The sequence below is a fragment of the Triticum urartu genome, chromosome 2 (genome assembly GCF_003073215.2).
Source record: "Triticum urartu cultivar G1812 chromosome 2, Tu2.1, whole genome shotgun sequence".
NCBI classification, from domain to species: Eukaryota; Viridiplantae; Streptophyta; class Magnoliopsida; order Poales; family Poaceae; genus Triticum; species Triticum urartu.
This window is the reverse complement of record NC_053023.1, coordinates 172,077,580-172,149,668: the sequence shown is the minus strand read 5'-3', so window position 1 is coordinate 172,149,668 and position 72,089 is coordinate 172,077,580. Positions and strand designations below refer to the sequence as shown.

At 44.7% G+C, this 72,089-nt stretch overlaps 2 protein-coding genes and 2 long non-coding RNA genes across 4 annotated transcripts; 1 reads left to right on the top strand and 3 right to left on the bottom strand.

The window, feature by feature from the left end:
- Positions 1-23,440: 23,440 nt before the first annotated feature.
- LOC125541354 lies at positions 23,441-29,481 on the bottom strand. Its single transcript, XR_007297496.1, has 8 exons — positions 29,187-29,481; positions 27,593-29,103; positions 27,075-27,179; positions 26,759-26,879; positions 25,492-25,569; positions 24,956-25,077; positions 24,654-24,846; positions 23,441-24,563 (listed from the first exon to the last, which is right to left on the bottom strand). It is a non-coding gene; the product is annotated as an uncharacterized LOC125541354 (long non-coding RNA).
- Positions 29,482-34,735: 5,254 nt separating this feature from the next.
- LOC125541352 (obtusifoliol 14-alpha demethylase-like) lies at positions 34,736-36,479 on the top strand. The gene is made up of 2 exons (XM_048704790.1): positions 34,736-35,280; positions 35,404-36,479. The coding sequence occupies exons 1-2, from the start codon at positions 34,804-34,806 to the stop codon at positions 36,349-36,351; spliced, it is 1,425 nt and encodes a 474-aa protein (XP_048560747.1). The 5' UTR covers positions 34,736-34,803; the 3' UTR covers positions 36,352-36,479.
- A 3,495-nt stretch (positions 36,480-39,974) lies between these two features.
- Positions 39,975-40,386, bottom strand: LOC125541353. The gene is made up of 3 exons (XR_007297495.1): positions 40,327-40,386; positions 40,118-40,187; positions 39,975-40,040 (listed from the first exon to the last, which is right to left on the bottom strand). It is a non-coding gene; the product is annotated as an uncharacterized LOC125541353 (long non-coding RNA).
- Positions 40,387-50,407: 10,021 nt separating this feature from the next.
- Positions 50,408-66,003, bottom strand: LOC125536578 (uncharacterized protein At4g19900). The gene is made up of 5 exons (XM_048699817.1): positions 64,675-66,003; positions 54,747-54,896; positions 53,692-53,829; positions 51,449-51,640; positions 50,408-50,925 (listed from the first exon to the last, which is right to left on the bottom strand). The coding sequence occupies exons 1-5, from the start codon at positions 65,850-65,852 to the stop codon at positions 50,739-50,741; spliced, it is 1,845 nt and encodes a 614-aa protein (XP_048555774.1). The 5' UTR covers positions 65,853-66,003; the 3' UTR covers positions 50,408-50,738.
- Positions 66,004-72,089: the final 6,086 nt, after the last annotated feature.

The window sequence follows — 72,089 nt, the reverse complement described above, 5'->3', positions numbered from 1 at the left end:
TCCGTGGAGTCACGAGTCTCGCAGAGTACGGGGCTGGTGTTCGGCTCAACCGCCGTTGGGATCACAGCCCCTGAGGTGGCGTCCAACCGCCCATCCTCGATCGGCGCGGTTGGCTCCGGACTAAGGGTCGGAGCCGATGCGGGTGCGGCCTCCAGGGCACTGTTTGGTGGCAGAGCTAGATCATGCTCGTCGTGACAGTGCGGCGCGCTTGGCGGTGGTTCGAATCCGTCGAAGATCAAGTCCCCACGGATGTCAGCCGTGTAGTTTAAATTTCCGAATCTGACCTGACGGCCAGGGGCGTAGCTTTCGATCTGCTCTAGATGGCCAAGTGAATTGGCCCGTAGTGCGAAGCCGCCAAAGACGAAGATCTGTCCGGGGAGGAAGGCCTCACCCTGGACTGCATCATCATTGATGATCGTAGGAGCCATCGGGCCTGACGGCGACGGCACAGAGGAACTCTCAATGAAAGCACCAATGTCGGTGTCAAAACCGGCGGATCTCGGGTAGGGGGTCCCGAACTGTGCGTCTAGGCCGGATGGTAACAGGAGGCAAGGGACACGAAGTTTTACCCAGGTTTGGGCCCTCTCGATGGAGGTAAAACCCTACGTCCTGCTTGATTAATATTGATGATATGGGTAGTACAAGAGTAGATCTACCACGAGATCAGAGAGGCTAAACCCTAGAAGCTAGCCTATGGTATGATTGTTGATGTGTATGTTGTCCTACGGACTAAAACCCTCTGGTTTATATAGACACCGGATAGGGTTGGGGTTACATAGAGTCGGTTACAATGGTAGGAGATCTAAACATCCGTATCGCCACGCTTGCCTTCCACGCCAAGGAAAGTCCCTTCCGGACACGGGACAGAGTCTTCAATCTTGTATCTTCATAGTCCAGGAGTCCGGCTGAAGGTATAGTTCGGCTATCCGAACACCCCCTAATCCAGGACTCCCTCAGGGGGCATATGGCTTTGGTTGGCGAAGAGTTGGCATCCGACACAATGTTGGACAAGGTCCTGTGCATCTGCTCAGGCCGTTGGCTAATAAAACCCTGTACGGAAGGCCTTTCTAACAAGGGTCCAAGTTGCGGCGTGGTGCCCGCTGAGACCTGCATGAATCTCAGCCAGAAGTTGTCGCCCCTCCTCTTCGGAGATACATCTTTGAAGGACTCCGCTAGCGCTTTTCTTATAGAGATCTCCGTCATGAACCTTGTAGGCCTTCGAACGCCAGACAATGCAGCGGGCCTCATTCTGATCCTTGGGAAGCTCCTTCTTATTAAGGTAGGCCAGGAATGGTTTGGTCCATTGGGCAATGACTACCATAATGAGATGGGCCGATGGTGTTATTTCGGTGGTTGAGCCTCCGACGATATCGGTGTGTTCGGAATCTGGGGTTGTGTTCGGATCCGGACTAGTGTTGCCGCCCTCCCCCTGCCACACCACGGATGGCTTTAAAGCCTTTCCAGAAAAATGTTAGGTGGGACGGGGTCGCGCTTAGGGCCTATGCGAGCAAGAACGTCCGCCGCTTGATTACTTTCTCGGGCCACATGATGGAACTCGAGTCTCTCAAACCGAGCCGGCATTTTTAGGACAGCATTACGATAAGCTGCCATCTTCGGGTCTTTGGCATCGAAGTCTCCATTTATTTGAGATATTGCGAGGTTTGAGTCCCCCCACACTTCCAGGCGCTATATGCCCATGGAGACGGCCATCCGGAGACCATGCAATAAGGCCTCGTATTCGGCTGCCTTATTGGAGTCTGTGTATAGTATTTGGAGTACGTACTGAACGACGTCTCCAGTATGGGACACTAAAACGACGCCCGCTCCTAGTCCTGCCAGCATTTTGGAGCCATCGAAATACATAACCCAATTGGAATATGTGTCATACTCTTTAGGGAGTTCGGCCTCTGTCCATTCGGCGATGAAGTCAGCCTGTACTTGGGATTTAATAGCTCGACGTGGTTTATATGTAATGTCAAATGGGAGGAGCTCAATGGCCCATTTGGCAATCTGGCCCGTGGCATCGCGGTTGTTTATTATGTCGTTGAGTGGTACTTCGGAAGCCACCGTGATCGAACACTCCTGGAAGTAGTGTCGGAGCTTTCGGGATGCCATGAAGACCGCGTATGCTATCTTTTGATAATGGGGGTACCGGGAATTGCATGGTGTAAGGACAGTGGATACGTAGTATACTGGCTTCTAAAGCGGGAATTTGTGTCCGTCCTGTTCTCGTTCAACTACGAGTATGGCGCTCACCACCTGATGTGTTGCCGATATGTATAGCAACATGGGTTCGCTGACGTTTGGTGCGGCTAGGATTGGGTTGCTCGCTAGAAGGGTTTTTATTTCTTCCAGTCCGGCTGTTGCCGCATCCGTCCACTCAAAGTGATCGGTTCGCCGTAGCCTTTTCTCCCAATCTGGAGATAAAGCGGCTTAGAGCTGCCAAGCAACCCGCGAGTTTTTGGACTTGTTTAAGGTCTGTTGGTGTAGCCAATTGTGACAGAGCTCGGATTTTGGCTGGATTTGCTTCAATTCCTCTATTGGAAACGATGAAGCCCAGCAGCTTTCCTGCGGGGACGCCAAAAACACACTTTTCCGGATTGAGCTTAATGTCATATGCACGGAGGTTGTCAAATGTGAGGCATAGGTCGTCTATTAGTGTTTCGACGTGCCTTGTCTTGATTACGACGTCATCCACATAGGCTTCAACTGTCTTTCCAATCTATTTCTCCAGGCATGTTTGGATCATGCGTTGATAAGTAGCGCCAGCGTTCTTGAGTCCGAAGGGCATGGTGTTGAAGCAGAATGGCCCATATGGGGTGATGAATGTTGTTGCGGCTTGATCGGACTCCTTCATTTTAATTTGATGGTATCCGGAATATGCATCAAGGAAGCATAATGAGTCGTTTCTTGCGGTAGCATCAATGATCTGGTCAATGCGGGGGAGGGGGAAGGGATCCTTAGGGCAAGCCTTGTTGAGGTCTTTCAAATCGATGCACTGGCGCCAGGACTTGTCCTTCTTTGGAACCATCACCAGGTTTGCCAGCCAGCCCAGATGTTTTATTTCTCTAATGAATCCTGCCTCGATTAGCTTGGCTAGCTCTTCCCCCATAGCTTAACGTTTGGGTTCGGAAAAGCACCGCAGTGTTTGCTTGACCGGTTTATATCCCTTCAATATAATGAGGCTGTGTTCGGCCAACTCGCGTGGGATTCCTGGCATATCAAAAGGGTGCCAGGTGAATATATCCCAATTTTCGCGCAGGAACTCTTGTAGCGCGGCATCAACCGTTGGGTCTAGTTGTGCTCCAATGGATGATGTCTTCTTGGGGTCCGTTGGATGGACTTGGAATTTGACTATTTCTTCTGCTAGTTTGAAGGAGGTGGATTTGGGTCGTTTGTCTAGGACCACATCATCCCTGTCCACCATGGAGCGCAGCGCGGTTAATTCTTTGGCCGCGAGGGCTTCAGATAATGCCTCGAGGGCCAGGGATGCGTTTTTATTCTCGGCGCGGAGTGATATGTCCGGATCACTAGCTAGAGTGATTATACCGTTGGGCCCAGGCATCTTAAGCTTCATGTATCCATAATGGGGTACCGCTTGGAAGCGCATAAATGCATCTCGCCCTAAGAGGGCGTGATATCCGTTGTTGAAAGGGGCCACTTGGAAGGTTATTTCTTCGGACCGATAGTTCTCCGGTGTGCCGAATACCACATCGAGTGTTATTTTTCCCACACACCGTGCCTCCCAACTAGGAATGATTCCTTGGAAGGTCGTGTTGCTTTGTTCGATGTGGCTCCTGTCTATTTCCATTTTTTGTATTGTATCCTCATAGATGAGGTTTAGTCCGTTGCCACCGTCCATGAGAACCTTGGTGAGCCGAAAGCCGTCCAGAATTGGGCTGACGACCAAGGCGGCTGGTGCTCGGACTGTCCTGTATTTTGGCTTGTCGCCAGCATTAAAGGTTATCGTTGTGTCGTTCCAAGGGTTTATTGTTGCAATCTGGCAGACCTTGGTGAGTTCGCGGAGTGCCCTTTTGCGCCTATTGTTTGAGGCGAATGTCTTGAAGACCATCAATACTTTGAGGTCGTCGTCTTCTGGGGGTGTTGCTCTGGGGTATTCCTGGTGAGGATATCTTCACAGCTCTTGGCCACCTACCAGAGTATCCAACATGCTCTAAGGCTGTGGGTTGGTATGCTATCCGGTGTTGTGTGTATTTTGCATGGCCCGTCGAGCCATCCTATGGTTCCGTGCCCCATAACGGGCTTGTGTTTCTTTACCATTTGTCCCGGCGTGCCATGAGGGTGCGCCCTATTCGTCTGAATGAGGGGCTGAGTGGGGACTGATGGTCCCCACCGTGCTGCCTGAGTTTTCCAGGCGCTTTCCATTGCGATGTACTTCTGCACGATAGTTGCCAAGTCAGCAAAGTGTAATATGTGACGGCGGTTGATGGCGTTGAGGATTCCCTTGTCCGTGCAATTGTTGCGAAACGATGAGATCGCGTCTTCGTCGCGGCAATCTTTGATCTTGTTTTTGACAAGGAGGAATCTGGCCCAAAAGTGGTGGACTGTTTCCTGAGATTGCTGCTACGTGCTCAAGAGAGCGCTTATGTCTGGGTGGGTGGGTGGAATTAAATCCGAACCCTGACCCAATTTTGGGTCCGGAGTCCTAAGATCTTCCGGACTTAGTGGTTCGAGCTCCGTGATATCAACTGATTTTTGGAGCTTATCGTCCAATTCTATGTTCGGAGGACAAGGCATGTCTTTCTGCCGGTAGGTGTCTGGCTTCTTGAGGTCGGATATCCGAACGTAGTTCGTCCTCAATATAGAGGAAGAGTTATCTTGCTCCTCGACTACTGCTATCTGGTGGGTGATCGGTGGATATTTAATTTCTCTCTGGTCGGGTTTAAGCCCAATCCGATCGTAGTCTGTAGCGACCCCCAAGGTGGCAATGCGATCTAGGTGTTTGTTTAAAGACGATAACTCTGTCGGATCCATCCGTTTGGCGTATTCAGAATCAACACAGAGGCTATTTTCGATGACTCGAGAGGTCATCATCGTTGGCTCAAGGGCCGAACGGACGGTCATGATAAAACCGCCCAGCCGAAGGGTTTGGCCTGAGGCCAGAGCTCCTCCGGAGGTGATAGTTTCCTTGACAATAAGTCGAGCCATCAACCCTTTCGACGACGGCACAGTGGAACGCTCAATGAAAGCACCAATGTCGGTGTCAAAACTGGCGGATCTCGGGTAGGGGGTCCCGAACTGTGCGTCTAAGGTAGATGGTAACAGGAGACAGGGGACACAATGTTTTACCCAGGTTCGGGCCCTCTCTATGGAGGTAATACCCTACGTCCTGCTTGATTGATCTTGATGAATATGAGTATTACAAGAGTTGATCTACCACGAGATTGTAATGGCTAAACCCTAAAGGTCTAGCTTGTATGGCTATGATAATGAGTATCTCCCCCTCCGGACTAAGTCCTCCGGTTTATATACTGGGAGGATCTAGGGTTACACAAGGTCGGTTACAAAGAAAGGAATTACATATTCGGTCCCCAAGCTTTCCTTCCACACCAAGGAGAGTCCTATCCGGACATGGGTGCAGTCTTCGGTCTTCGTATCTTCACAGCCCATCAGTCCGGCCCATGGCTAACAGGTCGGACGCTCAAGGACCCCTTAGTCCAGGATGCTCTAAACTACCCCAAATACTTGGCGGATAAGAAGGATGGCAAAGTGAACAAAAGTATATATGATATACATGTTATTGATGTGTACTTTACTAGTGTTCATAGTAGCCCCTGGTTATTTGATACTGTTTCAGTAGCTATGATTAGTAACTTGAAATAGGAGTTACAGAATGAACAGAAACTAGTTGAGGGCGAGGTGACGATGTGTGTTGGAAGTGATTCCAAGGTTGATAAGATCACCATCGCACACTCCCTTTACCTTCGGGATTAGTGTTGAACCTAAAATAAATGTTATTTGGTGTTTGCGTTGTGCATAATATGATTGGATCATGTTTATTGCAACACGGTTATTCATTTAAGTCAAAGAATAATTGTTATTATGTTTACATGAATAAAACCTTCTGTGGTCATACACCCAAGGTGAAAGGTTTATTGAATCTCGATCGTAGTGATACACATATTCATAATATTGAAGCCAAAAGATGCAAGTTAATAATGATAGTGCAACTTATTTGTGGCACTACCTTTAGGTCATATTGGTGTAAAGCGCATGAAGAAACTCCATGCTGATGGGCTTTTGGAATCACTTGATTATGAATCACTTGATGCTTGCGAACCATGGCTCATGGGCAAGATGACTAACACTATTCTCCAAAACAATGGAGCGAGCTACTGACTTACTGGAAATAATACATACCGATGTATGCGGTCCGATGAGTGTTGAGGCTCGCGGTGGGTATCATTATTTTCTGACCTTCACAGATGATTTGAGCAGATATGGGTATATCTACTTGATGAAACATAAGTCTGAAACATTTGAAAAGTTCAAAGAATTTCAGAGTGAAGTGGAAAATCATCGTAACAAGAAAATAAAGTTTCTACGATCTGATCGTGGAGGTGAATATTTGAGTTATGAGTTTGGTCTTCATTTGAAACAATGTGGAATAGTTTCGCAACTCACGCCACCTGGAACACCACAGCGTAATGGTGTGTCCGAACATCGTAACCGTACTTCATTAGATATGGTGTGATCTATGATGTCAATTACCGATTTACCACTATCGTTTTGGGGTTATGCATTAGAGATAGCTGCATTCACGTTAAATAGGGCACCATCTAAATCCGTTGAGATGACACCGTATGAACTATGGTTTGGCAAGAAACCTAAGTTGTCGTTTCTTAAAGTTTGGGGTTGCGATGCTTATGTGAAAAATTTTCAGCCTGATAAGCTCAAACCCAAATCGGAGAAGTGCGTCTTCATAGGATACCCAAAAGAAACTGTTGGTACACCTTCTATCATAGATCTGAAGGCGAGATCTTTGTTGCTAAGAGTGGATCCTTTCTAGATAAGGAGTTTCTCTCGAAAGAAGTGAGTGGGAGGAAAGTAGAACTTGATGAGGTAATTGTACCTTCTCTCGAATTGGAAAGTAGCTCATCACTAAATTCAGTCCCCAGTGATGCCTACACCAATTAGTGAGGAAGTTAATGATGATGATCATGAAAATTCAGATCAAGTTACTACCGAACCTCGTAGGTCAATCACAGTACATTCCGCACCAGAGTGATACGATAATCCCGTTCTGGAAGTCATGTTACTAGACCATGACGAACCTATGAACTATGAGGAAGCGATGATGAGCCCAGATTCCACGAAATGGCTTAAGGCCATGAAATCTGAGATGGGATCCATGTATGAGAACAAAGTATGGACTTTGATTGACTTTCCCGATGATTGGTGAGCCATTCAGAATAAATGGATCTTCAAGAGGAAGACGGACGCTGATAGTAGTGTTAGTATATACAAAGATCGAATTGTCGCAAAAGGTTTTCGACAAGTTCAAGATGTTGACTACTATGAGATTTTCTCACTCGTAGCGATGCTTAAGTCTGTCTGAATCATGTTAGCAATTTCCACATTTTATGAAATCTGGCAAATGGATGTCAAAACTGCATTCCTTAATGGATTTCTTAAAAAGAGTTGTATATGATGCAACAAGAAGGTTTTGTCAATCCTAAAGGTGCTAACAAAGTGTGCAAGCTCCAGCGATCCATCTATGGACAGGTGCAAGCATCTCGGAGTTGGAATATATGCTTTGATAAAGTGATCAAAGCATATGGTTTTATACATACTTGCGGTGAAGCCTGTATTTACAAGAAAGTGAGTGGGAGCACTACAGCCTTTCTGATAAGTATATGTGAATGACATATTGTTGATCAAAAATGATGTAGAATTTTTTGTAAAGCGTAAAGGAGTGTTTAAAAGGAGTTTTTCAAAGAAAGACCTTGGTGAAGCTACTTACATATTGAGCATCAAGATCTATAGATATAGAACAAGACGCTTGATAAATTTTTTCAATGAGTACATATCTTGACAAGTTTTTGAAGTAGTTCAAAATGGAACAGTCAAAGAAGGAGTTCTTGCCTGTGTTGCAAGGTGTGAAGTTGAGTAAAGACTCAAAAAAATCCGACCATGGCAGAAAATAGAAAGAGAATGAAAAGTCATTCCCTATGCCTCAGCCATAGCTTCTATAAAGTATGCTATGCTGTGTACCAGACCTATTGTGTACCTCACCAAGAGTTTGGCAAGAGGGTACAATAGTGATCCAAGAGTGGATCACTGGACACCGGTCAAAATTATCCTTAGTGGAATAAGGATATGTTTCTCGGTTATGGAGGTGACAAAAAGTCTGTCGTAAAGAGTTACGTCGATGCAAGTTTTGACACCGATCTAGATGACTCTGAGTCTCAATCTGGATACATATTGAAAGTGGGAGAAATTAGCTAGAGTAGCTCCGTGCAGAGCATTGTAGGCATAGAAAAATTTGCAAAATACACACGGCTCTGAATGTGGCAGACCCATTGACTAAATTTCTCTCACAAGCAAAACATGATCACTCTTCGGGTGTTAATAACATAGCGATGTGAACTAGATTATTGACTCTAGTAAACCCTTTGGGTATTAGTCACATGGAGATGTGAACTAATCAAATAAAGATGTGAACTATTGGTGTTAAATCACATGAAGATGTGAACTAGATTATTGACTCTAGTGCAAGTGGGAGACTGAAGGAAATATGACCTAGAGGCAATAATAAAGTTGTTATTTATATTTCCTTATATCATGATAAATTATTATTATTCATGCTAAAATTGTATTAACCGGAAACTTGAGACATGTGTGAATACATAGACAAACAGAGTGTCCCTAGTATGCCTCTACTTGACTAGCTCGTTAATCAAAGATGGTTAAGTTTCCTAGCCATAGACATGAGTTGTCATTTGATGAATGAGATCACATCATTAGAGGATGATGTGATGGACAAGACCCATCCTTTAGCTTAGCATAAATGATCGTTTAGTTTTATTGCTATTGCTTTCATCATGACATATACATGTTCCTCTGACTATGAGATTATGCAACTCCCAAATACCGGAGGAACACCTTGTGTGCTAACAAACGTCACAACGTAACTAGGTGATTATAAAGATGATCTACAGGTGTATCCAATGGTGTTTGTTGAGTTGGCATAGATCGAGATTAGGATTTGTCACTCCGATTGTCGGAGAGGTATCTCTGGGCTCTCTCGGTAATGCACATCACTATAAGCCTTGCAAGCAATGTCACTAATGAGTTAGTTGCAGGATGTTGCATCACGGAACGAGTAAAGAGACTTGCTGGTAACGAGATTGAACTAGGTATGATGATACCGACGATCGAATCTCGGGCAAGTAACATACCGATGAGAAAGGAAACAACGTATGTTGTTATGCGGTTTGATCGATAAAGATCTTCGTACAATATGTAGGAGCCAATATGAGCATCCAGGTTCCGATGTTGGTTATTGACCGGAGATGTGTCTCGGTCATGTCTACATACTTCTCGAACCCGTAGGGTCCACACGCTAAACGTTCGATGATGATTTGTATTATGAGTTATGTGATTTGATGTACTGAAGGTTGTTCGGAGTCCCAGATGAGATCATGGACATGACGAGGAGTCTCGAAATGGTTGAGACGTAAATATCGATATATTAGAAGGCTATATTCGGACATCGGAAAGGTTTCGAGTGAGTCGGGTATTTTTCGGAGTACTGGAAAGTTACGGAAATTCGCCGGGGGAAGTAGTGGGCCTTAAAGGGCCATATGGGAAAGGAGAGAAGGGCCTCAAGGGTTAGCGGCGTGCCCCCCTGCTACCTCTTGAGCACTGCATTGGTTTTTCCTTGAAGAGGAAAGGCTGATGCAGCAAAGTAGCGTAAGTATTTCCCTTAGTTTTGAGAACCAAGGTATCAATCCAGTAGGAGACTACATGCAAGTCCCTCGTACCTACACAAACAAATAAGAACCTCGCAATCAACGCGATAAAGGGGTTGTCAATCCCTTCATGGTCACTTACGAGAGTGATATCTGATAGATATAATAAGATAAATATTTTTGGTATTTTTATGATATAGATAGGAAAATAATGATTGCAAAGTAAAATAGATTGGAAACTTTATATGATAAAAGATAGACCCGGGGGCCATAGGTTTCACAAGTGGCTTCTCTCAAGGTAGCATAAGTATTATGGTGGGTGAACAAATTACTGTCGAGCAATTGATAGAAAAGTGCATAATTATGAGAATATCTAGGCATGATCATGTATATAGGCATCACGTCCGCGACAAGTAGACCGAAACGATTCTGCATCTACTACTATTACTCCACACATCGACCTCTATCCATCATGCATCTAGAGTATTAAGTTCATAAGAACAGAGTAATGCATTAGGCAAGATGACATGATGTAGAGGGATAAACTCAAGCAATATGATATAAACCCTATATTTTTATCCTCGATGGCAACAATACAATACGTGCCTTGCAGCCCCTGCTGTCACTAGGAAAGGATACCGCAAGATTGAACCCAAAGCTAAGCACTTCTCCCATTTCAAGAAAGATCAATCTAGTAGGCCAAACTAAACTGATAATTCGAAGAGACTTGCAAACATAACCAATCATACATAAAAGATTTCAGAGAAGAATTAAATATTGTTCATAGATAAACTTGATCATAAACCCACAATTCATCGGATCTCGACAAACACACCGCAAAAAGAGTTACATCAAATAGATCTCCAAGAAGATCGAGGAGAACATTGTATTGAGATCCAAAGAGAGAGAATAATCCATCTTGCTAATAACTACGGACCCGAAGGTCTGTGGTAAACTACTCACACATCATCGGAGAGGCTATGGTGTTGATGTAGAAACCCTCCGTGATTGATTCCCCCTCCGGCTGAGCTCCGAAAAAGGCCCCAAGATGTGATCTCTTGGGTACAGAACGTTGCGGTGATGGAAATAGGGTTTCGTGGTGCTCCTGGATGTTTTCGGGGTATATGGGTATATATAGGAGGAAGAAGTAGGTCGGTGGAGCTACGAGGGGCCCACGAGGGTGGGGGGCACGCCCAGGGGGGCAGGCGCACCTCCCTGCCTCGTGGCTCCCTCGTTTCTTTCTTGACGTCCACTCCAAGTCCCCTGGATCACGTTTGTTCCAAAAATAACTCTCCCGAAGGTTTCATTCCGTTTGGATTCCGTTTGATATTCCTTTTCTGCGAAACACTGAAATAGGCAAAAAACAGCAATTTGCACTGGGCCTTGGGTTAGTAGGTTAGTCCCAAAATAATATAAAAATGTATAAATAAGCCCATTAACATCCAAAACAGATAATATAATAGCATGGAAGAATCAAAAATTATAGATACGTTGGAGACGTATCAAGCATCCCCAAACTTAATTCATGCTCATCCAGTAAGTAAATGATAAAAATAGAATTTTTGATGTGGAATGCTACCTAGCATATTTCTCAATGTAATTTTATTTATTGTGGCATGAATGTTTAGATCCGAAAGATTCAAGACAAAAGTTTAATATTGACATAAAAATAATAATACTTCAAGCATACTAACTAAGCAATCATGTCTTCTCAAAATAACATGGCAAAAGAAAGTTCATCCCTACAAAATCATATAGTTTGGTCATACTCCATTTCGGTCACACAAGAATGCTCTCATCATGCACAACCCCGATGACAAGCCAAGCAATTGTTTCATACTTTAGTAATCTCAAACTTTTTTCAACTTTCACGCAATACATGAGCGTGAGCCATGGATATAGCATTATGGGTGGAATAGAATATGATGATGGGGGTTATGTGGAGAAGACAAAAAAGGAGAAAGTCTCACATCGACGCGGCTAATCAACGGGCTAGGGAGATGCCCATCAATTGATGTCAATGCAAGGAGTAGGGATTTCCATGCAACGGATGCACTAGAGCTATAAATGTATGAAAGCTCGACAAGAGAAACTAAGTGGGTGTGCATCCAACTTTCTTGCTCACGAAGACCTAGGGCATTTGAGGAAGCCCATTGTTGGAATATAAAAGCCAAGTTCTATAATTAAAAATTCTCACTAGTATATGAAAGTGAAAAAACAAGAGACTCTCTATCATAAAGATCATGGTGCTACTTTGAAGCACAAGTGTGGAAAAAGAGGGTAGTAGCATTGTCCCTTTTATTTCTTCTTCTTTTTTCCTTTTTTTCTTTTTTTGGGGCCTTTCTTTTTTTGGCCTTTCTCTTTTTGGGGGGACAATGCTCTATTAATGATGATCATCAAACTTCTATTTATTTACAACTCAATTATTACAACTCGATACTAGAACAAAATATGACTCTATATGAATGCCTCTGGCGGTGTACCGGGAAGGGCAATGAATCAAGAGTGACATGTATGATAAATTATGCATGGTGGCTTTGCCACAAATACGATGTCAATTGCATGATCATGCAAAGCAATATGACAATGATGAAGCGTGTCATGAATGAAACGGTGGAAAGTTGCATGGCAATATATCTCGGAATGGCTATGAAAATGCCATAATAGGTAGGTATGGTGGCTGTTTTGAGGAAGATATAAGGAGGCTTTTGTGTGATAGAGCGTATCATATCACGGGGTTTGGATGCACCGGCAAAGTTTGCACCAACTCTCAAGGTGAGAAAGGGCAATGCACGGTACCGAAGAGGCTAGCAATGATGGAAAGGTGAGAGTGCGTATAATCCATGGACTCAACATTAGTCATAAAGAACTCACATACTTATTGCAAAAATCTACAAGTCATCAAAAACCAAGCATTACGTGCATGCTCCTAGGGGGATAGATTGGTACGAAAAGACCATCGCTCGTCCCCGACCGCCACTCATAAGGAAGACAATCAAATAACACCTCATGTTTCAAATTTGTTACACAACGGTTATCATACGTACATGCTACGGGACTTGCAATCCTCAACACAAGTATTTCTCAAATTCACAACTACTAACTAGCACACTCTAATATCACCATAGTTATATCTCAAAACAATTATCAAGTATCAAACTTCTCATAGTATTCAATGCACTTTCTATGATAGTTTTTATTATACCCATCTTGGATGCCTATCATATTAGGACTAATTTCATAACCAAAGCAAATTACCATGCTGTTCTAAAGGACTCTCAAAATAATATAAGTGAATCATGAGAGATCAATAATTTCTATAAAATAAAACCACCACCGTGCTCTAAAAGATATAAGTGAAGCACTAGAGCAAAATTATCTAGCTCAAAAGATATAAGTGAAGCACATAGAGTATTCTAATAAATTCCAATTCATGTGTGTGTCTCCCAAAAGGTGTGTACACAAAGGATGATTGTGGTAAACTAAAAATCAAAGACTCAAATCATACAAGACGCTCCAAGCAAAACACATATCATGTGGTGAATAAAAATATAGCCTCAAGTAAAGTTACCGATGGAAGAAGGCGAAAGAGGGGATGCCTACCGGGGCATACCCAAGGTTAGGCTTTTGGTTTTCCTTGAATTTTACCTTGGGGTGCCTTGGGCATCCCCAAGCTTAGGCTCTTGCCACTCCTTATTCCATAATCCATCAAATCTTTACCCAAAACTTGAGAACTTCACAACACAAAACTCAACAGAAAATCTCATGAGCTCCGTTAGTATAAGAAAACAAAACACCACTTAAGGTACTGTAATGAACTCATTATTTATTTATATTGGTGTTAAACATAATGTATTCCAACTTCTCTATGGTTCATACCCTCCGATACTAGCCATAGATGACTCAAAATAAGCAAACAACACACGAAAAATAGAATCTGTCAAAAACAGAAAAGTCTGTAGTAATCTATAGGTTTCGAATACTTCTGTAACCCCAAAAATTCTGAAATAAATTAGTGAACGTGAGGAACTTGTCTATTAATCATCTGAAAAAAGAATCAACCTAATCGCACTCTCCAGTAAAAAATGGCAGCAAATCTCGTGAGCGCTAAAGTTTCTGTTTTTTACAGCAAGATCGCTAAAACTTCCCCCAAGTCTTCCCAAAGGTTCTACTTGGCACAAACACTAATTAAAAGCATAAAAACACATCTAAACAGATGATAGATGAATTATTTCTTACTAAACAGAACCAAAAAGTAAGAAACAAAAATAAAATTTGGTTGCCTCCCAACAAGTGCTATCGTTTAACGCCCCTAGCTAGGCATAAAAGCAAGAATAGATCTAGGTATTATCATCTTCGGTATACAATCCATAAATGGCTCTCATAATAGATTCATAAGGTAATTTAATTTTCTTTCTAGGAAAGTGTTTCATGCCCTTCCTTAAAGGAAATTGGAATCTAATATTCCCTTCTTTCATATCAATAATTGCACCAATCGTTCTAAGTAAAGGTCTACCAAGAATAATAGGACATGAAGGATTGCAATCAATATTAAGAACAATGAAATCTACATGCACATAATTCCTATTTGCAACAATAAGAACATCATTAATCCTTCCCATAGGTTTCTTAATAGTGGAATCCACGAGATGCAAATTTAAAGAACAATCATCAAATTCAAGGAAACCTAACACATCACACAAAGTTTTTGGAATCATGGAAACGCTAGCACCCAAATCACATAAAGCATAGCATTCATGATCTTTAATTTTAATTTTAATAGTAGGTTCCCACTCATCATGAAGTTTTCTAGGAATAGAAACTTCTAATTCAAGCTTTTCTTCATAAGATTGCATTAAAGCATCAACGATATGTTTGGTAAAAGCTTTATTTTGACTATAAGCATGCAGAGAATTTAGCACGGATTGCAACAAGGAAATACAATCTATCAAAGGGCTATTATCATAATTATATTCCTTGAAATCTAAAATAGTGGGTTCATTGCTATGTAAAGTTTTGACCTCTCCAATCCCACTTTTACCAATTTTTGCATCAAGATCTAAAAACTCTGAATCATTGGGACGCCTTTTAACTAAAGTTGACTCATCTCCAGTCCCATCATTATCAAGATTCATATTGCAAAAAAAAGATTTAATAGGAGACACATCAATCACTTTTAGATCTTCATCCTTATTATCATCAAATTCTTCCGGTTTGGCGGCCATCTTATTAACTAAGGTGGCCTGCTTATCCGAAATTTGGGCTATCAAGTTTTCAAGATGAGGATGAACACTTTTTTGTAAAGCCATCGTTTCTTTGGACATATCATCGAGCTCTTTATTCATGTATCCCATAAAACTTTTTTGTTCTTTAAGCTCGTTTCTGAAGAAATTATTATGCTCAAACTGTAAGGACATAAAACTTCTAACATTGTTTTCAATTTCTTCCAATCTTCTAAGGTGAGGATCAACACTTTTAGGTAAAGCCATCGTGGCAAACAATCCAACACACAAGCAAGAAAGAGGCAAACAAAAAGAGGCGAACGGAAAAAGAGGGCGAATAAAACGGCAAGGGTGAAGTGGGGGAGAGGAAAACGAGAGGCAAATGGCAAATAATGTAATGCGAGGGATAAGAGTTTGTGATGGTTACATGGTATGTCTTGACTTGTGTGTAGATCTCCCCGGCAATGGCGCCAGAAATGGCTTGTTGACGGGAGATCAAATCTTGACTTGACTTGGTGCAACCTCCCCGGCAACGGCGCCAGAAATCCTTCTTGCTACCTCTTGAGCACTGCGTTAGTTTTCCCTTGAAGAGGAAAGGATGATGCAGCAAAGTAGCGTAAGTATTTTCCTCAGTTTTAAGAACCAAGGTATCAATCCAGTAGGAGACTACACGCAAGTCCCTCGTACCTACACAAACAAATAAGAACCTCGCAACCAACGCGATGAAGGGGTTGTCAATCCCTTCACGGTCACTTACAAGAGTGAGATCTGATAGAGATAATAAGATAAATATTTTTGGTATTTTTATGATTTAGATAGGAAAATAAAGATTGCAAAATAAAATAGATTGGAAACTTTATATGATAAAAGATAGACCCGGGGGCCATAGGTTTCACTAGTGGCTTCTCTCAAGATAGCATAAGTATTACGGTGGGTGAACAAATTACCGTCGAGCAATTGATAGAAAAGTGCATAATTATGAGAATATCTAGGCATGATCATGTATATAGGCATCACGTCCGCGACAAGTAGACCGAAACGATTCTGCATCTACTACTATTACTCCACACATCGACCGCTATCCAGCATGCATCTAGAGTATTAAGTTCATAAGAACAGAGTAACGCATTAGGCAAGATGACATGATGTAGAGGGATAAACTCAACAATATGATATAAACCCCATCTTTTTATTCTTGATGGAAACAATACAATACGTGCCTTGCTGCCCCTGCTGTCACTGGGAAAGGACACCGCGAGATTGAACCCAAAGCTAAGCACTTCTCCCATTGCAAGAAAGATCAATCTAGTAGGCCAAACCAAACTGATAATTCGAAGAGACTTGCAAACGTAACCAATCATACATAAAAGATTTCAGAGAAGAATCAAATATTGTTCATAGATAAACTTGATCATAAACCCACAATTCATCGGATCTCGACAAACACACCGCAAAAAGAGTTACATCAAATAGATCTTTAAGAAGATCGAGGAGAACATTGTATTGAGATCCAAAGAGAGAGAAGAAGCCATCTAGCTAATAACTATGGACCCGAAGGTCTGTGGTAAACTACTCACACATCATCGAAGAGGCTATGGTCTTGATCTAGAAGCCCTCCGTGATCGATTCCCCCTCCGACGGAGCTCCGGAAAAGGCCCCAAGATGGGATCTCTTGGGTATAGAAGGTTGCGGCGGTGGAAATAGGGTTTTGTGGTGCTCCTGGATGTTTTCAGGGTATATATATATATATAGGAGGAAGAAGTAGGTCGGTGGAGCTGCGAGGGGCCCACGAGGGTGGGGGCGCGCCTCCCTGCCTCGTGGCCACCTCGTTTCTTACTTGACGTCTACTCCAAGTCCTATGGATCACGTTTGTTTCAAAAATAACTCTCCCGAAGGTTTCATTCCGTTTGGATTCCGTTTGATATACCTTTTCTACGAAACACTGAAATAGGCAAAAAAAAACAGCAATTTGCACTGGGCCTTGGGTTAGTAGGTTAGTCCCAAAAATAATATAAAAGTGTATAAATAAGCCTATTAACATCCAAAAGAGATAATATAATAGTATGGAACAATCAAAAATTATAGATACGTTGGAGACGTATCACCCCCCATGGCAAGTCCGAATTGGACTAGGGAGGGGGCGGCGCCCCTTCTCTTTCCTTCTCCCTCTCCTACTCCTTCCCTCTCTCCCCTCTTGGAAAATGAAGGGGGCTCCAACTAGGATTGGAAATCCTAGTTGGACTCCCCCTATAGGCGCGCCCCTCCTAGGCCGGCCTCCTCCTCCTCCCTCCTTTATATACGTGGGCAGGGGGCACCCCAAAGGCACTCCAAGATTTGTCTTAGTCGTGTGCGGTGCCCCCTCCACAGTTACACACCTTCGTCATATCGTCGTAGTGCTTAGGCGAAGCCCTGCACTGGTAACTTCATCATCACCGTCTCCACGCCGTCGTGCTGACGGAACTCTCCTTCGGCCTCAACTGGATCAAGAGCCCGAGGGACGTCATCGAGCTGAACGTGTGCTGAACGCGGAAGTGTCGTACGTTCGGTACTTGGATTGGTTGGATCGCGAAGACGTTCGACTACATCAACTGCGTTACTAAACGCTTCCGCTTTCGGTCTACGAGGGTACATATACACACTCTCCCCTATCGTTGCTATGCATCTCCTAGATAGATCTTGCGTGATCATAGGTAAAAAAATTTGAAATACTGCGTTCCCCAACAGGAAATGGCACACGCGAGCGTCGCCGCTGCCAGCATCGGCAAGCCGAGCAGGGATTTCGCCCTGGCCAAGTCTGAACAATCCCACATCCGTCAGGTTGAGATCAGGAGCCGAGGAGGTCAACATGTAGGTCGAAGTTGCCACCACATGGAGGGAAGTTGCGGGCACATGTGCTTCAGATCTGACGATTGGACGAGGCAAGGAGGTGGACGTGGCAGGGAAGGCGACGGAAGCTGGCATAGAAGGGTGGCGCCGCAAGTAAGCCAGGACCTGGAAGGAATGCAGATCTGAGCCATGGGACGGATCCGCCGAGACACCAGCAAGCCGATGAGGCTGGAAGGGGCGCAGCCAACGAGGGCGCCGGGGATGGAGCCGCATGAGCAGGGGTGCCGGCAAACCGAAGACACTGGAAAGTGCAGGTCTTGGGCGGCCGGGCCGGAGTGATACGTCTCCAACTTATCTATAATTTTTTATTGTTCCATGATATTATATTATCTGTTTTGGATGTTTATATGCATTAATATGCTATTTTATATTATTTTTGGGACTAACCTATTAACCTAAAGCCCAGTGGCAGTTCCTGTTTTTGAGTTGGAGTCCAAACAGAATAAAACCTTCACAATGATTTTTCTTAGACCAGAAGACAACTAGGAGACTTGGAGATGAAGTCGGAGGAGCCATGAGGCAGCCACAAGGACGGAGGGCGCACCCCCCACCCTTATGGGCCCCTCGTGCATCTCCTGACCTAATTCTTTCTCCTATATATTCCCATATATCCCCAAACCACTAGAGGCATCCACGAAAAGACTTTTCCACCGCCGCAACCTTCTGTACCCGTGAGATCCAATCTAGGGACCTTCTCCAGCACCCTGCCGGAGGGGGATTCGATCACGGAGGGCTTCTACATCAACTCTATTACCCTTCCGATGAAGTGTGAGTAGTTTACCACAGACCTACGGGTCTATAACTAGTACCTAGATGGCTTCTTCTCTCTCTCTTTGATTCTCAATACCATGTTCTCCTTGATGTTCTTGAAGATCTATTCAATGTAATACTTTTTTGCGGTGTGTTTGTCGAGATCCGATGAATTGTGGTTCTATGATCAGCTTATCTATGAATATTATTTGAATCTTCTCTGAATTCTTTTATGCATAATTTGATATCTTTGTAATTCTTTTCGAGCTATCGGTTTGGTTTGGCCAACTAGATCGGTTTTTCTTACAATGGGAGAAGTACTTAGCTTTGGGTTCAATCTTGCGGTGTCCTTTCCCAGTGACAGTAGGGCAGCAAGGCATGTATTGTATTGTTGTTATCGAGGATAAAAAGATGGGGTTTTCATCATATTGCTTGAGTTAATTCCTCTACATCATGTCATCTTGCTTAATGCATTACTCCGATCTTATGAACTTAATACTCTAGATGCATACTGGATAGCGGTCGATATGTGGAGTAATAGTAGTAGATGCAGAATCGTTTCGGTCTACTTGACACAGACATGGTGCCTATATTCATGATTGCCTTAGATATCGTCGTAACTTTGCGCTTTTCTATCAATTGCTCGGCAATAATTTGTTCACCCACCGTATTATTTACTATCTTAAGAGAAGCCTCTAGCAAAACCTATGGCCCACAGTTCTATTTTTCATCATATAAGTTTCCGATCTACTATTTTCCATCATATTAGTTTTTGATCTGCTATTTCGCAATTTTTTACTTTCCGATCTGTAAACCAAAAATACCAAAAACATTTACTTTATGGTTTATCTATCTCTATCAGATCTCACTTCTGCAAGTAACCGTGAAGGGATTGAGAACCCCTTTATCGCGTTAGGTGCAAGTTGTTTAATTGTTTATGCAGGTATTCCATGATTTGTGCGTTGTCTCCTACTGAATTGATACCTTGATTCTCAAATTGAAGGAAATATTTATCTCTACTTTGCTGCATCACCCTTTCCTAAAGGAAAAACCAACGCAAACTCAACAAGTAGCACGGAGCCACACCAACGAGGACCAGCGAACCGAAGAAGCTGGAGAGGAACACAGCCTTCGAAGCAGCAGGGCTGGAGCCGCGCCGGCCGAGGACGTTGTCAAGCGAGGCACCTGGAGTGCGCAGGTCCTGCTGCCGCTGCCTCGCGCCCACAGCACAGGGGACGCCACCAGGGAACGGCACGGGTCCAACCTCGCCACGCGATGGGGGGCGCCGCCCAGCCGGGACAGCACCACCACGGGAGAGGACGACAGCCGCCGCCGGGGAGCCGCCATCGAGATCCAGGCCGCGCCGACGAGCCAAAACCACACGGGCGGGGGTGGGCGAGGGGACGCCACCCAACTGGGACCAACATCACCGCGGGTGAGGAGCCGCCCGTCGGGATCCAGGTCGTGCCGGAGGCGCCATGGCCGCAGCACACCGCGGGGCGGGGGGTGGGAGCTCGTCGTGGGAGGGCTGGGCCTGGCCATGTCGCCCCGCCGCCACCATCCCGGGAACCGGCGCGGGCTTCGCCGGCCGTTCCTCCGGTGGCGGCGAGGTGGGGAGGGGACTGGGCCGCTCGATCTAGGAGGGACGCGAGGTGGGGAGCTACAAGATTGTTCCACCGACCCCTTTCCGATGCTTGCGTCAGTCAGATGAGTTGGTATGGGGTGGGCTTGGTTTAGGATGAGCAGACCGTGTTGTCTCCCCTAGAGATATAAGGGAGAAGAGGGGTGTTCATCTTGTAAGCACACACGGGAGCACATACACACATAGTCATCGGGACTCAATGCAAGCCCGGCATGGCGTGCGAACAGGAGAACGTTCAATGTTGTGCTACTATCGAGCACTATCTTTGTGTTGTCCTGTCCCGTCGAGCATGTGCCCCACATCGGAGTCTATAGTCAAATGCATCTTCACGCCAATGCGGCTGACATGACAAGTGATGGTCCCATGGAGGAGGAAATGAAGCAAAGAATATGGAAATGAGACCTGGTCTGACAATAACTGGCGGAGCTACGTGCGTAAGGGTATACATCTAATTTATTTGCATTCCTTAATGGCACAAACCGAGTTTGTAAAGTTTTACTGACAACCATCGAACATCCGAAATTGTGAGTGGCATGAACCAGATTTTCCTTTTTTTTAACCGAGTACAATTATTTGCCGAGTGACATGGAAAACAGTCAGTAAATTGTTTGCCGAGTTTCGATGAAAAGACACTTGTCAAACATGGCTTTGCTAAAAGGGTATATACCGAGTGCGTTTTATCGAATGTAACACTCGACGAAGCGTTTGCTGAGTGTTTTTTTGGCCTTTGTCGAGTGTACCTGCCGCTAGGCAAATACTGTAGCGAGAGATCATCTTATCAACCTACATTCCAGTGACGGCTCCAGGAATGAGCAAGGCCCGGGCAGGCCCCAGGACATGGAATTTTGTGCTGGCAGCGATTTGAGGCCACGCCCCAGGCCATGCCCGGCCTGCCTGGGCCTGGCGCCGCCACTCGTACATTCCCACCGGTAGTACTGGCAGCTAATGAACCACGTACTTCTCAAAAAAAAAATCCTAATTAACCACGTGGTATTGTTTACGTGTGGTCGATCTCTTCGAATGCCTAGTGTACATGAGACAAGGACGAAATTAATTAACCCTGCGAACAACTAACTTCCGGTCCGCCGCTCTAACTTCCTCCTCTATAAATACCCGCGCGGGGCGTTCCCTACTTCTCCATCTCCCACTGCATCATTTTGATCGCCGGGTAGCTCAGTCAGAGGTGAGCGAAGAGTACCATCTAAGGTAAAAACATGCATAGTAGATCTTTAAGGCTGGTCATAATGGGGAGTAACTTAGACTAGTGTAATGTATATGGCACTAGCCTAAGTTATTATTTTCATAATGCAAAGTAACATAATAGTAGTATCTTAGATGACTTCATTTATTAGCTTATACGCTCATCTTGTCTTGAAAAGCGCTATGTTACAGTAACATATTATGTTACCAGCTCTCATTAATTACTTGTCACGTAAGTAAAAAAAATTAAAGTGCGCTATATTACTAGCTAAGTTACTCCCACTATAACTAGCCTAATACACCTGCGCATCACTTGCCATACCACCGGCCCCTACAAATTACGTGAAGGCTAGAAGCAGCTGTGTTAGGTACGTATAAGCTCCGGTAAAACCCTTGGTGCATGCTTTTTATATGTCATGCATCCGTTGAAAAGAGCTATATGCACTCTCTGGGTTTGATGCATGTCCTTTTGTGGAAAAAAAAGTTTGGTCAGATTACTGTCTTATATATGTTCCAATGGAATTATACCTAAAATGTTTGCAATAGAATTAAGCATGTATATATAGCCCTCTTTTATCTCAAACAAATGCTTTGAATATTTTCTACCAATCTATATACTACATAGACAGACCTCACTAGCAAGCATTAATAGCCATTTTTCTGCTCCCACAATGAGGCAAATCACCAAAAATATTGTGCTCTTGGCTTTGCTAGGTTGATCTAGCAACCGCCATCTGGTGTAGAGACATGGAGAGCTTCTCTGTCAGCAGCATGTATTCGTTCATTATATGTGGATTTTAAATCTATCTCATTTAGTTATAGCATGTTAACTTTTTATTAAAAAATTGTTTTATTTTGTTCATCAGAAATTTCTCACATGTTTTGAATCTTGACGGATGAGTTTATAGTCAATGCAATATTTCGGGATTAAATCTGCAACTCCACGACTATATGTGGGATATCATCTGGTATATAAATATTTAGGATCAAAAAGCACATACATCTTAAATATACCGATAAGTTGTCGCTTTTGGACAACCTCCTGTCACAAAATATAACGGTGGGCACCTATTTCTAAGACCCAATAAATTATAATATTATGAAAATAGTTTTATTAAAATATATCTACACATATGATTTCCATGCATATAATGAAGTCTAAATAATTACAGTGATAAGATATGTTTGGATGGTGGCCAAAACATACCTTAGCATTTTTGGTCATGACCAAAACTTTGGTGTTGTTTTTTAATGGTTGCCAATTTTTTGGCTTGCCAGTGCCTCTCTTTGAGAACTCCGGTTCATTTTGCTTGTCAATATTCGCCAGCTTGTTGGCAATTAAAATTTGTGGACAGCAAACTAGGAGTAAAATCATACATATTACCTCGGTCTCATGATAGAGCGCGTCTTAGTTTTTACTTGTTTTTTCACGTCACAACGTGTATGGGGAAATCGAGGCGTGGTGTATACCGATGCATCCAAGAGCCTAAACAACCATTCTTTCCTTGGTGTGCAAACTAGAGGCTGGGGCGCGCCCTGGGCGCACCTCTTAGGCGTGAGTGTGCGCACTAATACTGCTTATGCAGTTGTCTACGTGTTTATATAGTCCAAATTGGCGCTAGTTTTCTGCTTCTAATACACTTGCTGAAACTGAACGTCTGTCGTGAATGGTACGTCTAGAGACGATGGACAGTTAGAGACTAAATTTTGTAAACTCAAGCATCCACAAAATAAAATCATTAGGTGATGATGATGTATGATAACCACTGGATATAGCCAAAGACTCCTCAATTAAATTTCTGAATAGTAAAAGAGAATGATAGAAAACCTATGATCTGGACTAAAATTCTGAATCGTAAAAGAAAATTACAACAAGCCTATGATCTGAACTACAACCGAGGAGCTTCTAGCTTGATAGCTTCATAGATCCGACCTTTGAAATTTCCCACAAACCTCCGTGGTACGGCCTACAGGAACAAGCAAACAACAAAATTATCGTTCTGACCAGGATAGCATTCAATCCAAAGGAGAGATAGGGTATCGATGCGCGACGGCTTGCCATTTCCTCTTTGAAATTGCCAGCCATGCACTTGAAAAAAAAATACTTCAAATAATTATACTATTTGCCCATGAAAAAACAATCAATTACTAAGGCAACACCACGAGATGGAATAGGGCCAAGGTTGGACAATCCAATTCTCGATTCAGTGGCAGTTGGTTGTGGTCTCACAAGGACTGTCCATTCCTCGATTCAGCACCAATTCCTTCCTCAATGCGGAGGTCGCCCCTGTGATCGCCCCTCCGCTTCTTTCGGCATGTCAACCCTCTATGTTCCAAAATGTACCACCCCCTCTCTTAGAATCATTAAAGTCATGCAAGATAATCTTCATTCTCCTCTCGACTCTTAACCTGAAAGAAGCAGGAGAAGCATCTCTGCCATGTGAAAGACCTCACATCAAAGATGATGCCAACTGAAGACTGAAGAACCATAGAGCCTTCCATGGAACATAAAAAGTACACAATTGCTTCATGGGGCACCCCATTGGCGCGCCACTTGAGGGGCATCTGGGCGGTGCCAGGTAGATGCACGCTCCTTTCACTTTCCTTTTTTGATCTGGATAGCAGCACCATGTACATGCAATTCTTGATGAAATTATTATATTGGCGCATCATGTAAGGAAGAAACTGAAATGTCATGCTATCACAGGCAAACCCGTAGCGATATAATAGCATCGACAGGAGCATCTTGCTGTTTGACAACGTAAGATACGTTAAAGAAATTACGCGCGCGTCGGCCACGGCGGCGGCAGTCTCTTGATGCCTCCCTCAAACCGTGCGGCCGACAACAAGAGGAGCATGCTCGGCTTGTCCGCCATGCGCTTCATCACCCGGTGCGCGTTGCCGATGACTCGCCACATCCTTGCCAGCCTATACATACAACACAACAACGAGAAACATTAATCAAACACTTGTGGGTGGGGGGAGTCGATCAAGCACACTATAATGGAACACACGTACATTCAGATTAGCTCCACGAGCTGCGGTAGGAGCTCATTGTCATGGATGGCGACCCAGCAACGACCCTCCAGGACATGGCATCGACTGAGGCGAGGGAGATGTTGAGCTTGGTCCGGAGGTCCATGATGGCTTGCCCTGGTCCTCTCGATGGCAAACGGCTCCGCACCATCGGCGTCCTGGCTCCTCAGCTTCCCTGCATGCAAATGTGTTTCATTTCATATCTTTGGCATGATTTGCTCTGAACTTCTAATGATTGTATGAATTCTGGGAGAAGAAGTGTGCTCGATCGAACGTATCCTGACTTTAGGCTCTCGTTGTGCCTTTGGAAGAGCTGGAATGGCTCCGGTGAAGCTTCACAGACGCCGACTTGCTCGTCGCTGTCGTCATCCTCAACGTCCCCTCTCGGAGTAGTTATTTGATCCGTCTATGTCCAAGATAGCAATAATCAATGCTACAATCTACATTATCCTTATATTCTGTGAATCTATTTTCTCAAATCAGATATCAAAACTATTAATCCTTAATTTATGGCACCTCATTTTCTTTTAGAGCTTCCATAGGAAAGAGCCAACAAATAGGAACAAAAGGAAATAGTGGTCAAGATAAAAAAAAACTGCTTCCAGTTCTTTGCTGCAAGGACTTTCTTCAGCAAACATTTGTAACACTGGTTATAATTATTTCAGTTCTTAAAAATGCATGGGACGAATAGGAGACAATAGAGGAATATCAAGGTATGATCTTGGGATAGGATGACTCAAATTAATTGAAGGCTCACTGAAATGAGTCAGGCATACCATGCAATATGAAACAACTTTCTTCAAATTGTGGAAGGAACTACCTTTGTTGTTCCATTGCTCGATAGACGTCGAATTAGTGTAAAGTAATTCTGTTTCTGTCTATCTGCAATGTTATTATCCTACAAAAAAAGCAAAATTATTATACCAACATATGTTTATAAAAACCACATCAGACAGATATTAGATCAAAACGGCCAAGAAAGAATCAATGAAGTTTAAAGTCTCCACCCTCTAGATCAACATTAGATTGTAGACTTGACAGCGAAATCGGTTATGTGCAACTTCTTTCATCAAACTTTGCAAAAGTTACACCGATTAACCTTTTTTTAACATTGCCAAATTTGTTTAACACAACTCGAATGACCTTGTTATTCAAATATGAGAAAAGTTATAGCTTAATGATTAACAAAAGCTAGTTTTCTTGAAAAGTGTATCAAACTTTTAGGAGAAGGTTACACAATATTTTACTAAACTCGATGCTTTTCAGACTGATTTTAAAAATCAATGCATCCCTCATCCTATCATGTTTTTCTAGAACCTACTACAAATTCTTGAAAGAATAGTACACCATGACAACCAACTTCAGTTATAAGGATTGTACAAAAGTAGACTTAGTTGTAAATCAAAAGAGGTAAGGAATAAACATTGCAACATACTCCCTCCGTTCCAAAATAGATGACTCAACTTTGTATTAACTTTATACAAAGTTGAGTCATCTATTTTGGGACCATAAATTCCACACCAAGTGAGTTGATATTCGACAATGTACAAAAAGAGACGAGAGAATTTATATGTGGACACTAACAACAACAACAACAACAACAACAGCAGCAGCAGCAGCAACAGCAACACCAAAAACAAGTTGGGGTAGGCTAATTGGTTTGAATACAACATGACATATTTTTAGCTATACAGAATCATGTAACTGAAACAGTAGTACAAAGCTACAATGTCATGTCTCCTACTGGCTCTTACATAGTTATAACTAGATTACTATATAATTATGTTATTGAAACAATACATTAGCACATGCAGTCTGCATGTCAAGTATTCTCTAAGAATAAGTTTAGGTATATGTCACAGTAAAATCAGAGTAGTGATTGTTTAAGAGAAGACTGGTAGTTCGCTTTGTTTCCTATATCTAGTTGTCTCCAGTAAGAGTTTTACTACAAGCAAAAAGCTTGGAAGAAATCTGAATCCTTAAATCCATAATTAAAATCTACAGAAATAAAAAAAGGGTCCAATTGAAAAGCATGAAAACTGAAAAGTAATTAGAGGGCACAAATAAAGGAAAGAAAAATATATTACTTGTCTTCCAGGTGGTATCCTGGTACCTCTTCTCCCATTAAGAAAACAGAATGATTGCCAGGCATCTCATCAAGGGCGGAATTCAGTGCTTCACACGGTCATCCAAATTGCAAGCGAAGAACTGCATAAATTTCCCACACAAATTCAGAGCGTAAGTAGAGCAGAATATTACTTCTGGAGACAAACACATCACTTCTAAAATGTAACAACCAAGCATATTAACAAACTAATACGAGAAACATTCTCAGTGCCCAATAACATGACTAATTAACTGAATGTTTAGTTCTTTCAATCTTGTGAAACCAGAAAAACCCACCTAAAGAAGTCCTTGCAGAAAAGGAAAGTCCACACACCTAGCAACCTCGACAAATACCTCCCCATCACTATCGATCAGAATTCTTAATCACCTTTTCACTCATGCCTATTCAGAAAATGTTAGCACCCGTGAATGTCAGGTCATACAAATTCTTAATGTATAATGGACCCATCAAATTTGCGACGTGCTCATGCTTGCAAATCAATTTCTCAAATTTACAGTACTAACCACACAGAATTGTTGTTCGATGTCGCCCCCATCAGTGATGAGGCATTTGTAAGGAAGTGAAGTTATTAACACCATGATGAATAGAGCATTGTGTTATAATACACGAATACAACAGAATAAATAAATAAATGTCATAGCAGTATAGCATGGTTTTCCCAGAAACAACAATGTGACATCTCAAATTTTCAGCTTACAATAGAGCACTCTGTGTTTTAGACATTTGAGTATTATCACACAATTTAAATCAGCGAGTATCTAGTTCATAGAAGATGTTAGAAGATATTACAAACCTCATCTACTGCATTATCAAGAAGTTCAGATATAGCTGCACATCAAGAGAAAAGTTATTAGATAAATATTTTACATGGTGGCGTAAGTATCTTGAACACCAAACATAAAGAAGAGAAGTCATGAGAGTACCACACCGTCTAGTTTTTCTACCTTCTTATCCAGCAGACATTCCAATATTAAGCATTTGATTTCTAGTCAGTGGTCAAACTATAATATTCCCCAAACAGAAATAGCAAGGGAGAAATGGATAACATGTGTTTTTAGTATTAATGCAACAAAGATACTCAAATAAACCAACAAGGAATTCATCTTCTTTATGTAAGGAAAAATGGATAGAGCAGAGTACAGTCAGGAAGGCAAAATGGAAAAGAGATAGTAAAATAGATTAACATATAATGGATGTACTGATGACAAAGATATTCATGTAACTGAAACAGTAGGCAAAACTGAATCTTAATGTGCATTTAGCACATTCGAAACGCCAATTGATTCATGTGGTGTATGAGCAGCGAATCTGTACTTTTGGATGAAAACTTGAACGATTAGAGAGTCAAATGAAGTTGTAGCTGTCTCAATCATCTAAAAAACTATCTGCTGCACCACTTCTAAAATTGGCAACTTATTTGTTGTTTCTTTGTAGATCATTGTATTTTAAATGGCACAAACAAGTTCAGTTCTTGTTTTAAAGTGCACACCATGGCAGAATTGATTTGAAATCCATCTTCATACAGTCACAAATAACAATCTTGCTCAAAATCTCTAAGAAGAAAAATAAGAACCAACCGAACTATCTTGCTTGGAACCTTATACAAGAAAAGCTACAGTACACTGGTATTTGTTGTTTCTGTGTAGATAACTGAATTTTAAACGCCAGCAACAAGTTCAGTTAAGTTTTTCCTATTAAAGCATACAACACAGCTCAATTGATTTCAAATCCATCTTTATACAGCGGCACATAACAATCTTTCTCAGAATCTCTAGTAACAAACAGAAGAACGAACTGAACAATCTCACTTGAAATCTCATACAAGAAAAGTTACAGTAAACCTGTATTTGCTGTTTCTTTGCACATAACTAAATTTTAAACGGCACAAACTTATTTCTTGAAAGCACATCCGAATAACATTACCTCGATGCCGCCCAGTTTATTTCAACCAATTGAATAGAAATTCTAGACCTTCACATGTGAACCGAAAATTTAAAAATAGTAAGATTGAGCGCTACCTGCTCCTCACACTCAGGCCAAATATCGTAACAAACCAGCAAGGTATGCATCTTATCTCCCATCAGGTCAAATATTGTAACAAACCAACAAGCAATGTATCTTGTAGTTACCTGGTACCCTTTGTTCTACAAACTGAGAACTATCAAACTATTACATCTCCACCAAACCAAACCAAATCAGAGAATGGATTGGCAAGGGCGTGAAACCTACGAACGCCCACTTGTGGGAGGTCGGGCTGATGTGGAGGAACCTAGGATGCACGCAGGCATGGTCGAAGTCCCCTGTCTGCAGCGCATATGAGACCGGGCAAACAAAATGGAGTTGGAATTTCGCGGAAACCAGGGAGGCTGGGGATTGAAGAGACGAACCGTGGAACTCACGGATGGGGACGGAGGGGGCCTCGTTAGTGCCGGCCTTCCAGGTACGACAACCAGGGGATCGACCACGCCGCCAACGCCTGTTGTGCCGCCGGTCATCACCACGCGAGGCAGACAAGGTACGGTGGAGACGAGCAGCATGAGAAGGCGGCGATTGTTCTCCCCCTCCCGCTCAGTTCTATAACACCCCAGTGTCATGCTATAGTAATCACCCCCTAATGGTGGCCATGTCATCATCATTACTATGCAAATTGCCACTTAATAAATATCAAAGTCAAACACCAAGTCAAATAATAATTTTATAAAATAGTAAATTAAAATGTTCCTTAGGTTCAAAATTTTCACTACATAATTCTCATGCATTAACAAACATTTTTGGAGATATTTAAAATACCCCTGGGTATTATAACAGTGGACCAACAGCCAATAAATTGGCCTGTTCATTTTTTTATAAATAGTTGAACACTCCCAAATGCTTTGAAACTTTTTATACCAAACCAGAATATTGCCCTGTATTTTTGTGCCAAGTTTCACATGTAGCAAAAATCATTTACTAGCTAAACTAGATGCGAAACAGACGAGGAATAAAAAAAAACAGAATAGGAAGAAAATAAAAGGCCTCACACTGTGCGCAACTGGGCCTAAGTGCCACATTGCACTTTGGCCCAGCCCGGCAGGGCCTTCTCCTTCCTCACGCTACAGGAGGAGGCAGTGCCATGGCGTGGCTCACGCACTCCCGTCCACACGCCCGATTAGCTCGTGTCGAGCATCCACGACACATCAAGAAGGATAAGATCCCCCTCGTCGCTGTAGACAGACCCTAGCCCGCAAAATTCCCCTCTCCCACTCACGTTTCTCCTGAGAGCCTCGTGCCCGAGCTACCATCGATGCGCCGTCGCCGTCCCCGTGGCCACTGGCCTCCCCGGCGACCGGGAGCTTGTCCAGGGACTTCCTAGTCACCGACTCCGTCATCTCCGTGCATCCGTTCGACCGGAGCCGCACTATACGCCCGGGATCGAGCTGATTTTCTGCCACGGCCGTCGTCTCTTGTCGTCGAGCTCGTCGCATCCGGTCGCCCCCGCGCCTCCAATCCACGTCTACGAGCTTGGTGGTGAGCTCCTCGGCCGATTCCACCCCTTTCCCCCTTCAATCCGTGTCTCTTTACGCCGTTGTTCGCCATCGCTCGAACCCCCGTGTATGTGTACGTGTGTGCGTGTAGTTGCTGCTCCCGCCCTGTCGCTATTGCTGTTGTGCGCGCACGCCCATGCGTGGCCTCGTCGCGGCTTGCTGCTGTGGTGCACGCCCACGCATGGCCTCGGCTTGCTGCTGCTCCGTTTGCTGCTGCCGGCCGCTGCTGCGCCCTGCTCCCGTCACTGCTTGCTGTTGCGCCGGCGCCGCTGCTGTTAAGTGCTGCTGCCGCCCCTCCTATCCCACTAGCTAGTGCTGCTGCTACTCTAATTGCTGCTGCTACTTTCTCATGCGGCTGCGCTGGTTATGGCCATGGCCATGGCCATTGTGCGTGTGTAGTGTGTACTCTACGTGCGTGAGTACAGACATGGCTGGCTATGCCGCCGGCCGGCCCCTGGTTTAATTAGGCTAGGCTTAGCAGTAGTAGTAGTAGTTTAGTTCTAAGTTAGTCTATTAGTAGATGACATGTAGGCCCCCTTTAATAAGTTAGGTTTATTTATTTGTTTAGGTGAATAGTATATGACATGTGGGCCACCCCCTTTGACTAGTTAAGTTGACTTGGTCAATTCGAATTAATTAAATATAATAATTTCAGAAATTCTAGAATATTAGTAAATCATTGAAAAATAATACTAAAATAATCCGTAGCTTGGATGAAAAAGTTTTATACATGAAAGTTGCTCAGAACGACGAGACAAATCCGAATACGCAGCCCGTTCGTCCGCCACACGCACCTAGCATAGCAAACACGCAATCTTCTTCCTCCCATTTCTTTGTCCGAAAATGCCTAACTCCGGGAAAACTTTCCCGGATGTTATCCCCCTTCACCAGTATCGTGTAGCACCGCGTCAGAACACCCCTAGTACCGCTTGTTGTCTTGTCATGCATATGTTTGCTTTGTATTTACTGTTTCTTCCCCCTCTTCTCTCCGGTAGACTCCGAGACTGATGTTGCCCCTGTGTTCGACTACGTCGACGACGATACTTCTTCTTTTTCAGCAGAGCTTCCAGGCAAGCAAACCCCCTTGAGCATTCCGATATCGCCCATTTCTTTCCCTCATGCTTGCATTAGAACTGCTACTGCTTTCTGTATGATCCTACTCTGATGCATAGCATGTTGTTGTTACCTGCTTTCATACTTTACCTGCTTATCCTAAACTGCTTAGTATAGGATGGTTAGTGATCCATCAGTGACCCCACCTTGTCCCAATTGCCCCGCTTTATGTTCGATGACTCGATCAACGTGATCGACGTCCAGGCCTCGACACCGCACATCACCCCTCCTAGTTGTACGACTCTGCGGAGTTACCATCGAGTGCCGAGGGTGGAACCTCTTACATCACTTCTGATGAGATCTCCGTAGTGTAGCTATACGGTCGAGGTCATCGAGGGTGATTTCCTCCTTAACCACTTCCGTTACCGCTCTGTCGTGCAACCCCTCAAGTGTGAACCTCGAGGGTGGATCCTCTTACGTTCACCTTGATGATAACATCGAGTGGGATTCATCGGGGGTGATTCCTCGGGTTTTCCCCTTGGTGTTAGACACACAGTTACTATGGTTACTATGACTTTGCACTGAGCCATGTTACTAAAGATGGGTCGGCCCTGAGGGGTACCCGCGCGAGCTGAATAGCGAGTGATGTGGAGTCGGGTTGACCTGGAAGGTGCCCGCGAGATACTTACGAGGCGTGGCTGGGCATTCTTAGCCCTTGCCGCAAGTACTCGAGACGGGGCGACGGGGTCACATCGATCGTGAGTCTCTGCTCGTTACCGCGTGCTCCTAATCCACTGCGATTTGGATATTTGATCTGAAGGGCCTCTGGCCTGATAGTACTAACCATCACGTGGGCATAGTATGGGCGTTCTGCGTCGTATGCATCAGCAGAAGCTTATTAGACGTCAGCGACTGAGCGGCCCGCGCCGGGTTGGACTGGAAAGCACCTACCTTGTTGAAGGAGGTAGGTAGGTCTGCTCACCGGCCGCGTACGCAACGTGCAGGAGTTCCCGGGGAGATGGCCCATGACCCCTGGGGGCATAGGTTTAGTCCGGCGTGCTGGCCTCTCTATTAAGCCTAGGTCGGGTTGCGGCGTATTGTTTGGGCGAGGCCGGGCATGACCTAGGAAAGTGTGTCCGGCCGGAGTTAATCGAGCGTGGTGGGTAAGTTGGTGCACCCCTGCAGGGAAGAAAACATCTATCGATAGCATGTCCTACGGTAACGGACACTTGGAGTTGTATCCCCGATACAACTAGAACTGGATACTTGAGATGAGACTTGGATATGAGATGATAACTAGATAGTATGGCTCTGGGATTGCTTTCTCGCAGGGAGTCGAGGAAGGATCTCTGGCCGAGGTTGATAACATTACTGCTACTTTACTTTATGCTACTCTACTCCCTCCTGTTGCTGCAAGATGGTGGTTTCCAGAAGATGCTAGTCTTTGATAGGCTAGGCTTTCCCCTTCCCTTCTGGCATTTTGCAGTTTAGTCCACAGATACAACCCATTCCTTTGATTCAGATGCATACTTAGTTTAGATCTGATGTAAGTCTTGCGAGTACTTTGGATGAGTACTCACGGCTGCTTTGCTACCTCTTTTCCCCCATGCCCGATTGTTGCGACCAGATGACGGATCCCAGGAGCCAGACGACATCACTGATGACTACTGCTACGCCGAGGGTGCCTACTACTACGTGATGACCGCTGACGACTTGGAGTAGTTAGGAGGCTCCCAGGCAGGAGGCCTTGCCTTTTTGATTGATGTTGCTTTGTGCTAGCCTTCTTAAGGAAAACTTGTTTAACTCATGTCTGTACTCAGATAATGTTGTTTCCGCTGACTCTTGTGTATTCAAGCTTATGTATTCGAGCCCTCGAGACCCCTGTCTTGTAATATAAAGCTTGTATTATTTTAATTTGTGTCTAGAGTTGTGTTGTGATATCTTCCCGTGAGTCCTTGATCTTGATCGTACACATTTGCGTGTATGATTAGTGTACGATTGAATCGAGGGCGTCACAAGTTCGATCTAGACGGCGGGAGCGCCGTGTCGTCCAGGCTGCCGCCTCCGTGCAGGTTTCCCGTGGAGGGGAGAAGGTGATGGGAGGGGGGGCGCAGGCTGTGGGGAAGAGCGCCGGTGATGGCGGCGGACGAGAGAGGGGGAGAAGTGGAGGACTCGCTAGGCTAGGGCTGGGCGATTCATTTCTTTTGTTTTTGTCTCGCCGTACAAAGCGCCCACTGGCCAGCGCGAATCTCTGTCGCGATTGGCTGCCAGGCACAGTACCCCTGTGATGATGTGGACGTCGCGAGAGAGCGTTCCTTGCGCGACTGTTAAAGGGTTGTATTTTCGCTAAGATGCGCTCTTTAAAAAAAGATGGTTTGAGTGCATTGATTTCCATGGTAGCTTTCTAAAAATAGGACTCGATAATTAATGCGCTAAAAAGTTTTCATCATCGTGTTTCTCTATCATGCAACAATTAATGGTGATTGTACCGTTTGAAATAAGCGGTTAGCTATCTCAAAAACAAACAGCTCAACAATTAATGGTTGTCGTGACATTACCATTTTTAATTAAGTGCCTTCAAATAGGGCATGGTGGTTTATATGGAAAAGATGTCCTAGAGGATGAGATTGAGACAGCCAGGCGAGAAACTGACAAGGAAATGTATTGCGGTGTGGGGAGGATAAACGTGCTAAACTTGGGCTATGAGGGGATTATTGTTCTGTGGGGACGAAAAACACGTGAGGCTAAAAAAACTATGCGGTGAGTAGCTCTTAAACTGACAAAAATTGACGTTAGTTTTAGTTCAGCTGTCGGTAAGATACAGTTTGAGTTTATTATTGTTTTTCCTGGAGGCATAAAAGGGCACTAGGGCAATTTACTTTATTGATTAATGGAGGCATGAGGCCATTGGGAAAATTGAATAATGTTTCTGGCAATACTCCTGGTAGGTATAGAGAAAACATGGGACCACGAGTGCTAGTAACAAACGGATGAATATCACCCGAAAAACTCTAAGAAAGTACGCTAAAAACTTGCATCTCTATAATATAATGGAAACTTTTTATGTCCGCGATATGGATATTCATTTTAGCACGGCAGCAAACAGAAAAGTGTTGCCGTATGGATGTTTCAAAACCAATTTAATTAGTGATGGGACAAGTACTGAATCATCTTACCATGTTTTTACCAAAAGTTTTAAATAACCGTGATGTAGCCATGCTATAGAGAATTGAGCAGGGTGATGCTAAATGGTATTTATATATAATTATTTGGTAAAGTTACAAAACAGAGGGTTATAGCCCCGCTATACCCGCGTTATACTAGCTGTTTGAGAAGGATGCCACTATTTGGCATAGCTGATTCTTATGGATTTTTTCTTTGCCGGTGTTTTTACAGTATTGGTTACGATAGCATCTGGATTGCAAACATGGAATTGGCAACAGTCTTCTGGGTAGTGTGTGTTCCTATTTTCCTTGCAATTGTGTCGACAATGATAGCCCGACGACGACCGATGTTGTCCGAAACAACGAAGCTATCGCCTTCTCCACCGCCCATGGCCGCAGGGGCTCCCCTTCTTGGGATTCTCCCGGTGCTTCTCGCCAAGGGCCCGCTGCAAGTGATCCGCGACGCCCACACGGAGATGGGGAGCGTGTTCACGGTGAGACTGTTGCATCGCAAGGTGACCTTTCTGGTTGGGCCAGACGTGTCGAGCCATTTCTACCAAGGGCTAGACTTGGAGATTAGCCAAGACGAGGTCTCCCAGTTCACCATTCCGACTTTCGGCCCCGGCGTCGCCTTCGACGTGGACTTCGCTACTCGCCGCGAGCAGTTCCGCTTCTTTGGTGACGCCATGAAGCCGGCCAAGCTCAGGACATACGCCGGACTGATGGTGCGCGAAGTCGAGGTAAGAAATAAGATGACATGTTTAGTAGCCTTGATTTTCTTGTTAACTATTGCAAACATTTATACATGTACTACATACTAGAAATTGTGATCTGATGTGTACTTGTGTATGTTACACATGCAGGAGTACTTTGCGAGGTGGGGACAGTCCGGCACGGTTGACTTGAAGCAGGAGCTAGAGCACCTCGTCACGCTCGTAGCCAGCCGGTGCTTGTTCGGGGAGGAGGTCCGGGCCAAGATGCTCGGCGAGGTCGCAACGCACCTCCGTGAGCTCAACGACGGCATGCGCCTCGTCACCATCCTGTTCCCGCACCTGCCCATCCCGGCGCACCGCAGACGCGACAGGGCGCGCGCTAGGCTCGGCGAGATATTCTCCGGCGTCGTCAGCTCTCGCAAAGCAAGCTACCCTGACTGCGGCCCCGACGACATGCTGCAGTGCCTGATTGATTCCAGGTACAAAGACGGCCGCGCCACGACCGAGACGGAGGTCGTCGGGATGCTGGTGGTCTCGGCGCTGTTCGCGGGGCAGCACACGAGCTCCAGCACGAGCACGTGGACCGGAGCGCGCCTCCTCGCGCGCGCCAACTCCGAGCACCTGCGCGCCGCCGTCCGGGAGCAGGAGCGGGTCGTGGCGCGGCACGGGGACCGCGTGGACTACGAGGTCCTGCAGGAGATGGACACCCTCCACCGCTGCGTCAAGGAGGTTCTGCGGCTCCACCCGCCGGCGATGATGCTGCTGCGCCACGCGCGCCGGAGCTTCACCGTGCGGACCAGGGAGGGCGATGAGTACGAGGTCCCGGAGGGGCGTACCGTCGCGAGCCCGCTGGTGCTCCACAACCGTCTCTTATACGTGTACATGGACCCGGAGAGGTACGAGCCGGACCGGTTCGGCCCGGGCAGAGGGGAGGATGAGGCCGGCGGAGCGTTCTCGTACACGGCGTTCGGTGGCGGGCGGCACGCCTGCGTTGGTGAGGCGTTCGCGTACATGCAGATCAAGGTAATATGGACGGCGCTACTAAATATCAGTCGACGCAGACTTCGCGAAGTCTCAGTCGACTGCTCAGCCGTCTGATCTTGTGCAGCGTGTAGATTCGCGCTGGGACGGATTGTCCCTCATTTCGGCCTGTCTAAGATGTGGACCGGCCCGTTTGTTTTTTTTTCTGTCGAACCGCGATCCCGCACGAGCGTTTTGTGGGCTGGGCTGTGTTTCCGTGCGGGCTTTTTGTTTGTTTGTTTTTTGCATTTTGTTTTTTGAACCGCATTAAAGAAAGGAAGGGGAAGCGGCCACCCCCGTGATGATTAAGAAGAGGGGAACGGGGAGACAGAGCTCATTCCACATTCTCTCTCTCCATTCCCCAATCTCAAATCAGAAGAAATACGGATGGGGAGAAGAGAGGATTTGGAAAGAACGGAATGCTCGAATCTTTGAGCAAGTGGCTAGCAGCGTAGACAGGGTGCTCGAACTAATCAGAGAGGATATTGCAACATGGAGGACTGCTGGCTGTGTTGGCGATTTCTGCTGACTTGTTTTTCTTCTTCTTTGCTGTGTTGTGCTTGCCTCTGGTGGCCAAGCTTCGCCTTTATTTCTTCAGTGTTTATTCAGAGTTAAACTCTGATGGCTGACAGTTCTAGATCGCCTAGACTGCCTAGCTCGCTGTACTCTTCTTGTTCTTTCTAATAAAAGATCGGCCTATGGCCCTTTGAGAGGGCGAGCTCCAAGGTTCTCTTCAACGAACCAAAGGACGAGAGAGGGGGGATGGCTGGCGCTGCAGTTGGAGTGAGTTCCCCCCTAGTTTTTCTTCTCCATCATTTTGTTGTCTTGTTTCTTGTTTGATGCTTCACCGTGATCTGTAGGGGATTGGGGGTAGTTTTGTTTGTGGATCAAGTGTAGAATAGTAGATTCAAGTCTATAATGGACTCCAGGATTTATATGCATTTTTTTTGTATCCTTATTTGTTCAAGTATTCAAAAGATTGGAGGATTGATTTGGATGTGGTAGTTTGTACGGTCAAGATCAAGTTGTATTTTTTGTAGTGTCTCAAAGGGGCCGGCCAGAGTGAGCGGCTGCTAGGCCTTTTTTGTAGTGTCTCAAAGGGACCTCACTTTTTAGTCTTTTTGATTTCACTTTTTTTGTTAGCTTCTTAGTCTGAAAATGGATTTTAGTCCAGAGGCTTGTTGTGAGTCAGCAGCATGAGGTCCTCGCCCAAGCTAAGTGCATGTCTGCTGCACTGTAGGAGTTTTATTACTGTGCCCATGTATCCAGTAGAGTAGATAGGATTTTTGTATGTCTATACTTACCCCCGCAAGATGAGGTACTGTTCTTTTCTTTTGTTTGTATTAAATATCTGATTAGTAGTTTCAAGCAGAGAATTGCATCCATATTTTATACTTTTTTAGGGTTTTTTTTCGTGTTGAAACGCACAATAGTGTCTCTCGCTCAGGCGCGTGGATCAGCAATGTCGGTGTGGCAGATGTGAGTATGATGCTGGTTTCTTTTTTGTTATAGCTAGATTCACTTATCTAATCCAGATTTTTGCTTTTTTCCCTATGTTTTTTGAACTATCCAGTAAAGTTTAGTTTTACAACTAGTAGTACTAATTTTGTTTTTTAGTAGCCCAATAAGCTGAGATGAAGTGTTCTATTTCTTTTGGACTGTACTAGAAGTAGGGTTATCAAGACCACCTTTTCTTCTTTATGCTTGTAGGTAGTAGGTTTTATCGACATCCTCTGTACATAGTGTATAGTATAGTTCATTTGTTTACACCCTTTTTGTACATCAGTGGGGGTGACAATCTAGATGAATGCGTTAGGCTCTTTTTGCTAAATCAGTAGCATGTTTTTGAAAAAATTTCTATCAAAACAGGAGAAGATTTTTACTACTGATTTACTGAATTTATCAGTAGGAGTAGGTATGTTCATTTGTTTTTGATAGTCCCTATATAATCAGTAGCTTGTCGTTTCTGAATTTATTTTTTATGTAAATAGTACATATTATTGCTGAAATCTATCACTAGGGAGTGGCCTTGTTTTATTTTTTTTATTTTTGCTGATACTTTTATCTATTTTAAAAAGGAATGATTAATGAAAGTAAGTATCCAGCAACAGCATGTTTTATTTTAGTTTGCGAAGTTACCTCATATGTGAATACCTCACTACCTTGTTTCTCCATTGCCCATGGCGTAAATAGTTGTGGGGTGGTATGCATGCTTCTGTTGTCTGCCATTAATTCTTCCTCATGTTGGCATTCTAAAGTTGTGTCGAACCTAAGCCAGAACTCAACAAAAGCAAGCCTACGATGAATGAAACGGTTGAAAAAAGAATTTGCACTTTCTGACCTTGAAGTGGTTCGGAGCAAGCCCGCAAGAGATATATCCATAAAGTAGGCTGGTATCCATGTATCTCTAATGGTAAACCTCTTAGCTAACCACTCGTTATCCTCCAACCCAAAATCTGTAATGATGGAATTCCATTGTGACTCAAACTCACTTGCAGTTTCTGAACCCCAAACACATGAGTTCAACCTCGGCCAAAATTCAGAATCTTCCCTAATCAAAGGTCCAACTTTTTCAGGCACCTTTTCCATTATATGCCACATGCATAACCTATGCATAGTGGCTGGAAGAACTTTGTCAATACCATTCTTGATGCTAGCAGCTTCATCAGTTATGATGAGTCTAGGTGCTACCCCTCCCATTGCTTTTAGGAAGGTCTGAAATAACCAAATGTATGACTCATCCTTCTCATTTGATAAGAATCCAGCACCAAAAAAGACACTTTGTAAGTGATGATTAACCCCTGTAAATGGTGCAAATATCATGTTGTACTGATTAGTGGTGTATGTAGAATCGAAGGATATCACATCACCAAAGTGACTATAGTTCTTCCTGCTTGTGGCATCCGCCCAGAACACACGCACCAGGTTCCCCTCATCATTCACCTCAAAATCATAGAAAAATGCTGAATTCACTTCCTGCTTTCTAGCTAATTGGGCCACAAACATTTGAGCATCTGCGTCTCTGATTTTATACCTGAGTCCGCGATAGTAATTTTGCAAGTCCCTCTTTGTGCACCCAGCATTCGGAATTCCACCCTCGCTAACTTGCAGGAGCCTGTATGCCTGGGAGGTTCCAATGCTTGCCTTATGACATGTGTATAAAGTATTCTTTGCCCTCTCACTAACTCTACGATTGGATCTGATCAAATGACGCTTATCAGGTGATACAAGACCATGAACATGATGCTCAATCCATGAGTCTATCTTGTAGGTGTTCTCCCCACAAAGTCTAACAAATATATGAGCATCACAACCGCATCGCGTGTCTGTCTGCTTACGTCTTTTCCTCAAGGGGTCATTAATCTCCTTAATATCTTTTAACTTGAATCCTTCTCTACTACACATGAAACGCTTAGTCCGGACCACCTTATTCTCAATCTTTTTCTGCTGTCCGATACGAACGCCAAAACCTGATTGATGTGCATATGCCTTGTAGAACTTCTCCACGGCCTCGAGTCCTTCAAATGTCATACCCACTTTAGGCTTCAAATGCTCATCACATTCAGGCGTAAAAGAAGAAGACTGCAATGTCAAGAATAAACGGAAATAAGTAATTTCATGTGTTCAGTATTTTTTTGGCAAATGCATGCATAGTTTCAGTTAGTGCAAACTGACTTACAAAGAGAGGTATGGTTGTGTTATTTTTGGGCGTACTAAATCCCCCGGGGCTCATATGCATTTGAATGTTATTGATTGGATCCATACTTCTGCACATGTAGCTACACAATTAGCCTTGCAAAATACACTATGTATACACAAGGACTGAATTTGTCGGTTGTTTTACCTCAAAGTTTTGATGCCCACGTGTCTCTGATTGCAAGGGGTACTTGCTACTTGTCCGTGTCTAGTCGCCGCTGCAGCAGAATATTTCAGTTATACATGAGATGGATCAGATCGGGGAAGTACAAGCATGGGGCACTTGTTGGTGCTTATCTGGTTTGTGTTAAGTGTTAACATGGGAGTAGAGGAGCACATAAAGGATTGGGATGCTACCTGCATGGGGGCGGCCGGGTGGGTGCCGGTGCACGTCAGGATCAAGTCGATCCAGATCAGACATATGTGCAGTTCGGCGGCGGCGGCGGCGCACGACGCATACAGAAGTTGGGGTATTGTTGCAAAATTAAGTTGCTGCTTTTAGTCGGAGGGCGGGCGTGTAAGTGTAAAATTACCGCAAACTCTGATAATTCGTACGATTAAGATCGTGGGGGTGAAAAGAAAAGGGATACACGGACACACAAATAGCTCGGATTCACGAGATATGCTGCCTATATATATATATATATTGTTTTTCCACTGTTCTGATCTTTATTTTTAGGTACTTATCATCATAGAATTATTTTATTGTTGTTGAAGGTTGATATTTGTTGGTCTCCCAGAATTTTGAACTTGATGGTCGTTTATGTCATGTGCAGTAACCTATGCTAGTTCTAGACTGATTTTTTTAGGTTGTTTTGCATCTTTTTGACTTTTATATCAGTGCTCAATTCATTTTTTCAGGCAGTTTTGATGATCGTTTTTTTTTTGTTCTTTTTTTTGTGTTCAACACACAACAGGTTGTGCCATGTAACGAAAGAGTTCGTTTCAACGACTTGACAGGGAATACACTGAAGTTTAAGGCAAACAAACGGATGTACACCGTTAAGTGTCACAAGGGGCCCAGAAAGAGCATAATGTATGGTAGTGGGTGGAGGAAATTTGTTGCAGACAACAAGTTGGGGAAGGGCCAGCTGGTTCTCTTCTATTTGGACTAGCCTTCCCCAAGGGCAGTTGTCTGTGTGATTCAATTCGGGAATGGTGCCGAAGATGAAGGATCTGAGAGTGAGAATGACTACATGGAAGTCTCAGATGAAGAAGACGAGGATAGACAAGCTGGCAACAGTGATGACGATGATGATATTGTTCGCACTCAGGAAGATGGGCTGCTTCCGCTCAACAATGGGTTCATAGGGTTGGCATTTGTGCACCGCCTCACGAGGACTAATATTCTTTTGGGAAGCATGGTATGTATCCATTTTCTCACTGTTTTTTTTTCAGTTTTTCTTTTTGCATGTTTAGTTTTTAAGTAAAAGGTGCAAGCACTTTCGTTGCAATTTTTTGCATTAGTGAAACTGTTAATTCTGAAATTATTTTACTTTTGTTTTTATTAGTTTAACTATAAGTTAAAACCTTTCTTGAAATCTGCATTTTTAATTTGTCTTTTTTGTGTAAACTTTGGTTTTTATTAACAGAATGTTCGAAATCCTTTCAGGCTGTCTTTATATCTCTCTTTTTTATATATCTTTTTTTAACATGCATTTTTTATTGTCTTTTGTAGATTATTAGTTTTTCCAAACGCCCCCATGAACGAGAGAAACATTTTTTTTCCAAAGATGATTTGGAAAATGAAAAATAACAATGCATATGTGTGTTGTTCATTTTTTTGGAGGGTCCGTAGGGATTTTTCCCTACTGTAGTTGGTCAAAAAAAATTTGGAGAATTTTTTATTAAGAATTGTTGGGCAATCAGTTAGAATTTTTGTGCAGAAATCATTAGTTTAAGAATTACAAGCCTTTTCCCTTCTGTTTTCTTTAGCCTTTTTGTTTGCAACTACTACACTATCTTTTTTTCTCTTAGTATGCTGTGTGTGTGTGTTTAGCACATGAGGGCATGGGTGCGCATTTCTTTTTTTAGGAAACAATGTAATTTAAAAATACCACTTTTTATAACAATTTGTAATTGTAGTTGGGGGAGGAGGAAGTTTTGTAAGTGGGTTTTCATAAGAGAGGACGGTCCGACAGATAAACACACCCATGACTGCAAGTGCATGTTGCACACACCCCAACTACCATGGCAACGGTTGGAGAGCGGTGAGTGTCGCATCGCCGGTAGGGAGAGCGGATGGAGGGGTCGCATCTCTCTCGGTATGGTTTGTTTGTAAGTGGAACGGTAGGATAGGGGTGGGGGTCACATCTGCAGTAGTAGAGGGGTGGGAACATTTTGTTTTGTCGGAGGGGGCGGCGTTGAGAAGATGGGGCCATTTGCATGCCCCACAACAGGCACACAACTATATGTCTTTATAACTTGGTTTAAACTTGACTACAGGTAGAGGGGCCAGTTGCATGTCCTACAAAAGGCACGCAACTGCATGTCTTCGAACCCGGGCGCAACTGGAGACCTTTGTTTTGTCGGAGGGGGCGGCGTCGAGAGAGAGGGGGGGCCACTAGGCACACAACCATCCCAGCATGGTGACAACTGCATGTCTTTTTATAACTTGGTTGCAACTCGACTTCTAATTTCGTTGTATAGGCAGAGGCGTCAGTTTTTGCACGTCCCACAATGGGCACGCAACTGTATGTCTTCTACCTTGGTCGGAACTGGGGGGCCTTTGTTTTATCGGAGGGGGTGGCGTCGGGAGAGAGGGCGCTAGTTGCATGTCGCACAACAGGCAGGCAACTGCAAGTCTTTCTAACTTGGTCGCAACTAGGGGGGACCTTTGTTTTGTCTAAGGGGGAGAGGGGGCTAGTTGCATGTCCCCACAACAGGCAGGCAACTGCATGTCTTTCTAACTTGGTCGAAACTAAGGGGGACCTTTGTTTTGTTGGTGGGGTGCGGCATGAGAGAGAGGGGCCTAGTTGCATGCCCCACACTAGGCATGCAACCGCATGTCTTTCTAACTTGGTCGCAACTAAGGAGGTACCCTTGTTTTGTCGGAGGGGGCGACGTCGAGAGAGAGGGGCCCAGTTGCATGCCCCACACTAGGCGTGCAACCACATGTTTTTTCCGAGCATGGTTGCAACTACATGTCTTATAACTTGGTTTGCAACTCCACTTCCATTTTTATTATACGGGGAGAGGCGCCAGTATTTTGCATGTCCCACAATGGCACACAACTACAAGTCTTCTAACTTGGTCGCAACTTGGGGGGGGGGTTTGTTTTGTCGAAGGGGACGACGTCGAGAAGAATGGGGCCCAGTTGCATGTCACAAACTAGGCATGGAACTGCATGAACTCCAACTTGGTCGCAACTAGGGGGGGCTTTGTTTTGTTGGAGGGGGCGACATCGAGAGATAAGGGGGCCAGTTGCATGTCCCGCAACAGGCATGCAACTGCATGTCTTCTAACTTGGTCGCAACTAGGGGGGTTCTTTGTTTCATCGAAGAGGGCGGCATTGAGAGAGAGGGGCCCAGTTGCATGTCCACGGCAGGCACGCAACTGCATGTCTTTATAACTCCATGTCTTCTAGCTTGGTCGCAATCCGTTTTTGTTGTCCAGGGATAGGCGCCGGTTGCATTTCCCACATTGGGCACGCAACTGCATGTCTTCTATCTTGGTTGCAACCGGGGGGGCTTTGTTTGTCGAAGGGGGTGGTGTTGAGAGAGATGGGGCCCAGTTGCATGCCCCACACTAGGCACGCAACTTCATGTCTTCTAGTTTGGTCTCAACTACGGGGGATCTTTATGTTTGTCGGAGGGGGCAATGTTGAGAGAGATGGGGCCCAGTTGCATGTCCCACATTAGGCACGCAATTGCATGTCTTCTAATTTGGTCGCAACTGCATGCCAACTCGACTTCCATTTCTTGTTGTACGGGGACAGGCGCCAGTTGCATGTCCCATAATGGGCACGCAACTGCATGTCTTCTAGCTTGGTCGCAAATGGAGGGGCCTTTGTTTTGTCGGAGGGGCGACAAAGAGGGAGAGAGGTGGCCCACTTGCATGTCCCACACTAGGCACACAACTGCATGTCTTCTAACTTGGTCGCAACTCTGGGGGCTTTTCTTTTGTCGGACGGGGCAGCATCGAGAGAGAGGGGCCCGGTTGTATGCCCCACACTAGGCACGCAACTGCGTGTCTTCTAGTTTGTTTGCAACTAGGGGGATCTTTGTTTTGTCGAAGGGGGCGGCGTCGAGAGACACGGGGCCCAGTTGCATGTTCCACAATAGGGCACGCAACTGCATGTCTTTCTAACTTGGTCGCAACTGCATGCCTTATTACTTAGTTGCAACTTGACTTCCATTTCTTGTTTGTACGAGGAGAGGCGCCAGTTGCATGTCCCAGCATGATGGGCACATAACTGCATGTCTTCTAGCTTGGTCGCAACTAGAGGGGCCTTTGTTTTGTCGGAGGGGGCGGCTCAGTTGCATGTCCCACACTAGACACACAATTGTATGTCTTCTAACTTGGTCGCAACTGCATGCCTTATAACTTGGTCACAACTCGACTTCCATTACTTGTTGTACGGGGTCAGGCGCCAGTTGCATGTCCCACAATGGGCACACAACTTCATGTCTTCTTGTTTGATCGCAACTAGAGGGGCCTCTGTTTTGTCGGAGGTGGCAGCGTCGAGAGACATGGGGCCCAGTTGTATGTCAATGAACAATACCAGCCTGTGACCACAAACATGTTATGTAGTTTATTTTTTTCAACTATGCATGTGAAAGTCAACAAAATAAAGGCACTTTATAGTACCTCTGGGTCAGCAGCAAACAATAACTGTGTGTAGGTCATGTTACCACTTCCAAGGAAATTCATCCCGTGCATTTTTCATAACAGTATAAGTTTCTTTCTTTATCAATCTTATTTTTTCACAGAATTACAAGGGCATGATAGTAGAGCGGCAGGTCATTTATGAAGTAGGGAACTTAAAGAGGGTATAATCAATCTTTTTTTCTTCAAGAAAAACTCGTACATGTGGTGCAAATGCACTTGGAGATGGTTGGAATGCCAAATTCATCGTAGGCTGTTATTGCTGCACATACTGGACACCATGGTACTGCTGCCATGGAAACACAAATCATGCTTATGTCAGTTTCTGGGATGGTGACACATCTCAAACATATGTATTTACAATCTAAGAGATTTTTTGTTTTCGCATTTTTTATCTTACTTGGACTGGGGTCACCAAATTATGTGGAGCTGGAGCACGATTGCTTGGAAATCTCCGTGCCAAAGTATTCACTGGCTGCTACATGAAATGCAGAAGACAGTATGTGTCAATCTGAATCCATGACATATTTTTTTTGGCTAATGCAAAGAACCATGTTCGTTAGTTTATCATATTCAGAAACTGTCAAGAACAACAACAAAAATTCAACCTTTTCTCTGCCCACAGCAAGTGTACTACATGCTTAGTACGTGTCCTGAACAGTATGTGTGCTGGACATACAAAAATTAGCACTAGCATGAAAATTATTATCTTTTTTGTCATCAACTACTGAAACCCATGCTTCTAATATACTACAGTTTTCTTTCTTCACTTTTTTTTCTTCAGAGAAACTTGAACATCAGGCTGAGACAAAGTTGGAGTTTTCTGCCATGAAGTTATCTTAGAGACAAACATGTGTGCCCATCAGGAAATTTCCATACTGCTCCAAGATTAGTGCAGAAAAACAAAGGGGAAGAAGAAATTACAAGGTTTTCAGGTCCAAAACAAAGAAGGGAACAAGAAATTGAAAGGAGTTGCAGATGGATCCATGTGGTGGGGGTGGGGTGGGGGGGGGGGGTCAGGGTTTTATCTGACAGAGGAACGTACAACTGGGAGAGAAGCAAAAGTTTTCCTGTCATTTGGCTATACATGGGCTCTTTGCTTTTCTGTTGTGTATTTGCTGCGTCCATGGGCAGGGACACAGGTACAACGGGCCAAACAAACAGCAAAAATAAAAAACAAACAAACAAGCAAAGCCCACACCATAAGCCCATCACGGAGAAATTAAAATCCATCAGGAAGGGATGCTAAACAGACCTAATCTGTCAGGGGTGACGTCAGCCGACTGAGACTTCGCGAAGTCTCAGTCGACTGAGACGTAAACAGTCCCTGGAGCCACCTGCTGAGGAACTTTGAGATGGAGATGATGTCGCCCTTCCCCGGGACGGACTGGAATGTGGTCATGCCGGGGCCCAAGGGGAAGGCCATGGTCCGGTACAGCAGAAGGAGGATGTCAGCGGCCGCCTAAATCACGAGCTGATACATACGCTACGTGTATCTACTTCATGTTGCATGTTTACTTTCTCCTCGCACCAATAAATTGCCGTTCTAAAGTAAGTTAACCGTTGCGATTGAATTATAGGAGTACTGTATTAAGAAACAGTAAAACTGAGCTAGCTACGGCTGCTCACAACGATTTGACGCTCTAAACCGTTTGATCGGCTCACTCAATGGTCCTGATCGTACCGTCATCCCACCTCATCCCACGGCCTTTTCTACCAATCCAACTCGGGCGTTCTGGTCGGCCCAACGTTAATGGGCTGCTGCTCCGGACAGCGACCTGGGCGCCCTCTCGTTCACGGATGCATCGCACTGCCCGATCATGAATAGACGGTTGCGATCAGCGCTTGGCTATGGAAACGAGCGAGGCACGCGTGGGATGATGCAGCTCGCCGCCGATTTGGGCGAACCGTACCTCAACTCCTTGTACAGGCGACGGTGGTGGCGGCAGCTTTCTCTTACCGCCACACGCCCTACCAAAAGCCTAGATCCGATGGCCACGAGCTCCATTGTCTTGTCCTACCATCTTCGATCCTTCGTCCGCAGGTAGCAGCTGGCTTGCCGGTGGCCTCCTTTGTTGTTAGGTTGCTTGCTGCAAGGGAAGAGGAGGGGAAGGAGAGACAGTGACATTGTGCCGTCGTTGCAGCGGCCGTTTAGCTTCCCGTACAGATCTCATTCTCGTCAGCGTGCTTACTATGGTCGGGGAGACAAACACACATAGGAAGGTGCAAGCGGATGAGGTCCCTTTTCCTTCTGCTTCCTCTCCCCTAATCAAGGGGACGTGTGTGTTTTCCTGAAGTGATTTTGCTAGACCATGAAGATGGTGCAGATTACAGCCTCCATTTGGTTTTGTGAAGGTAACTTGTTTACTGCATTCTCACCGATCAGTTCGAGTTTTGTTCCATAGTTTCCATGTTCGTGTATAAGATCCAACCCTTTTTTTTTTCCTTAACGAATCGAGTCATGTTCATGGTGAATTCATTAGTAAAGCACCTGCGACTGGAGTAATGATACTAAATTACTAATATAGGCACAAATATGTGCATAGTGAGTTCAGCGTCATCTCTCATTTTCACATCTGAGGTAACCCAGTGACTATATATCTATGGTGACTTTTTGTTGTGCCTGCTCCCTACCTTGATCACTATTCTCTTGTAGGTGTGAAAGAAATACAATGTACTCCTATGTAGGAAGATCTTACATATTTGATCCCAAGGTTTCTTTTATTGTTGTTCATTAGCAGTTATTTCCTCCGTCACAGTTTAGAAGGCATAGTTAAATTTGCGTGCGTTTCCACAATAGACAAGGTTTAGGGCGCATTGCATTTATGTCTAGTAGCTAATTAGTACTCCTATATACTATTTCTATATACATGCATAGTGTGAATGCTATTTTCTAGCCCATCTCATAACCAATAGATAACCACCTAGGTTCCAGAGAATTTTCAAGCGCGTCTTCTAAACCGAGACGGAGGGAGTACCATTCTTCAATCATTTCCGGAAGGATGTCAAAAACATTTCCTAGATGATATGTATTCCAGATCCTGACTTATAAACGGTCAATATAGATGGAGCTGAGTACACAATTATTATACTTGCATTTGCTTTCTTGCCAGACCAAGTTATTTAGTTATGATACAAATATCTTGCAATGGGTGTGTTAGACACTTGATCAAACAAATCTTTTCCACATGCCCTATCTCGGTGAGGGCAGTTTTCTGCATTATCCTTCCTTGGTTGTTCAACTGCAAATGCAGACAAAGGCGTTGATGAATGTCTGCTTTGAAATTGTATATTATCTTTTTGCTGGTAATATATTTGTGCTAGAACATAACCAATGTTAAGAATTCAATTCAAGCATTCATGTGTCATGTAAGTCAAATCATCTTTCTCTATGGATGTGGACCGTAAAAATTGTAATTTTGAAATGTTGAAACTACATAATTTTTTCTAAATTTACTTATTTTTTCTTTAAAATAGACGAGCGTGGCAACGCGCGCTTTTATGGTCTAGTTTGTTCGACAAGCCAATGATGGAGCGCCTTTCGCGAGAGTGGCATGTATATACAGTGGTGACCGTGTGTACTATAGCTGAGCACTTTAAGACTTGTCAATGTATTATACCGCCTCTTGGCAAAATACCAGGTCGATCCATTTTTATTTACTTCGCATACTAGTTTTGACTGAAGTCAAATTTTATAAAGCTTGACCAAGTTTAAAGAAAACAGTGTGAACATTTACAGCAACAAATATATATGGCGTGAAAATATGTGGTGTATATATTACTAATATAATTTCCCTACAAACTCTTAAGTCCAAAAAATTCCAGGAATTTCAATACCAAACTGTTTGGACGCCGATGGTTCATTATTCTCAGGTGGACAGTGTTTCGTGCGGTACAAGTATCTAGTCTGGTTCTGGTTGTATTAATTGGGTCAGCCCACAATTGTGCTAATGTGAAATGCTCGTAAGAAACATGCAAAATGAGGCAGAGTATAGATGGAGTCCCCTTGCCTATAAAAAATAAAAGAAGTTAAAAGGTCGTTCCCAATGTGTGTTCGTTTGAAGAAACTGTGCAAGTTTTTCTGGTGCGAAGATGTGTCATCATGATATTTTTGTAATTAATGATGTGAATCGGCCGACCGGCAGGCTCTCATGCCGGTAGAACCCACGTGCTCAACGCGTCTCGTAGGGCCCACACCATTCCCTTTCATGTGGACCGTGTGTGTGCACTTTGTTGTTGTTTTTTTAAGGGAGACTATATCTAAATACTTTAAAGACTTGACAATATATTATGCCGTCTCTTAGCAAATATAAGACGTAAATTTGATTGTAATTCAAAATTTTCTAATTCAACCAAGTTCGTAAATAATATAAACATCTATAATACTAAATAAATGCACTGCCAACACCCGCAATTGTGCTATGTGAAATGCTCGTAAAGAACATGCAAAATGAGGCAGATTATAGATGGTGTTCCCTCGACTAAAAAAATAAAAGAAGTTAAAAGATAGTTCCCGATGTGTGTCCGTCTGAAGGAAGTGTGCAAGTTTTTTTGATGCGAAGATGTGTCTATCATAATATTTTTGTAATTAATGATGTGAATAGGCTGACCGGCAGACTCTCACACCGATAGAACGCACGCGCTCAGCATGTCTCATAGGGCCCACGCCACTCTCTTTCCTGTGGACCGTGTGTGTGCACTTTGTTGGGGGTTTTTTTAGGAAGACTATATCGAAACACTTTAAAGACTTGACAATATATAGCAAAATATAAGACGTAAATTTGATTGTAATTCAAAATTTTTTAATTCAATCAAGTTCATAAATAATACTCCCTCCGTTCAAAAATACTTGTTCGAGGAAGGGAAGGATTTGACCAGGACTTGAGCCCATGATCTCATGGTCACAAGACAGTAGTTTTAACACTGTGCCAAGGCTCCCCTATAATAATAATTAAATACACCACCAAAACATATTTCATGGCAATATCCACGGCTACTGAATTCATATGCTACTGATAGTTTCTCTACAAACTTGGTAAAAAAATAATTTGTAACATTGTACAAAATTTGCTATGTCTTGAAAAGGAATCCCTATTACCAGAGTTTCATCTCGAACACACAAGGGTTTATGAAGTTGTTTGCAGGGAAGCAGCACCAAAACAGTTCAGAGCACTGAGTTCGATTTGAAGCCTGCGCCAGTTCCTGCGATTAAGTTTTAATCATGTGACCTTCCCGTTTAGCCCACGGGCTTGTAATAAAGGTAGCTCGTGCTATGGCTGCTCATGGTGCAAATGCACTGGAACCTCGCCTACTATGGGTGGAGTCAGTGCTAGTTGCGCAATCTGGTGATAGAAAATTTTAGCTTGGATGTGCTACAAACGTATCCTTGGCCACTTTCAAACAAATAAGTCAAAAAATAGTTTGTCCGATTTGTGGAGCATTGTAAGTTCCAGAAATAGTTTGGTAGATTTGTTGAAACAGAGAAAGCTGTTCTCAGTAACCTGCCATAAATTTTGCACTGTACTTCAGCATTCAAACGATAAACATCAATAATTATTCCCTAATGATTTGCTGGATTGCAAGTAAGATATAAGTATAACAAGAAAAGATGAATATCAAAACACTCATTTACTCAAACCTCTTAATTTCAAATGCCCAAGTTGTTGAATCAATATTTGCAGTAAGCAGATTTCCTATCAACACCAACAACAAAAAGGGTCAAAGTCACCAAAATTGCACTTGGTTGTAGCATCACCACCGATACCCTGTTGAAAAGAATATATATCTACAATGCCACCATAATATTTTCCCCGTTACACTTTTTAGGCAGATTTCAACAGTATACTAGCCATATTTTGTACCCATTAGACTGGTGAATTTCTTCTGTATATGTATTCTAAACCAATATGAAGCTCGTCATGGGAACTCCAGGTTGCTACCAACTATAGAACATCAAGGCAATGGAGACAGTAATGGTTAAGAATTCTCTCAACAAGACTGTTGGATTCAGGAACCAGAGAAGATGTAATGCTGTTCCAGAAGTGGAAAGTGGTAGAGTAGTTCAGAATCCTGGAAAACAGAGCATCATGTTGTGCTCTTTCAGCCGTACTGTCTGGTTCTGAGAAGTACCTGCAGTACATCAATACTGCAATGAGCATGCATACCACAAATTTAACCAGTACTATCTGAAGAAAAAAGGGTCACTTCATGTTTTTTGAAAACAAGTCCTTAACAATCTTAAATGCAAAGTAGTAAACTTCTTTCGCGGGGGTAAATGCTAAATGCTAAACTTTTGGAATGGTTGACATGCATCAAGTCCAGAGACTGAATTTTGCAATAACTGTTCAGGATCAAGAAGCATATTAACAAACATTGTTGCAATTACAACTCGCAAGAGCATCAGAGTCGGAAAACATGAAGCTATGTTCTGCAGTAGGAGACAACTTTGGTGAAACAAACAGGTGGCAAGAGGAAAGAGTAATACAACATAAGTGTAAATATTTTAGTTGGTAAAGTTCATACTGCTGGTTGAGATCAAACCTTGATGTATAGACTAACATTGTATAGCTTACAGCAGAATATTACTTCCAAATAGTAAAGCTGAACAAGTTGGCTGGCCATGGAAGGACAAATGGATGGACAAACTACATACCTATTGATATCCGTAGAATTTATGGGGTAGAATGTAAATGAGGGTTCCAACTGTATCTCAAGGCGCTCCCTATTTGGATCACTGTCAGAATGATTTCTTATTACTCTTGTCATAAGTTCAGCACCATTCCACTGTATGAGAGTATCATCATATGTTGAATACCATTCCTTCAGGCACTCAAGCAAGAATGGGCTGCATCAACAAAAGTAATGTATGAAACTGGGTTAGAAGTATTAGAAGAGCTTGAGAATGTTAACTCGTTGTTCAAGCCATTGCATTTGACACCAAGCATCATAAAACACTTTGTGCTACAATTAAATTTTGCATGTTCAAGTTGTTAATGCCTTCACAGAACATCCAAAAATTTGCTTTTAGGATTTTGTGTTGTAACTATTTGTGTCCCTGTTACATGATAGGATAGGATTAACTTTGTCTGATTTTAATTAAGCTAGCCACATTTCCCAAACACCAATACGGCTAGATGCAATTACAATACATATACTCCATATTACTAAACATGGCTGTATTATACAACTCTAATGCTTATGACTAAAATATATCGATTAGATTTTTCCTGCAAATCTAGCAGTTATTGTCTGCACCATCATAATCTACACCCACCAGTAAGCTATCTAGATACAGTATTTCTTTGTTTCCTCCAATTAAGGAATTTCTGGCCTCTGGGAGCTATGTGAAGGTTTTTCTAATATCTTTCAAATGACATAATAGATGACACTTATCCTATATACTTAAAGAGTTGATCCCCACCACTTCTATTTAACTCGACATGCCCGCATGCCACCTCATCAACCCCACTAATTTTATTTCTCTGATCCTCTCTACATGCATGTTCTTAAATAGTTGAAACCCACTATTTATTTTTCTAGAACATGCAAGCCCTCCACATCATCAAGCACATGCAAGACCTCCATATTTCATTTTTCAACATGTCCAAAGCTTTAACATCATCAATCATATGCAAGACCTCCACATTTCATTTTTCAACAAATGCAAAGCCTCCATATCATCAAGCCCATGCAAGACCTCCACACATTGTTACAAATATCGGCCAATTAACTGCAGTTAACTGCTATTCGGCCCCCCTCCGCCTCCGATACGAGAAAGGCCTATTCGGCCCATTAACTGGGAGGCCCAGTTAATCTGTCTGACAAGCTGATTTATCGGTTGTCAGGCCAAATTATCAGCTGGGCCGATTAACTGGGCATCATATTTTGTCCCAAAACTACTCTCCTATGCCTAGAATGTACAAGTAGTACTGTTGCTGTGCTACTCTCCTTTGATGTTAGATAGTGATGTACAATTACTGCTGCTATGTTGTTGTTGTTGCTCTTCTATGTATATCTAGACATCATTAGAACATTGAGGTAACACTCTTCCTTGTTGCTATGTAGTCTAGGATTGCATATTTACACATTCAGCACAATGCATGTTGCTATGTAGCCGCGGATATATAGATATGGCCCTAGTTAACCTACCGATAAATGGGTTACCAATATATTCAGTTAAATGGCTGATTCGCCAATTAATCACTTGTCAGCCCCCGACCGATATGGTATCACAGATATCCTGAACAGTGCCTCCACATCATTGACTTCTTAGCAACAAATCATTTCACCTAAGCTAGAAAATGACGAGCCACTATAATGTGCAGTGGCCCTCCACGTCATCAATTGTTTTAGCCAAAAAATTCACTTCGCTGAAGCTAGAAAACTATGAGTCACTATAAAGTGCAATCACCTCTATATATATGGCGAAATATGGAGAATATTATTCTTATATATTCTTTTTTCCAGAATATGCACAAGCATGCATATCATCTATTAAAGGAGTGGCAAATAAGCCAAGTTACATCCACTACCTTTTTTTAATTCTTCATAAGTTTATTGCTATAAATTCCCGCAACAACGCATGGGCATTATCTAGTTTATCCAACTACCCTTAAAAAGAGATGGATTGCTAGTATATAGTTGAACAATTTATGTGACTTCGTAATTCAAATTGAAAATTCAGGTATGTGAAATTCCGTCCTTTGAACATCTGCAAGTGTTATGGCACGTCATTAATTGAATTACATACCAAGACAACAAGAACTATGACCTAGGCAGACCAAAATCGGTGCCTAATTTGTACGCATGAATACATAGGATACCATTTGAGATGTAAGGGAAATAGTAATAAAAAAGGAAATGGTTATGTACGAGATCACATGATACTATTATTACCTCTGTTTTTCAAATGCCAATACAGCACCACTGAAACTGGAACCTCTAGAAACTTCTTTTACAGTACCAATAGAATTTCGGAGGGATTTCAATGGTTTGAGTACAATAATATCAGAGTCAAGGTATATACCACCGTATCTGCATGCAGAACATAGATCATATATCAATATTTTGTCCTCAAAATAAGAAGAATTGAAACTGTACTCATGATTACATTTATGTTCTCACGGCACCCGACTCCTCAACATTCAAGTTGTTTATGTATGTATATACCCCTCCCCTATCTCCCTACAACCCTAGTACACCACACAAGTATACACATATACCATTTTTGGGCCCAGTGAAAAATGGAAGCTCACCGAAAGAAAGTCTCACATAAAATTTAACGATTAACTATTTTTTCGTTGAGATCAAGGGAATGTTGATTATATGCAATGCACCTTTCAATCTTATGTTCTTTATTATCTATTCATCTACGAAAAAAGATGGCAAAGTACAGAGAACAGAGAACGGATGTTTACAGCTGAATCAGGATTGATTATTAGTTTATGACAGTCCAAGATGAAATTTGTTCTGTTTTGTTGTGCTATTTTAGAAGCAGTTTTAGATGCTTGAATCTTCATTTCATGTGACAATTTAGAAACAATTATGTTCTTTGGTTTATGACTATTTATGTACTGCTACATGTTAGTTGTACACTTGTACTTTTAAGTTCTAACTGATCTGGAGTGTTGTTAGATTTAACAACTAGCTGGGCATCTGCTTTCAATGGCATTGGGGGTCAACTGTTTCCAAATGAAAGGCTCTTTTCGTAACTCAACTGTTCTACCTGACTATTCATTGCTCGTGTATTCTACTTGACTACTCATTGCTGGTTTGTTCTACCTGGCCATTCATTGCAGGTGCAGATTCATCCACGACTCTACATGGATATAATACCTTTTGAAAAGCATAATAGTTCCATCTTTTCTCTAGATTATTTTAACACTGTCAAATAAATTATGCATGTAATCAACAAATGTTGGCACTAGTATGTAGTACTATTATTGTCTTACCTGTAAAGAGCAGCAAGGCGTACTAGCTCACTGTAATGCAAGGGGTAATTTATTGTTTTCCGCCATTCATACCACACCGATGCAAAAATGTGGGTTGGTGTGCCCTCCAAAAGTTCATCAAGATTTGGCACTGCAACTGCAACCTTGTGTCTGAAAGAGGAGAAATCAACTATGAGTGATGATGCAGAGACAACTGTAGCGAAAACAATTATTCATAAGATCTACAACATGAAATGCACATTATATTGGTGGTCATATATACGCTAAATACAAGACGGTGTTCAGAATATTGAGTTCATATGTAATTCTAAGCAAATAGACATTTTAGCTTGGCTGTATGATTTAGTGAGAATTTAACTGTGGGCACATGATTTGGCTCATTCACATGGTAGGATACTACTCCCTCTGTAACTTCTAATATTAGACGTTATTTGACATTATGACAGTGTCAAAAAACGTCTTGTATTAAGTTACAGAGAGTTACTAACAACACAAATCGATGTCCTACTTGTGTCTAGCTGAAAGCTTGACAAGGCCTATTTAGTGTATCCGGACACCCAACCACTCGCATATAGAACGGGGCATTCAAAACCAGACAGGGATTCCATCTCCTATGGTTGCTCTGAGGGTCCAGTCCACCTTAAAAACTAAAAAATGAACTGCCACTAAAAAATGGTGAAAATGGGGGGCATAACTAAGAAGAGAAGATTCATGACGTTGAATGGTGCACAAACACCAAATAAGATCAACAAATTGTAACAGAGCTCAGTATATAAACATGGCACGGAAGGGAGCAGACCGATATGAAACACATCGATATTCACGGCAAAAGAGGGTGTTGTGAACAAACTAATACGGAGGAATAACTCACAGAAGAAGGGGAACAAAAGGCGGTCACATGGCTTGGGCTTCCCTCTAAACAGGTAGGCATGGACATTCAGCAACAAGGTAAACATCCGTTGGCGAGAGGTCGGATGGCAACACATGAAGCTGAATGAAGCTATATGAAGGAGGGCACCGGTCAAGGGAGAAATGGGTCAACAATTGCAGGAGAAACAAGTCTAGAATGGTCAAGGAGGACAACAACAGAACTTGACGCACTAGGGACTATTTCAATCCTTGAACTCAAAGATAAGTGCACCATTCTTATAGGCAGTAGCCCTAACAACGTAACTACAATAATGTGGATTCTGTTAGGAATAAGCAACTTGTATTCCCATGAGGCCATAGGCCGATATATATATACATGTACAGGTGTGGAACATATGCAGGAAACCCCTCATACAACGGGATAAATACAAAAGGGGTACATGACTTATATTATAACAACACCCCCCCTCAAACTCATGGTGGATGAACAACACTGAGTTTGGAGAGATAAAAGCCATGTTGTGCTCTAGTCTGAGCCTTCGTCAGGAAATCCGCCAACTGTAACTCGGAAGGCACATACTGAAGAGCAATAACCTGATCCTGCACAGCAGCGCGCACATAGAAAGCATCAACACCAATATGCTTGGTGAGCTCATGCTTCACAGGATCGCGTGCAATGCTGATAGCACCTGTACTGTCAGATAAAAGCAGAGTCGGTGTAGTGACAGAAACACCAAAATCCTGAAGTAACCACCGTAACCAAGTCACCTCTGCCGTCAAAAGAGCCATTGCTCGCAACTCAGCCTCGGCACTCGAACGGGAAACTGCAAGCTGTTTCTTCGTCTTCCAGGCAATGAGAGAACCACCAAGAAAAACACAGTAAGCAGAAAGTGAACGGCGATCGGAAGGATCACTAGCCCACGTAGCATCCGAATAGGCCTGGAGCTGTAAAGAACTGGAGCGAGGAAAGAATAGACGGTGAGAGATCGTGCCTCGAAGATATCGAAGAACACGAAGGAGATGACTATAGTGAACCGAGGTGGGGGCAGAGACAAACTGACTCAGAATATGAACCGGATAAGAGATGTCCGGACGAGTGACAACTAGATAGACAAGACTGCCAACAAGATGACGATAACGCGTCGGGTCAGGGAGAGGATCACCATCAGTAGCACGGAGGTGAACATTGAGCTCCATAGGAGTCTCAACAACGCGCTCGTCAGTAAGAGCAGCACAAGCAAGAAGATCCAGGATATACTTTTCCTGGGATATAAAAAAGCCATCAGAGGTAGAAGAGACTTCAATCCCAAGAAAGTAGCGAAGGGGTCCAAGATCAGACATAAGAAACTGCTCACTAAGACGGGCCTTTACAAAGGCAATATACTCGGGGTCATCCCCCGTGATGATCATGTCATCAACATAAAGAAGAAGAAGAGTCCGACCACGAGGAGAAAGGTGAATAAACAATGCTGGATCATGAGCACTTGCTAAAAAACCAGCAGCAGTGATCACAGAGGCAAAGCGCTCAAACCAGGCGCGGGGGGCTTGCTTAAGGCCATAGAGAGAGCGACGAAGACGACATACCATGCCATCAGGAACAGAATACCCAGGTGGTGGCTGCATGTACACCTCCTCACGCAGCTCACCATTAAGAAAGGCATTCTTGACATCAAGCTGAGATATAGACCAGTGGCGTGCAGAGGCAACGGCAAGAAGTGTACGAACAGTGGTCATATGAGCCACAGGAGCAAAAGTCTCGTCATAATCACGACCATGCTCCTGCTGAAAACCACGAGCCACAAGACGAGCTTTGTGACGCTCAAGAGAACCATCAGAGCGAGTCTTAACCTTGTAGACCCACTTACAAGTGATCGGACGGACTCCGGGAGGAAGAGAAACAAGATCCCAGGTACCAGTGCGTTCAAGAGCAGCAATCTCCTCTGCCATCGCAAACTGCCATTCAGGATGAACAACAGCCTGACGGTAAGAAGTCGGCTCAAGAACAGCAGCACCAGCGGTGGGAAATCCAAAGCGATCAACAGGCGGACGAGGACGAGAACGCAAGCCATAAGTAGGCTGAGAGGAAGATGACGACCCATCCACAGAGGCATCGACTGGTCGTGGACGACGAGTGTAATGCTGAGGAAGAGATGGAATAATAGAAGGAGGAATCGGCAAGGTAGAATCAGGGGGTGGCGACGAAGAAGTCACCGGAGATGAAGGTGTAGAATCCGGTGACAGACTGGGAGAGGAGACCGGGGAGGAAGTCACCGGAGATGAAGGTGGAGAACCCGGTGACATGCTAGGCGAGGAGACCGGGGAGGATGGTGGCGGCAAATCAACTAGATGTGGAGAAGGAGAGGAAGTGGAACGGAGAGGTACAGTGTCGGCGGGGGTGATAGGTGAGTCAGGAAAAGTGAGGAAAGAGATATCCTGCACTGAAAAAGTCGAGGAAGATGGGCGTGGGTAGAAGGGACGAGACTCTTCAAAAGTCACATCTCGAGAGATACGCATCCGACGACCAATAGGATCCCAACAACGATAGCCCTTATGCTCATCACTGTAGCCTAAGAAGACACACTCAACAGACTGAGCGGTCAGTTTGGTGCGTTCGCGAGGGGCAAGAAGAACATAGCAAACACAACCAAACAAGCGAAGCATCGAATAATCAGGAGAACGATCAAAAAGTCGCTCGAAAGGAACACCACCCTGTAGAGCAGCGGAAGGTTGTATATTGATAAGATAGGTGGATGTGGAGACGGCCTCAGCCCAAAAATGAGGCGGGAGGGAGGCAGCAATCATCAATGCACAAGCCGTCTCAAGAAGATGTCGATGCTTTCGCTCAGCCACACCATTCTGAGCATGAGCACCAGGACAAGAGAATTGAGAGAGAGTCCCGTGCTCAGCAAGAACACCACGCAACATCTTAGAGATATACTCGCCAGCAGAGTCAGCACGAAAAACACGAATGGGTGAAGAGAACTGAGTATAAACCATGGCAGCAAAACGCTTATAAATAGACAACACCTCAGAACGAGAAGTCATGAAATAAAGCCATGTGTAACGAGAGAAATCATCTATAAAAATAATATAGTATTTATGACCACCTTCCGAAGCGAAAGGGGCCGGACCCCATACATCAGAATGGACTAAATCGAAAGGACGCTTAGACACTGACTCACTATGTGAATATGGTAACTGAATCTGCTTGCCAAGACGACAACCCTGACACTCTAAAGAGACATCTCCTGAGACAGACCCCAGAAGGCCTCGACGAACTAAAGAAGACAACCGAGAACCACACAGATGACCAAGTCGATGATGCCACTGCTGGAAGGAACCAGTGACAGAGGCAACAGAAGCGGAAGAACTGGCGATGGTGGTGGCAGCAGAAGGAACATGAAGCCAGTCCAACTCCCAAAGACCCTGAGAATCACGGCGGCGAGGGCCAGCCCCAACCAGAGTGTGCGTGTGACGGTCCTGGACAGAACAAGAGTCAACGTCGAGGATGACGCGACAACCAGAATCCGTAAGTTGACCAGCAGAAAACAAATTCATGGTAAGTCGAGGAACATGAGCAACATCAGGAACAGAATAAGGAGTAGTAAGATTGCCTCTACTAGCAACAGAAAGTGGAGTACCATCAGCAGTGAAGACATGAATAGGAGAATCCAGTGATCGAAGAGAGGACAAAGTGGAGGAATGAGAAGACATATGAAAAGAAGCTCCAGAGTCCAGAACCCATGGGGATGTACCTAACTGTGTAGAGGGTGATTGCTCAGTGCGGAAAGCATCAGTCACAGAACCGGCAGTACCCGTCGAGGAAGAACCTGAAGCCGCGAGCAGACGCTTAAGTCTCAGAATATCCTGCTCAGTCAAAGCAATGGCTGAAGCTGTCGAGGTAGATGACGAAGTCCCTGAAGATGATGATCGAGCCTTGCGCAGGTGTTTCTTCTTCGTGTAGCACTGAGACTCAAGATGACCATCATTGTTGCAATAGGCGCAATGTGGACGGGGGCGACCTGAGCCTCCAGAAGGAGTGGGCAAGAGCGGCGGAGCACTCGAGCGAGAAGTGGTTGATGGAGCAGGTGGCGTAGGAGCACGAGTAGCAAGCACAGAGGGAACCTCCAGCAAACCAGCACCACATAAGCGAGTCTCCTCAGCACGAATCTCAGAAAGCGCCTCCATGAGAGAAATACGGCCACGAGCAAACAACTGAGCACGCCGGGGCTCAAACTCCTTACGGAGCCGAGACAAGAACTCATAGACGCGATGAAACTCCAAATTGGCCTGGACAGCCTGGCAACAGGGGCAGGTACGACACCCAGCACTACGGAGAGAATCAAGCTGGCGCCAGATAGCAGAACTCTGTGCATAGAAGTCATCAACAGTAGAGTCACCCTGCTGAAGAGCATGCTCCTGACGGATCACAGAGAGGTATAAGGCATCACCAGAGGCCTGATAGCGCTCACGAAGACGGGTCCACATCTCAAAGACAGTAGGAAGACCCAGAAATTCAGAAGCAAACTGAGGCAGAACACTAGCAGTGAGAACAGCTGTAGCACGAGCATCATCATCAAGCCACTGGGTGTAAACAGACAGAGCACCATGATACGTCTGAAGAGCCTCCTCATAAGCCAAAACCCTCTCATCATAAGCACGATCAGCAGCCTCATCAGCAAGCTTAGCTGCATCCTTGGCGGCCTGATTAGCATCCGTAGGAAGAACCGATGGAGTTGGCGGAGTAGGGGCCACCGGAGGAACTGGACGTGGCGGACAGGAGACCTCGCCAGAAAGAACACCCCAAAGACGGATGCCACGCATGTGAATGCGCATGAAGCCAGTAAACTCGGTGTAGTTAGTACCATCAAAGATCACCGGACAGCGAGGGACAGCAACATAGCCCGATGCAGCAGACATTTTTTTTAGAACCGACTAGACTTGGCGAAGTGCGCGGGGCTGGCGAGCGGGGCTTGGCGAACGACGGCTGTAGCACACGGGGCTAGCAATGCTGTGCACGCGAAGTGCAAAGCTAGCTAGACCAAACCTGATGGATTCTCAAGCAACAAACACGTAGACGTAGATGACGTATACGTGAATTTACTTGGCCGGCTGCTGGATCGGACGGGGCTAGCGGCGGCTGTGGCGCGCGATGGATAGAACGGAGTAGCTTGGGCGGGAGGGCGCTGGCGATTGGTGGAGACGGGCGACCGGATCGGGCGGGCGGCCGTCCGCTGGAGATAACGCCGGCGACTGGATCAGAACCAGGGAAATCAGCACGAGCGACGGAGAACAGAGCGACGGCCACAGAGGACGGTGGCGTCGCGAGGCGGATCAATCAGCACGAGTTGCGGCGTGCAAAAAAAATTGACCTAGCTCTAATACCATGTTAGGAATAAGCAACTTGTATTCCCATGAGGCCATAGGCCGATATATATATACATGTACAGGTGTGGAACATATGCAGGAAACCCCTCATACAACGGGATAAATACAAAAGGGGTACATGACTTATATTATAACAACAGATTCTAACTGCAGATAAAAGGGAACTACTAATCAACCAAACGTACAAGTAATGGACTTCTGCTGCCAGTTGGCATTTGGATTGCTTGCCCATATGGCTGGACAGAATCGTCATCAAATAGAAAAAGAATCCTCTCCAAACTATTTGAACATGTCTATCTCAATAGCCATTACAGCTGCAGCATCTTGCCGTTGTTCCCATGGGCTGTAGCTAGTATAGCTGATGTTTCACATGTTTACAGCACAAGTATAGATGATATCTTAGAAGGATGTCATTTCAGCGCAGAAAACACATCTGTACATGGACGGCAAGTGAAAAAAATACCGCTTTTGAAATATTATAAGATGCAATGACTATTCGGAAGATCTCAAATGTCTGGTAATCAAGCAATAAGTCACCAAAGGAAACCAGCCACTCATTGTTTATAAGGCAGTAAGGCGGCCTAAGGCGAGCACCACCCGCTCTGACGCCTAAGCGCCTAAAGCGGGCATATTTGTAAGGCGCTGCCAGGGCACCTTATCGCCTAAGCAATGCCTAAGCGTCTAAGGTAGGACGCCTTATAAACAATGCAGACACTGAAATAAAAGGTAGAAAATTTCAGATGGTAGATAATTTAAGATGATCCGATACTTATGCTACTTACTTTATGGGTGGGTATTCAGTTGTACATATGTCATACACTCCATCAGGAAAAACCACCTTCTCTTGGTAAATCATTAGTTATTCATCTAAAGAGCTTCCAATATATTAACATGTAAAATTCGTGATATGGCATATGCTTTAAACAAATGCTCGAGCACAATCTTCAGAAAGAACATGAACAGATTAGCTATGATTTGGGAAACAATCCCTTCCAGTCGACCGGACAAGTCTTGCGCCGGTCGAGTGTGCGTCGTTCGATTCCATCAGATCATACACTCCATATCCATGCAAATCGGTTCAGCGATGTTCACGCCACCTCGCTCGTGTAGCAGCACGTATTCGGTGGGACCCACAAGAGAAGTCTTCGTCTGTGCCTTATCCGTTCCGGGCCATGCGCCTCCACTCGTTTCCTTTCTTCCCCAGCTCCTCTCCTGTCTCGATTCCTTCTTTCACAGGAAGCACCGAAGTACTCTCCATCTGCCCTCCATGGACGAGCTCCCCATGTAAAAGCCGTTGTCCAGTGAGAGTGGTACAGATGTGGCCGCGGCCTCCTCCTTTTTTGTCTCTTCCCCGTCCAAGCAATTGCTGCCCCCCCCACCCTCTCCTCCCTGCTGCCGGGGCCTGTGGTGTCGCCGGGTGGTGGTCCTGCTATTCGTTGCAGACGGTGTTGCAATCTGTGGGTGGCGGTGCTGGAACCGGCCAATGGCGATGCTACAACCTTGGTCGTCTTTTTGCTGGAACTGACGGCCACCGGGTGCTGGAATCGACAACGGCCATGCTGGAACCGGCAGGGGCAGATGCTGCAACTAGCCATGGAGGTTGCTTGATCCGGCAGTAGCGGATGCTAGAACCAGCAACTCATGTCACGACCGGCAGTGGAAAAAGCTGCAACCTGCGTCGGCCCATGCTGCAACCGTGATCGGTGGAAGCTACAACAGGCCATGGCGAGCTGAGACCTTGCGTGACGGCACCGGGGTTGCGCGGGGGGACTGCCGGAGCTTCCGGTGGTGACCACGGCTAGGAAGGGTGCTGCAACCACGATGCCCCCATGCTGGAACCGGCACTCGCCGTTGCACCAACCGGCTACGGCATGGCTATGGCTACGACCGGTGGGCTGGTTGCTGGAACCGACAGCGCGATTTGCTGCATAGGGGACGGAACCACGCGGGCGCCAGCGCTGCAACTGTCGAGCCGGCAAGGGGCCCCGGTGAGCCGATGAGTGGCGCCATGGAGCCTACAAACTGGTGGCCACGGGGGAGACGACCAAGCAGGGGCTTAGCGGCTGAATCCTGTGGTTACGAGCGCGCGCATCGTGCGGCTGCGCGGGACCGGACGAAATTTGGGCCGGTCGTCCCGCCTCCCGCGCCTAGCATTCGTCCTATGATTTGCTCTTTTTGGAATGGTAATCGAGCAATAAGTCACCAAAGGACACCAGCCATTGAAACAAAGAGCCTTCTCAGATGATTCACTAATTGATGCTGTTTACTTTTGTTGGGTATTCAGTTGTCCATATATGTGTTCGTAACACTCCATTGGTAAAAAACCATGAGCTTCCAGTATATTAACCATGTAAAATTCGAGATATGGTTTATGATTTACATATAAAATTATAAATACTGCAGCGCAAACTCCAGAAAGAACAGGTGCACATTAATTGTGTCTTGCTCTTTACAGAATCCTCCTTGGGATTCCAGACAATCGATTATGTATTTATGGACTACTAGAGAATGGATCTTGCTGACCTAATATGCAGACTGCAACCATCAAATTACCTTTTGGAGTGGATAAATCTAGAAAAGCAATCAAAGTTGCAGCAAACAACTACGTTGGATAGCAAATAGCAAAGGTTAAAGCACCTAAAGGTGCGTCATTTGTGATATTTAAGAAAGTTAATTAATTCAGACTAGGTCCGATCTGTATCATCCACCCATAGCTAGCTGAGATATCACTTGATGTGCCAATGCTGAGCAGTAGTTGCAGCAAACAACTACGTTGGATAGCAAATAGCAAAAGGTTAAAGCACCTAAAGGTGTGTCATTTGTGATATTTAAGAAAGTTAATTAATTCAGATTAGATCCGATCTGTATCATCCACCCATAGCTAGCTGAGATATCACTTGATGTGCCAATGCTATGCTAACAGAGCTGGGGAGCAGTAATCTAAGAGGTGAGGGTATGTTTTTATGCTTGTACAACTAATCAAGAGAATGTTAATAGTATAGGTAAACAGAATATAATACTTTAAACACTACTTGTGTGGCGCTGACCAAATATGCAAATGCAAGCACAAGAAAGTACCATTATCCTACTCATGAATACTTTATTGGATGGCTTGGGGTTCAACTAGTAATTTATTCACCGGTTAGTAAGGAATAATCTGGGAGGATAAGAACACAATTAGCTTCTATATGCTAAGAAATAAAACAGCGAAGACAATATTCTGCACAGGTGTGGACCTAAGCAACTTTTAATCCAAGGGTTAGAAAAGAGATTGGCTATGTAAAGGGTGGGACTAGAAATGCAATGCCAGAGACTAGAGATTTCAATTCCCTTCAATGACAGTCTCTACTCAGTACATGTCCATTTATGCCAGCAATAGTTCTAAAACATGGTGTTCGTTCCCCAGAAGTGACACATTTCCTCAAACAGCTGGTAAATATACTAGTACAAAGAAAGAAAAATACCGTGTAGCACCAAGTGGTTCTAGTTCTAGTTACTTCACGCTTTTATGTTGGAAGTATTATCTTTCTGTAGTTTGTTATTCACAGTTAGCTAATCTCATTAATCAAATACTAGTTATTACGAACACTACAAAGTTGTATGACTTCAGCTGTCACTCGCAAATTAGATCTAAAGAAGCATCAGCGAATAAACAGGTTATGAAACATACCCTTCCTTCACAAACTCATGGAAGGTCTCCAGCTCCAGCGTCTCCGACAGCATGACCACACAGGCATCAGGATGCTGCAGGAGCAAGCTCTCGAGCCCACGCTGGTGCCGAACACCGTACGCCCACTGAGGGCTGTTCCATACCATGAACACCCTCATGGAGCACTTCCCATGCTCGAAGAACCTTTCCATGAACTCCGAGAACCCCAAATGTGGATCAATTCCTGGAAAGTGTCCCCACCTCCTAACTTCTTCCGGCTCCTCCTTCACAATGGATCCTACTCCATGCTCATTGTCAGACGACTTGAGGCTCCGCCGGGCAAAATTCTTGGATGAGCCTTTCTCAATTTCTGAGATGAGCATCCGCTGCACCATGCGGTCGCCACGGGTGAGTGAAGTGAGACCAGGACTGTCTGGGTCCTGGAGCAGAGGGTGGTTGCGAGGATTGAGGAACTCCAAGTTGGACCTGAGCATCCGATCGCGTCGGAGGTAGTCTGCCTTCCCCTCCAGCCACCGCGCCCAACCAGAGCGGAGCCGCGTCTCGCTACGGCCGGAGGCGGGCTTGAGGAGCAGCGCGTCCTCAATGCCGCTGATGGACGAGATCTCCACCCGCAGCTCCAGATCCACAGGCTCGTCATCGGATCCAAAGGCGGCGGCGGCGATCCGACGCGGGGAGTCCAAGTGGGGGAACCCCGCGGGCGGGGCATCGCCAGCGGGGGGGAGGCGGAAGGGGAGGCGGGCGACGCCGGCGGCGTGGTCCCAGAGGAAGGACGCGGCGGTGGTGGAGGCGGGCACGTCGTCGGCCGCGTCGGTGGCGGCGGAGGAGTCGTCCTCGTCGAGCACGTCGAGCTCGTCGATGCGGTCGTCGTCGGGGTTGGTAGCCGCGGCGCCCTCGGTGGCGGCAGCGGTGGTCACGGCGGCGAGGGTGAGGTCGGGGTCGAGAGCGGCGGCCACGGGGTCGTCATCGTCGTCCGCGAGGAGAGCGGTGGAGTTGGTGGCGGCGGAGTCGGTGGCGGAGGAGCGGGACGAGGAGGAGAGGGGGAAGGGCGAGGAGGAGGAGAGGCGGGAGTGGAGGACGGCGAGGGAGAGGAGCAGGAGCAGCGCCGCGGCGACGGCGCAGAGCTGCGGGCCGAGGCCGGAGCGCCGCCGGGCCGGGTGCGAGTGGGAGCGCGGCAGCATGTTGCGGTTGGAGGGATCCTCTCCCCTGCAACCGCAAGGCTCCGCCGCGCGCCTGTAGCTGCGTTTTCTTGGTGTTTAAACCATGCCCGGTGACTCTAGCTAGTCGAACTGTCACAGTCGCACGGCCTCACCAACCTTGGCTTGGCTACCAACTAATCCTCTTTGGACAGGGAGCTGACCGTATGAACAGGGGAATAAGCTCGCTTTTGATGCACACATTCATCTTGGCCCCTTGACAGCCTGTTTGGCAACTTTTCACATAACGCAAATGTGACACTTATCAACTTCGCCCACGCTTCTATCACCCTACATCGCGATTTATGATTTTTAAAGCGGCGAGCGGTGCCATGTCATGTTTTGAGAGCGTTCGATGCGAACAACGCACGACCGAACGAGTCTCTTATCCTCTACCCCATACACTATGCCGCTCACTTTTCTCCCCTTCATCTCGAGCTCATGTGGGGGCTGCCCCGTCGGCATATTCGAAGACCACGAAGAGGAGCTCGTGCGGGGTGGCTGTGTGGGCCGCTTACTCGGAGACCGCGGTGAAGGTGCTGCTCTCGGAGCGCGAGCACCACGGCGAGGAGCTTGTGTGTGGGTGATTGCGTCGACGGCTTACTCGGAAACCGCAGCGGAGGTGCTGCTCCTGAAGACCGAGGCGGGGAGGAGTGGCGAGAAGGAGATGGGGGCGATGCGTTTGAAGACGGGGGCCGCCCCTGCTACTGCCCCGTGTGTTGGGGCGGCTTCGGCAAGGCAGCAGGAGGCCACGTCAAGGATCTGCGCGAGCACAGAGTGGAGGTGGTTGCGCAGGGAGCGGGCGGCGGCAGCTCTGACGGAGATGAGCGGCGGGAAGGTGATGGGGTGCAATGCGGTCGGCGATGAGAGGCGCCCCTGCTACTACATTGGGTGCCGACGCAGGTACGAGAGCATTGTGGTCCGGGATGGAGCATGTCGACGTTCGGCTCCGACGCCTCCGTGCACCGCGAGCTCCGCGGCCTACTCCAATGGCTTCCTCGTGTCCAAACCTCCACGCTCCGTGCAACGCGAGCTTCGGGAGCAGTCACAGCGTGATCAAGAGGACCAACACAATAGTGGAGGGCACTTTGGAAGAGCAACATTGGGGTGTGGAAGCAACAGCGGAGGGCAGGGGCGGCTCCACAAGCAGCAACAGGGGGCAGTTCATGCTCAGGTGGATTCATGCAAGGACATGAGAAGCATGGATGCTTCTCATGCTCAGGTGCTTTTTTCAGATTTTATCCTTCAAGAATGTGAATTTTTCACGCATAATCTGCCATGCAAAATTGATACGTCTCCAATGTATTTATAATTTTTTATTATTCCATGCTATTATATTATCTATTTTGGATGTTAATGGGCTTTATTTTACACTTTTATATTATTTTTGAGACTAACCTATTAACCCAAGGCCAAGTGCAAATTGTTGTTTTTTTTTGCCTATTTCAGTGTTTCGCAGAAAAGGAATATCAAACGGAGTCTAAACGGAATGAAACCTTTGGGAGCGTGATTTTTGAAACAAACGTGATCCAGAGGACTTGGAGTGGACATCAAGAAACGGATAAGGAGTCCATGAGGCAGGGGGCAGTCCACGAGGCAGGGGGGCGCGTGAAAGCACAAGTGCTCCCTAGGTGGTTTTGATAATTGATGACAACATATCTCTTGTTGGACTAACATTTCTATCTAGCATGTTTCAGATAAGTTCAACAATGGAGTGGCATGGACTAAAGGTTATGGGAACTCCTTCAAGATGCTAAGGACAAAGGATTGGCTAAAGGTTCAAGCTCAAGACTCTTCATTTTACATTTTAGTGATCCAAGATCACATTGAGTCCATAGGAAAAGCCAATACTATCAAGGAGGGATGAGGTGTTGCTTAATGAGCCTCTTGCTTCATGTGCTTAATGATATGCTCCAAAATCCTCAGCTACTTTCCCACTTCCACATATGACCTAAACCCAAAGCCAAACTCGGACCTACCGATTATTCCTATCTGGCACCACCGAGTTTCACCTGTCATAGCCACTGCTAGAAACCCTAATCAGTTCGGTCTCACCGAGATGGGCTTGCAAACTCTCTGTTACCTATTGCAATATTTTCGGTCCCACCGAGATATGCAATCGGCCCCACCGAGTTTGCTTGGCCAACTCTCTGTTTCACTTATTACCCAAATCGGTCCCACCGAGTTTGAGTAATCGGTCAAACCGAGTTTTGGATTTACCCTAACCCTATCACATCGGTCCCATCGAGTTGATCCAGTCAGTCCCACCAAAAATCTCTAACGGTCACTAGGTTTACCTTTTCGGTCCGACCGAGTTTGTTGATTCGGTCCCACCGAGATTGGAAAACTGTGTGTAACGGTTGGATTTTGTGTGGAGGCTATATATACCCCTCCACCTCCTCTTCATTCGTGGAGAGAGCCATCAGACTAAGCCTACACTTCCAGCATCCTATTTCTGAGAGAGAACTACCTACTCATGTGTTAGGGCCAAGATATTCCATTCCTACCATATGAATCTTGATCTCTAGCTTTCCCCAAGTTGCTTTCCACTCAAACCTTCTTTCCACCAGATCCAAATCCTATGAGAGAGAGAGTTGAGTGTTGGGGAGACTATCATTTGAAGCACAAGAGCAAGGAGTTCATTACCTACACACCATTTGTTACTTCTTGGAGAGTGGTGTCTCCTAGATTGGCTAGGTGTCACTTGGGAGCCTCCGACAAGATTGTGGAGTTGAACCAAGGAGTTTGTAAGGGCAAGGAGATCGCCTACTTCGTGAAGATCTACCGCTAGTGAGGCAAGTCCTTCGTGGGCGATGGCCATGGTGGGATAGACAAGGTTGCTTCTTCGTGGACCCTTCGTGGGTGGTTGCTTCTTCGTGGACCCTTCGTGGGTGGAGCCCTCCGTGGACTCGCGCAACCATTACCCTTCGTGGGTGGATCCCTCCATGGACTCGCGCAACCATTACCCTTCGTGGGTGGAGCCCTCCGTGGACTCGCGCAACCGTTACCCTTCGTGGGTTGAAGTCTCCATCAACGTGGATGTAGGATAGCACCACCTATCCGAACCACGGGAAAAACATCTGTGTCTCCAATTGCATTTGAATTCTCCAAACCCTTCCCTTTACATTCTTGCAAGTTGCATGCTTTATTTTCCGCTGCCTATACACTCTTTGCATGCTTGCTTGATATGTATTGTGAATGTTGAAATTATGCCTAAACTCCACTTAAATCGAAAAATCTTAAAAATTGCAACTTTAGCATTAAGTGTCTAATCACCCCCCTCTAGACACATCTACTTCAAGATCCTACAGCGCGCCTACCCCCCTGGGCGCGCCCTCCCCCCTCGTGGGTCAACCGACCTACTTCTTCCTCCTATATATGTTCTCATACCCCGAAAACATCCTGGAGCACCACGAAACCCTATTTCCACCGCTGCAACCTTCTGTATCCAAGAGATCCCATCTTGGGGCCTTTTCCGGAGCTCCGCCGGAGGGGGCATTGATCACGGAGGGCCTCTACATCAACTCCATGGCCCCTCCGATGATGTGTGAGTAGTTTACTTCAGACCTTTGGGTCCATAGTTAGTAGCTAGATGGCTTCTTCTCTCTCTTTGAATCTCAATACAAAGTTCTCCTCGATCGTCTTAGCCTACTAGATTGATCTTTCTTGCAATGGAAGAAGTGCTTAGCTTTGGGTTCAATCTTGCGGTGCTCGATCCCAGCGACAGAAAGGGAAACGACGTGTATTGTATTGTTGTCATCAAGGATAAAAAGATGGGGTTTATATCATATTGCTTGAGTTTATCCCTCTACATCATGTCATCTTACCTAAGGCGTGACTCTATTCTTATGAACTTAATACTCTAGATGCATGTTGGATAGCGGTCGATGTGTGGAGTAATAGTAGTAGATGCAGGCAGGAGTCGGTTTACTTGTCGCGTATGTGATGCCTATATACATGATCATGCCTAGATATTCTCATAATTATTCGCTTTTCTATCAATTGATTGACAGTAATTCGTTCACCCACTGTAATACTTATGCTATCTGAGAGAAGCCACTAGTGAAATCTATGGCCCCTGATACGTATCCAACGTATCTATAATTTTTGATTGCTCCATGCTATATTATCTACTGTTGTGGACATTATTGGGCTTTATTATCCACTTTTATTTTTGGGACTAACCTATTAACCGGAGGCCCAGCCCAGAATTGCTGTTTTTTTGCGTATTTTAGGGTTTCGAAGAAAAGGAATATCAAACGGAGTCCAAACAGAATGTAACCTTCGGGAACGTGATTTTCTCAACGAACAAGACCCGGGAGACTTGGAATCTACGTCAAGAAAGAAAAGAGGATGCCATGAGGTAGGGGGCGCGCCTACCCCCCCAAGCGCGCCCTCCACCCTCGTGGCCCCCTGTTGCTCCACCGACGTACTCCTTCCTCCTATATATACCTACGTACCCCCAAACGATCAGATACAGAGCCAAAAACCTAATTCCACCGCTGTAACTTTCTGTATCCACGAGATCCCATCTTGGGGCCTGTTCCGAAGCTCCGCCAGAGGGGGCATCGATCACGGAGGGCTTCTGCATCAACACCATAGCCCCTCCGATGAAGTGTGAGTAGTTTACCTCAGACCTACGGGTCCATAGTTAGTAGCCAGATGGCTTCTTCTCTCTTTTTGGATCTCAATACAATGTTCTCCCCCTCTCTTGTGGAGAACTATTCGATGTAATCTTCTTTTTGCGGTGTGTTTGTTGAGACCGATGAATTGTGGGTTTATGATCAAGATTATCTATGAATAATATTTGAATCTTCTCTGAATTCTTTTATGTATGATTGGTTATCTTTGCAAGTCTCTTCAAATTATCAATTTGGTTTGGCCTACTAGATTGATCTTTCTTGCAATGGGAGAAGTGCTTAGCTTTGGGTTCAATCTTGCAGTGTCCTTTCCTAGTGACAGTAGGGGCAGCAAGGCACGTATTGCATGGGTCTATCCCTCTACATCATGTCATCTTGCTTAAGGCGTTACTCTGTTTTTAACTTAATACTCTAGATGCATGCTGGATAGCGGTCGATGAGTGGAGTAATAGTAGTAGATGCAGGCAGGAGTCGATCTACTTGTCTCGAACGTGATGCCTATATACATGATCATACCTAGATATTCTCATAACTATGCTCAATTATGTCAATTGCTCAACAGTAATTTGTTCACCCACCGTAGAATACTTATGCTCTCGAGAGAAGCCACTAGTGAAACATATGGCCCCCGGGTCTATCTTCATCATATTAATCTCCTACTACTTAGTTATTTCCTTTGCTATCTACTTTGCCTTTATTTTACTTTGCATCTTTATCACAAAAATACCAAAAATATTATCTTATCATATCTATCAGATCTCACTCTCGTAAGTGGCCCTATAGGGATTGACAACCCCTATTTGCATTGGTTGCGAGGATTTATTTCTTTTGTGTAGGTACGAGGGACTTGCGTGTAGCCTCCTACTGGATTGATACCTTGGTTCTCAAAAACTGAGGGAAATACTTACGCTACTTTGCTGCATCATCCCTTCCTCTTCGGGGAAAACCAACGCAGTGCTTAAGAGGTAGCAAGAAGGATTTCTGGCGCCGTTACCGGGGAGGTCTACGCAAAAGTCAACATACCAATTACCCATCACATACCCTTATCTCCCGCATTACATTATTTGCCATTTGTCTCTCGTTTTCCTCTCCCCCACTTCACCCTTGCCGTTTTATTCGTCCTCTCTCTCTATCCTCCCTCTCTTTCTCTATTTGCCTCTTTTTGCCCGCTTGCTTTTTGTTTTCTTGTGTGTTAGTTCGTTTGCTTGTCGTTATGGCTAGTCCCTTATCTTCTCTATTGTCTCCTGAGAATGAAATTCTAAATTTTAAGCAAAGGGAGGGAGAAAATCTAAAAGATGCTTGGTATAGAATTTGCAATGCTCAAAATAGATCTACTAGGAAGCAATCTACTTCCGTTCTTCTTCGCAATTTTTATGTAGGCATTACTCCTTGGCACCGTTATGTTCTTGATACTATTACCGGAGGGAACTTTTTGGGTAGCCATACTTTTGATTCTTATAATGCTATGTTAGATTTATTTGGCTCACCTCCTCTCTTGGTTAATGGAACTATATTAACTTTGGAGCATGTAATGCAAAGGCTTGAAATTATTGAAAATAAGGTTGCTACCGTAGAGTTAATT

Coding starts and splice junctions, on each gene's coding strand:
- LOC125536578 (XM_048699817.1), bottom strand. CDS start 65,852: ATGCTGCCGCGCTCCCACTCGCACCCGGCCCGGCGGCGCTCCGGCCTC. Junction 53,830..54,746: donor CGCCTTGCTGCTCTTTACAG/GTAAGACAATAA, acceptor TTCTGCATGCAG/ATACGGTGGTATATACCTTG. Junction 51,641..53,691: donor TTGGCATTTGAAAAACAGAG/GTAATAATAGTA, acceptor TTGTTGATGCAG/CCCATTCTTGCTTGAGTGCC.
- LOC125541352 (XM_048704790.1), top strand. CDS start 34,804: ATGGAATTGGCAACAGTCTTCTGGGTAGTGTGTGTTCCTATTTTCCTT. Junction 35,281..35,403: donor TGATGGTGCGCGAAGTCGAG/GTAAGAAATAAG, acceptor TTACACATGCAG/GAGTACTTTGCGAGGTGGGG.